This window comes from Ovis aries, chromosome 3, assembly GCF_016772045.2.
Source record: "Ovis aries strain OAR_USU_Benz2616 breed Rambouillet chromosome 3, ARS-UI_Ramb_v3.0, whole genome shotgun sequence".
In the NCBI taxonomy this organism is placed as follows: domain Eukaryota; kingdom Metazoa; phylum Chordata; class Mammalia; order Artiodactyla; family Bovidae; genus Ovis; species Ovis aries.
In genome coordinates this window covers 26,530,911-26,602,999 of record NC_056056.1, presented here as the reverse complement: position 1 = coordinate 26,602,999, position 72,089 = coordinate 26,530,911, and the positions used below count along the sequence as shown (strand labels likewise).

General features: G+C 40.4%; 2 protein-coding genes across 2 annotated transcripts; both read left to right on the top strand.

Moving 5' to 3' along the window:
* The first annotated feature begins 38,156 nt into the window (after positions 1 to 38,156).
* NT5C1B (5'-nucleotidase, cytosolic IB) lies at positions 38,157 to 52,951 on the top strand. Its single transcript, XM_012165052.4, has 9 exons — positions 38,157 to 38,189; positions 40,221 to 40,310; positions 41,446 to 41,583; positions 43,305 to 43,784; positions 44,075 to 44,242; positions 45,325 to 45,454; positions 46,886 to 47,008; positions 47,415 to 47,599; positions 52,628 to 52,951. The coding sequence occupies exons 1-9, from the start codon at positions 38,157 to 38,159 to the stop codon at positions 52,949 to 52,951; spliced, it is 1,671 nt and encodes a 556-aa protein (XP_012020442.2).
* A 2,893-nt stretch (positions 52,952 to 55,844) lies between these two features.
* On the top strand, positions 55,845 to 60,750 carry RDH14 (retinol dehydrogenase 14). The gene is made up of 2 exons (XM_004005702.6): positions 55,845 to 56,323; positions 59,700 to 60,750. The coding sequence occupies exons 1-2, from the start codon at positions 55,931 to 55,933 to the stop codon at positions 60,315 to 60,317; spliced, it is 1,011 nt and encodes a 336-aa protein (XP_004005751.3). The 5' UTR covers positions 55,845 to 55,930; the 3' UTR covers positions 60,318 to 60,750.
* The last annotated feature ends 11,339 nt before the right edge of the window (positions 60,751 to 72,089 follow it).

Below are 72,089 nucleotides of genomic sequence, written 5' to 3'. Positions count from 1 at the left end.
TGGGGAAATCCATTTAATGTCTTTGGGTTTCGGTGTTGAGAGATATAAAATAAAAGATTTGGATTAGATCATCTTTAGGGTCACTTACTATTTTGAGATTCTATAGATGTCCATTAGTTGATAAAGCCTTGCCTTTGTGAAAACACACACTTTATCTAAACCACAATGGCCATGCTTTTTCTAATTAACGGGATCTTAAGAAATGAGAGTCATCTTAAAACACTAATCATGGCTGAGAAAATTAACCATCTGAATAATCTAGTTATAAAGATGGAAAACACTAGACTTTGTGCTCAACGTTTCACTAAAGCTTATCAGTTCTGAGATATATCTCTTTATTCTTATTTTACAGAAAAGGAAATTGAAGCCCTGAGAGGTAATGTTTCTTATCTCAGGTTATGTAGTTAGAAAAGGGTGCAGCAGTGGCTCAGACCCAGATCCCTCTCCAAAATCACAGACTGTCAGGAATTAAGGGGGTTTTGGAGTTGGCATAGCTTAATGTTCTGTCTAAATTTAATATTGCATTGCTAATTCCAGTGAAGTAACTTAGGATCTTTTGTACTGGATAGAGCTGTAAAATGTACAGTCTCCCAAGGTTTGGATGAAGAGATAAGGACATAAAATACACTAGAAGATTTTTTTTTTTAAAAAAAAGGTAAGATCCAATACAGTGAAGGAAAACCCAAATTTAACACAATGATTAGGAGCTCAAGCCTTAAAAACTGACTTGTGTAGGTTCAATCTTGACTCTGACACTTAACAGATATGTGACAAAACAAGGTACTTGAAATTCAGTAAGCCTCAGTCTCTACATCCATGAATTAGGAGTACAATATCTATTTCATCACTGTACTATTAAGATTATGGTATAATTCATGTTAAACTGCTTAACAAAAGTACCTAACACATACATAAGTAGGCTATTGTTCTTATTTCTCAAAGAACAAAAGGGAAGAACATAAAGCTACAATCATTACTTACCTCTGATCTCCAAAACTCCCAACATTTCTTCCCCATCCCCTCCTGCCATTGTAAAGAAGTTACATTTCACTAAGGACAAATCATGCTCATGGTTCAGTAACTGACTTAAGTGTGTCAACCAGCCATTATTTGTCTGACTATTAGCTGCCTCAACAGAGATATCTTTAAGAAAAGAGCAGCAAATATACGAGTCCCAAGCCCTCATTGTAGAGCTTCCGCATTCAATATACATCTCAGCCTGACTAAAGACATCATCACAGACCAGGTAGTAACCCATGCAACCTCTAATCAAAAAAAAAAAAAAAAATTTGGCAAGAATTGGAAATGTCAGAAAATGAGGAGGGAAGGAAGAGTATGAGGTAAGAAAAGTGCTTCAGCTTCAAATATGATTAAGATGGATGGTTAGCGATAGGGTTGTGCCAGAAACTAGTAGCATGGATGATTTGTCTTGGAAGAGCTCATCTAAAACAATAATTCTTGTTTACGTGCAATTTTTATAGCACTTTCCTTGGAAAACATGAAGGTTCTCAGCACAGTACCTCAAGTTCTTCCAAGGAACAATTATAATGAATAGTTTTAGGGCTACAACAAGTTTGGCGAGAAGGGGCATAATCAGGGAACAATGAGGACAATGGGCAGCCAAAGGAGAATGGCATGGAACAATAAACTTGGATGTGTGGATGCAGAACCAGGAAGAGAAATCAGTCTAGTGGTGCTGATTCTCAAACCCTCATCTCTTCGAATAAAAAAGCTGTTTATTATAAATTCAAATTTGATTGAGCATACTATATTTTAAGGGCTTCCCAGGTGGTGCTAGTGGTAAAGAATCCACCTGCCAGAGCAAGAGACACAAGAGATGTGGGTTCGATCCCTGGGTCAGGAAGATCCCTTGGAGGAGACAATGGCAATCCAATCCAGCGTTCTTGCCTGGAGAATCCCTGGCAGGTTACAGTCCATTGGGTCGCAAAGAATCAGACACAACTGAAGCAACTTAGCATGCACGCAAGGGTTAGTATAGGGTAACCTCAAAAGGTTCTTCACAGTCCTAGAAGTGAAGAAAGCCTGGCAATAATTTAATATGGGACCAAATTTAAACAATACACATACTACATTTCTGAATATAAAAGCAAAGAATGTGTGCTATTTAAGTGAACCACTACAAGAAAAGATTTAAATTTTATAAGCTGGGCAAAGAGATGCCTAATGAAATAACTTTACCAAGGAGGAAAATGAAAATGAATTTGGATTTGATTAAATAAATGAAGAAGCAAAAGATTTTGGTGACTCTCCAAAACTAAATTTAAGCCAAGTTGTTCAATAAAAATTTAGCAATATTTATTCAAGATAAAAGCTACAAGATTTGAACAAGTTGTTCTAAATTTAATATCAAATGGAGGCTTAAAATGGAAATTGATGCACTTACTCCCACAAGATGAAGAAATCAAAAAAATTATTATAATTTCAAGCACAACAGTGGTAAGTTACAGAAGTATTTTAGTTATTTCTGACTAAGAAACAGCTAAGTATAACACATATATTAGAACTATTCCTTAATCAGGCAATCTGAAAAGATAACATATGCTTGATTCCACCCCCCCCAAAAAAAAATTTAAACATTTCTATAACACTGTTAGAAAAATACACATAAAATAGTGCTATTTGATTGTCTTGGAAATCTAATCAATCTTCATGCAACACTGAATTAATGGGAAAACATTTTAGTTTCTAAAAAGTAGAATTTAAAGCAAATTATCTGCTTATAGCCCATTTTTAAGTTCACTGCTATACCTATCAGAGAATAGGGGTATCTTATAAATCCACAGAAATGATTTACTCAGGGCCTTAAAAACTCCCCTACCCTGTGTAATTCTTTAGGTCACCAATCCCATACTTCCCTGCCCACCTACAGGCACAGCAGGCACAAGACAACCACAAGAGCCTGCACTTTGTTTTGTTCACTGTTTTAGTTCTATATCACTCTCTCAATCCATGTTTTGCAGCTGATTTCATACTGCCTTCCACTCTCTGTCTACTAAACTTGCTGCCCATTATCGTCATCCTTACCTTGCCTGCTACATCTGTCACTTACCACCACTTTCCTAGCTTCAACCTTGGTTTTTCTCAACAACACAGTTTTCTTTATTTGATTCCTCTGGCCACCTTGAGTGAACTTCCTTGAGAAGTCCACTTGACCCCAAGACTTTCTGCTCCAGTGTACTCCACAGACAGGGCCACCATTAACTCTACCCAATCCATCAAAGGAAAACAAGACCAATATTTTTATCCCCCCACAAGTGAGTTATCCAAGGAGTGAAAGTTGCTCAGTCGTGTCTGACTCTTTGTAACCCCATGGACCAGACAGTCCATGGAATTCTCCAGGCCAGGATACTGGAGTGGGTAGCATTTCCCTTCTCCAGGGGATCTTCTCAACCCAGGGATTGAACCCAGGTCTCCTACATTGCAGGCAGATTCTTTACCAGCTGAGCCACAAGGGAAGCCCAGGAACACTGGTGCAGTATCCCTTCTCCAGGGGACCTTCCCGACCCAGGAATCGAACTGGGGTCTCCTGTGTTGCAGGTGGATTCTTTACCAACTGAGCTATGAGGGAAGCCCTGATAAGAATTCTATAAAATTCTTAATAGGTGACTGAGCATATAGAAATAAGTGTCATCATTTGGCCAAATGAGAAATTGCTACTCACTTGATCAATAGATAAAATTAAGCACCTGTGACATATGAAACATCATGCCAGGTGCTGAAGTCCAGCATATTCATTGACCACAGATACTTTAAAATCTAATGGGTATAAACTTTTGACAAGTAATTATAAGAGAGATGAAAGTAATAAAATAGAGACACAAATACACCAAAGTGTATTAGAAAAAAATAGGAGGACTAACTTACTGAGATGTCAAAGAAATCTGGGTGGAAGTCAGAGAAAGGTCTTTATAACATATTCCATCCAAACACTCAATTTACAAATAAAGGCATTTTGGGCTGGAAAGACAAAGTGACCAGCTTGCCCCATGAATGAAAGAGTAAAAGTGTAGTGGCTAACTTTATACACTTTAGCTCTCTATCTTCTCACCTACTCTCTAAACAGCTTTCCAAAACAAGAAACAGGTTAAAAATATTGCACTACACAGAGAGATGAACAGTAGTCAAGCAATTAAAATTGTTATCATAAATGAATTTTGTGTGTGTATGTGTGTGTCTGCGCTTGGGCTTCCCTGGTGGCTCAGATGGTCAAGTATCTGCCTTTAATGTGAGAGACCTTGGTTCAGGCCCTGGGTCGGGAAGATCCCCTGGAGGAGGGCATGACAAGTTGCTCAGTCTTGTCCAACTCTGCAAACACATGGACTGCAGCCCTCCAGGCTCCTCTGTTCATAGGATTCTCCAGGCAAGAATACTGGGGTGGGCTGCCATGCCCTTCTCCAAGGGATCTTCCCAACCCAGGGATCAAACCTGCATCTCTTATGTCTCCTGCATTGGCAGGCAGGTTCTTTACCACTAACACCACTTGGAAAGCCCTTATAAATGGAAACTATCTTTCTTCTCTCTTCATGTGGTCTGAGGCTAGAGAGAGAAAGAGATTGCATCAACTCTGGTGTTTCTTCCTCTTTTTATAAGGAAACCAGTCCTATTCGATTTAGTTCAGTTCACTTCAGTTGCTCAGTCATATCTGACTCTTTGCAACCCCATGAACCACAGCATGCCAGACCTCCCAGTCCATCACCAACTCCCGGAGTCCACCCAAACCGATGTCTATATAGTTGGTGATGCCATCCAACCATCTCATCCTCTGTTGTCCCCTACTCCACTGCCCTCAATCTTTCCCAGCATCAGAGTCTTCTCAAATGAGTCAGCCCTTCACATCAGGTGGCCAAAGAACTGAAGTTTCGGCTTCAACATTAGTCCTTCCAATGAACACCCAGGACTGATCTCCTTTAGGATGGATTGGTTGGGTCTCCTTGCAGCCCAAGGGACTCTCAAGAGTCTTCTCCAACACCACAGTTCAAAAGCATCAATTCTTTGGCACTCAGCTTTCTTTATAGTCCAACTCTCACATCCATACATGACCACTGGAAAACCATAGCCTTGACTACACGGACCTTTGTTGGCAAAGTAATGTCTCTGCTTTTGAATATGCTGTCTAGGTTGGTCATAACTTTCCTTCCAAGGAGTATGCGTCTTTTAATTTCATTGCTGCAATCATCATCTGCAGTGATTTTGGAGCCCCAAAAAATAAAGTCAGCCACTGTTCCCACTGTTTCCCCATCTATTTGCCATGAAGTGATGGGACTGGATCCCATCCATGATCTTAGTTTTCTGAATGTTGAGCTTTAAGCCAACTTTTTCACTCTCCTCTTTCTCTTTCATCAAGAGGCTGTTTAGTTCTTCACTTCCTGCCATAAGGGTGGTGTCATCTGCATATCTGATATTTCTCCCGGCAATCTTGATTCCAGCTTGTGCTTCTTCCAGCCCAGCATTTCTCATGATGTACTCTTCATATAAGTTAAATAAGCAGGGTGACAATATACAGCCTTGACGTAGTCCTTTTCCTATTTGGAACCAGTCTGTTGTTCTATGTCCAGTTCTAACTGTTGCTTCCTGACCTGGCATACAGATTTCTCAAGAGGCAGGTCCGGTGCTCTGGTATTCCCATCTCTTTCAGAATTTTCCAGTTTATTGTGATCCACACAGTCAAAGACTTTGGTATAGTCAATAAAGCAGAAATAGATGTTTTTTCTGGAACCTCTTGCTTTTTTGATGATTCAGCAGATGTTCACAAATTGATCTCTGGTCAAAGCCTTTACTAAAAGCAGCTTGAACATCTGAAAGTTCACGGTTTACATATTGTTGAAGCCTGGCTTGGAGAATTTTAAGCATTACTTTACTAGCATGTGAGATGAGTGCAGGGTCACAAATTTATGACTCCATCCAATTTTAATTACCCCTTTAGAAGCTTTATCTCCAAATATAGTCATGTTGCGGGGGGTGGGGGGTGGTGGTGGTTAGGGCTTCAATATATTAATTTTGGAACAACACAATTCAGTGCATAACAAATAGATAATTACAGCAGATAGCAGAGGTATGAATGAGTGACAGTAGAAAAAGAGGAAAAGGGACAAAGCCCAGAAAAATCTATGAAGGAATAATCACTATGGCTTGTATACTGAGAAGGACAGAATAATCCAAACTGAAGCCAAGTTTTAAGGAATGTAATTGACAAAAAAAAAAAAAACCTGATGGTTGGATGGCATCATCAACTCAATGAACATGAGTTTGAGCAAGGTCTGGGAGATGGTGAGGGACAGGGATGCCTGGTTTGCTGCAGTCCATGGGGTCGCAAAGACTGGGATATGACTGAGTGACTGAACAACAAGCTGACAAAAAAGAAATCATCCTCCTTTAGAAGACCACTGTCTTTTTGTTTTGGAGAGAAGTATCAGAAAAAGAGGGATGGAAATAATGCAAGGAATTTGGTTGAAATTAAGGAATTAGCAAGTCATACAAATGGTTGTGTCTACTAGACAACAAGAAATACAGGCTAAAAAAGTAAATAAGAGGTTCACATTTTAGCCAAAAGAATCATTGAGATGTAAACAGTTATAGAATTGTTACAATTAAGATTGAAATTGGTAAAAAAATTATGGAATTTTCTGGTTTTTAAACATAAGTATATTTTTATTTCCTAATAATCAACCAAATAATCAATCAAATAATCAAAATCATTTTTATTTGATAAAACAGAATGTGGAAAATGATCAAATATAACTTTATTGAAACTTGAAATATTTCATGCAGCACTTCTAAAGCAAGTTTATGAGATACAAACCTCATGAAGCAATCTGTGATTACAGATTTTGTGGAAGTAAAAACGGATATAAACTCTAAGTCTCTACCAGAGATCTGTAATGTTCAATGAATGATTCCAATATCAATAACGATAATCTAGAACAGTGGCTCCCAGCTTTGCACAGCAGTATCATCAAGGGGTATTTATGAAAATGAAGGTTAACAGGGTTCACCCCAGGCTTCCTGAGTCAGATCTCAGAGCTGGGCCTGGATACTTCTAAATTTAAATCACCCTCAGACAAATCTGATGCATGACTAGAATCTTGGTCTACAATAGAATGGCAAGATACTTTTCTTGGTAACATGGTGCTTTATCTTTCTGTCATCATGAGCCATTAATATTTCCAATGTGCCCTTTCCATGAGACTAGACTTCCTTCCAGTGTCTGAGAAATCTGACATTTCATTCAAAAATCTCTGAATTCATTCAATGAATATTTTCTTAGTATCAGCATATTCAAATATTTTTATGCCCTATAAAAAGATTAGACTGCACAGCAACCTTAGCAAACTAATACTGTGAAATAGAGGCTGAAGGAGGGGCCACTGCTTTCTAGTAGGATGGCATACTAAATCACACAGCTTCCAAGACCACAAGCATGAGGGAAGGAACGGGTCATCCTGAGAGTCAAGCGCCTGCAGAATGCTGTGCCCTGAGGCATCCTCTCTGGAGAACTGGGTCAGTTCCCTGTGAGCAGCTCCCAGAGTCAGCTCCTTGTCCTCTGTCTTGCACTTTTTTGTCTTGCATTCCAATCTGTTGCAAATGCCTTGTAACCATCCCTCCTGCTGCCTTTTCAGATCTCATTCTTGGTTGGAGTAACCGCTGACTGCAGGCGGTGGCTGTTTTCTGACTGTGCCACCTACGGATCTCTTCTCTGTAAATTCATGCTTAATCACCTGCTACTCAGTGAAATGTTGAATTGTTCAAATAAACACTGCCGGGAGAGCTAAGATCAACAATTTAGGCCTGTATGTTAGCAGTCACCTCTAAAAGGGTGTGGGGAGGCCCAGGCTTCTGTCTTCAGCCCTATGATTACCATACCTGACAATCCACTGCTTTCCCACATCTGATACCCGCGTGGATTAGGTACTTCCTGTTTAGAAATTCATTTTCTCACAGTTCTGGAAGCTGATGGTCCAAGGTCAAGGTGTTGGCAGTTTGGGCTCCTTCTGAGGCTTGTAGGTGATCATCTTCTCGCTTTGCCTTCACACTGTCTTATGTCTGTGTCTATGTTCTGATTTCCGGTCCTTACAAGGACACCAGTCATACTGAGTTAGGGCCCAGGCATAGTACCTTGTTTTACACTAATTTGAGCCTCGTTGCTGGCTCAGATGGTAAAGAATCTGCTGCAGTGAGGGAGACCCAGGTTTGATCCCTGGATCGGGAAGATCTCCTGAAGAAGGAAATGGCAACCCACTCCAGTATTCTTGCCTGGGAAGTCCCATGGACAGAGGAGCCTGGCGGGCTACAGTCCATGGGGTCACAAAGAGCTGGACATGACTGAGAGATTAACATTTTACATTAATTATCTCTTTAAAGGCCCTATCTCCAGATATAGGCCCTATTTCACATTCTGAGGTGCTGGAGGTTAGGACTTTAACTTATGAATGGAGCAGAGGATATAATTTAGCTTAGCACCCCTTGATATGAGCACTTTTCTTCTGTTAGACTACATTTTTCTGTTCACGAGGAACCTCAAAATTCTAAGCGGGGAGGATAATCTCCTTGAGGCATGTTTTCATCCTTCTGGGAGAGGTAAATGTCTTCTCAAATAACTAATAGGGTGTAGAAGGACAGGCTCTGAAGAAAGCAGAGATAAACTGATGAAGCTTAATAAAGCTTACACATCGGGGCCTGCTCTTATGAGTTCTAGAAGCCACAGAGTGTTCTGGCAGGAAAGGAAAGTAAGGCTACAACCAGGAAGGATTTCTGGATATTTAGCATTTCTGACAAACTGGCAAAGAGATTTCAAAAAGAGAAATCTGGATCACCAAGCTACCAGTAATTTGTTGTGATTTTGTTTCATTGTCTTAATAAATTTTTATTTTCACACCTAATATTATATTAAAACTTCTGTATTTTTTTTTCTCTTAAGCTTCTGATTCTCCCAAAACCTAGAGCTGCCCCTTGGAAGATTTGAAACACAGGAAATTCTTTCTCACAGATCAGATACTAAAATGTCTAGAAATCTAGGACAAAGCTCCATAGTTGAGGTGCTAAATCATTGACTAAAGAAAAGCAGAAGAGTTTTGAGAAGTGAACAAGCAAAATGTACTCTGTCTCTGGAATTCCACAAGATTGAGACAGAGCTAACAGAACCTGCACGTGGCTACGGTCCACTCTTTATGAAGCTTAGCTATCTTTTAAGTATTCAGTCCTGGACTGCTACGCATGCTAAAAAAATGCCAAAGTACAGAGAAGGGAAAAAATATATTTCACTGGAAAATAGTTTAAAAGTCTATATTCTAATTGTAAAATCATTTTTAACAGGTACTAAGAGGTCCCTTTTCTCAGCAACCTAATTTCCAATCTCACCCAAAGCCATGTCTTTGTAATCAGATCAAGGTGACACACTGAGGACCATCCAGCTCATGTTTACCAGAGTTTTGATGCCCCATACGAATGAATAATCCCAGCCACAGAACTACAACGTGTACCATACTAACTGCCAAGCTTGAAGGCCCCCAACTGTAAGAAAAATGCAAAAAAAAAAAAGCTGTAACACCTCATGCCAGTGCTTAGTGGTATGCAAAACCTCATTCCTCTCTGTTATTTTCAACTCTGAATTCCAATCCCTCTAATTATGGCTCAATTATTTTTGGTCAAGGAGCTTATGTCTGGAGTTTTGTGATACTAACACTTTTCACCACAGTTTGAGTTCTGGACTAGTTGAGAATCAGACATGGCTGTCAGAGAGACCCAACATCAGATGTATTACTTAAAATAACTAGATAAGAGGATATGAATTAAATGAAAAGTCATAGTGAACTTTCTAAAATTCTTTCCAAACTTTACCCAAAAGTGGAGTGGACAACTGGAGGCATGTCCAGCTGGCCAGAGTTCCCTGGTAATACGTCCTTATGGCAAAGAGAAGACCCAGAGCAGCCACATCTGAAAAAAATTGAATTTAGGAGCTAAACCAAACCACTTGCTTCCAAACTCACCCACTAGATGTGTCATGCCTATTCCTGTGGAAAGGAGTATGGAGAGGCAGGAAGACACAAAAACTCCAGGAGACGTCTCTCCTGCCAAAGCACTGGAACAGAAGTGTGGGTCTCCATCTAACAGCACTAGCAACACAGAGCTCAAGTCTTACAAATGTTTTGAACTAAAGATCGGAGTAAAGGTATTTCCATAAATATATCCAAAGAAAGTAATCAGTGATACTAATGAGTGATGTATCGGTATCTTCACTTTAACATTAGAGCAGGAAAAGAAATCAAAACAATAAGGAAAAAGAATTTATGTCTCTCTTAAAATATCTTCTAGATGCTTTTAATGAAATAAAAAGACATTCATGATGTAATGGTGAATTTTTAAAAAGGTAACAAAATTGTATTACAACAAAATCTCAAAACGTTTTATTACAACAAATTCGTAAGACTATATATGAAACATTACAGGCATATTTTTATTATGTGTTTTATAAATGTTCTACAAGGAGCATATATTAATAAAATCAGAATAAGATTATCTGTTTAAATCTTCCCAGTGTATCCAATCCATGATTCACTATGTATACTAATTTTATATTTAGGCATCATCTTCATGAGTTAAACAAAAAGAAACTCAAACCTGTATAGCATATTATCATATTGGGGACAAATGAAAATTCATATTTGTGTGGGTATTCCCATTATTTCCACAACATAAAGCAGAAAACATGTATTTTATCCTGTTGCTGTAATTTGCCTAAAAAATGGGGACAAATATCTATATATCAATATAGCTATTGATTTTAGTGAAACTATCCTTGATCAAATAAATTAGTTTCTGTGAACAACACCAATATTATCTTTAATTATCCATGAATAGGGTTGCCAGATAAAAAACAGTGCTCAGTCACAGTCATGTCCATCAAACTGTAGCCAGCCAGACTCCTCTGTCTATGGGATTCTCCAGGCAAAAATACTGGAGTGGGTTGCCATGTCTTCCTCCAGGGGATCTTCCTGACCCAGGGATTGAACCCGTGTCTCTTGTGTCTCCTGCATTGGCTGGCGGATTCTTTACCACTAGTGCCACCTGGGAAGCCCCTAAAATAGAGAATGTTCAATCAAATTTGAATTTATAATAAATATCTTTTTTATTCTAAGTATGTTCTATGCAATATTTTAGAAGTTTCATGCAATATTTTCAGGCTTCCCTGGTGACCCAAACAGTAAAGAATCTGCCTGCAATGCAGGAGACCTGAGTTTGATCCCTAGGTTGGGAAGATCCCCTGGAGGAGGGCATGGCAACCCACTCCAGTATTCTCGCCTGGAGACTCCCCATGGACATAGGAGACTGGCAGACTAGAGTTCCTGGGATCACAAAGAGTCGGACACGAATGAGTGACTACGGACATGCAATACTTGGAACATACTTACAGTGAGAAATCATTTATTGTTTATCTGAAATACCAGTTGAATCGGCCAACCTGAATTCTTATTTGTTCAATCTGGCAATCACATTTATGATATCACTTCAGAAAGCCACAGTTTCTACTCTGCATACTCATTATTCTAGCTCCAGCAGGGGCTAAACAATTGAATTAACTAGAAAACAGTTTCTCAAGCTAAAACTAGAGCTGTCTAATTCAGAGGAGCACACTCCCAGGGATTGTGCAGAGATTCCAAGCTTTTACACCTCGCTGTGGATGCCCCACTATCATTGCCTTTGCAGACCCCTCTCTCCCCATCCCTGTAGAACAATCCCAGATAAAACAAGAGCAGCAGAGAATCCAAGTGTTCTAGTTCCCAAATTAATTCTAAATGAAATACGTGGGAGCCCAGCCATCCTTCCCTATCTCTAAAAGCCACCCAGCCACACCGCTGCACCCCATGACAGCTGCAGGAGGATGGGGTTGCATCAACTGTGGGTCATTCCCTGAAACACAGAAAGCAGGAAGCCAGGAGTCACTGCTGGAATATCTGTCACCGTTGGAAGAAACAAGGAAGAATATGTCTGACTTCTTTCTTCCTATCCCAAAGATGCCTATCTCACACTGTGATCACAGTAAGATAAAGGCTGGGCACGGACAAGAGGGTCACATGGACAACTGATGTTTTATTGGCCTGTAGCTGTTATTCCATTAATGTATGAACAATAAAAATATAGACCAAAAGAGGCAGGATTCAAATGCCCTGCCCCACATTTAGGTGAGACCTCATCCTCCAGAAGATTTTGGTAGCCAGGTGGCTCTCTGGATCCTTCATTAAGTACTGACCTGAAACTTCAAAAGATATCCCTCGTTGTTTGATACTGTTGTTTAAAAGAAAGATCAACAATATGAAGTCTGACAACCAGATCAGCAGGAAAAGGAAAGAATCCAGTAGAGGGCCTCAAAAGGGGAGATATTCACTGCCTGACCTTATAACCAGATGACCCACCACACCAAAAGGGATCCACAATGGCAGGTCCAGGTTCCTCCTTGAATAACCTCCCCTCCCCACAATTCACTAAAACATTCCATTTCAGCAAAGAAGATTTATAATCTAGTAGAGAAAGTGACAAGTAAGACAGCATCATGGTTAACTCCTGTTATTCAATCACATAAATGGCCCTAAGACCCCAGCTGATGATTTATACGTTCATCACTCTACAACTGTACAGTTCACCTGTCCTGGTCCCACTCACACACAGACTGACAACAAGCACCATCGTCCAACAGTTTGAAATCTATACTCTTAGCCCAAAGTGGATTGGATGCAAACCAAGAAACAGAAAGGACACCTTTTGCACTCTAAATTTTGCAACTTAAAAATCATTTGCTTTCAAAATTATTCCAGTATGTTGTTTTGCATTTTGCTAAAAAGCCAATTCTGGTCTCCAAAATCACTGCAGATGGTGATTGCAGCCATGAAATTAAAAGACGCTTACTCCTTGGAAGGAAAGCTATGATCAACCTAGACAGCATATTAAAAAACAGAGACATTACTTTGTCAACAAAGGTCTGTCTAGTCAAGGCCATGGTTTATCCAGTGGTCATGTATGGATGTGAGAGTTGGACTATAAAGAAAGCTGAGTGGCAAAGAATTGATGCTTTTGAACTGTGGTGTTGGAGAAGACTCTTGAGAGTCCCTTGGACTGCAAGGAGATCCAACCAGTCCATCCTAAAGGAGATCAATCCTGGGTGTTCGTTTGAAGGACTGATGTTGAAGCTGAAACTCCAGTCCTTTGGCCACCTCACGCGAAGAGTTGACTCATTTGAGAAAACCCTGATGCTGGGAAAGATTGAGGGCAGGAGAGTGGACAACAGAGAATGAGATGATTGGATGCCATCACTGACTCAATGGACATGGGTATGGGTGGACTCCGGGAGTTGGTGATGGACAGGGAGGCCTGGCGTGCTGTGGTTCATGGGGCCGCAAAGAATCGGACACAACTGAGTGACTAAACTAAAAAAAGCCAGTGCTTTCCTGGTGTGCAGTTAGCATATTTTCTTTTAGCCCTACCCTTTGGAGAAGGAAATGGCAACCCACTCCAGTATTCTTGCCTGGAGAATCCCATGGAGGGAAGAGCCTGGTAGGCTACAGTCCACAGGGTCACAAAGAGTCGGACACAACTGAGCTACTTCACTTTCTTTCTTTCACTTTCACTTGTAACACTATACATTTTAGTTATAGATTATTTGCCTTAACAGCCTATAGAACCCTGCTTCTAGTCCTCTTCAACCAGTCTAGCTCTTCAGTTGAGTTTTTCTTAACTATCTAGGCTGATTGTCTCCACATGTCTTATGACTGGAAGCTTCTACTCAGCCAGCCCTAAAGTATACACAAAGAGGTAGAAAACTGAAAGAAAAAACTCCTAGCCATTAGGAATAAAGCTCTATTCCCATTTTTCCAACTTTTATTTTAAATTGATTCTGGCAATGAAAGGCATCTGAAAATCTTCCAAAAATTAAAATACATTGTCTCTACCAACAAAATACTTCTGATAACTGTTTGCAAAGCAAGCCCGCTGTTAGAGAATCTAAAGGTTTGAGCTCTTTGACACAGGGGTCCATCCGTTTGCTCCTTTCTCACTGAATTCACAGGAGTGTGAGGTGGGAAAGAATTATTAACTCACCTTGGCTATCACTCAATCTTGTGAGAGGACAGCATCTAAACTAAGATGACTGTACCAGACTACTTTCCCCTCACAGAAACAAAAGCTGGGTTTATCTCCTGGGCAATTTCATCAGAATGGTAAACCTCTACTGCTGTTCATCAGAAAAGACCACCTCCCAACTCTGATGCAGTGTTCAGATGGGGAATGGTCAAAAAGCAGAAAGTCTGGTTGAGTCTCAAGGCTAGCAAGTCTACTTGCTAGGAGTGCTGTAATCAAAGTGCATAAGAGCTGGTGTGAGCCCCAACTTCCTCATTTGTAACATAGGAATGAAACCCTGCCTCCTAGGCCAAAATAGGAAATGAATGAGAAATTTTGAGCAAAAATATTCTATAACATGGATGGATATAGAGATTGTCATACTGAGTAAAGTAAGTCAGAGAGAAAGATAAATACCATATGGCATCACTTATAGTGAAAGTCGCTCAGTTGTATCCAACTCTTTGCAACTTCATGGACTGTATAGCCCATGGAATTCTCCAGGCCAGAATACTGGAGTGGCTAGCATATCCCTTCTCCAAGAGATCTTCCCAACCCAGGGATTGAACCCAGGTCTCCCACATTGCAGGCAGATTCTTTACTAGCTGAGCCACCAGGGAAGCCCAAGAATACTGGAGTAGGTAGCCTATCCTTTCTCCAGGGGATTTTTCTGACCCAGGAATTGAACCAGGTCTCCTGCATTGAAGGCAGATTCTTTATCAGCTGAACTGCCAGGGAAGCAATCCCAAGAACTGTAGCCCACCAGGCTCCTCTGGCCATGGGGGTTCTCCAGGCAAGAATACTGGAGTGGATAGACATTCTCTTCTCCAGAAGATCTTCTTGACCCAGAGATAGAACCCAGGTCTCCTATGTTGCAGGCAGATTCTTTACAGTCTGAATGACCCTGATAAAAGCAAGTTCATAGCATGTGAGTTGTAGCTACAGAGAAGAATGTCTCTAGAGGATTCTTCTCAAAGCACAGGCAGAGATCCTTATTTGAAAATAATGTTTTTATTTTAATATATTAATGTTAAGCAATGTTTATCTGCACCAAACAGATATGTAACTTTGGAAAAACATAGCAAGCTGGCATTTTCAGTTTGTTTATTTTAGACCACATATACAATAGCAGTTTCTCTCTCTATAAAAGCCTTTCCTGATCAATAATGTGTTTAACTTCAGCTTTAAGAAGGTATTTAAATTAGCACATGATTCTCAAGTTCGTTCTTCCTAAAGCAGTTCTACAGAGTAACTTTCTAAATATTGCTTTTGTCTGGGCCAAATCAACTGGCAATGCCAGAAATACATTACTGCAAAGTTGCATTATAAGACAGTGCCATCATAACAAAATGGTGAAAACCAGAGCAGTTTTTATTCATAACAGCAGAACCTAATTTCATGGGCTTTAATTTACCATTTTTATATTTTACTATGACATTATCCAGATATAAATTGTTATGATGAGAAGCTATTCACTAGGGATAAAAAAAAGTTAGAACTCTGCTTTTAAAATAAGACTTTGCCTATATCAGTGAAGGACACACTAATAAAGATTGGTCTGGAACATTTCTCTTTATGACGATTGACTTATCAGCAATAGTTACTGAAGCAGAGTTGGAAATTACATAATTGCCAGAAACTGTAGATATTTGACTTGGCAAGAACCCTAGGTTTATCTGATTTATTTTTGTAAGAACTGGGCCCCATGGATATTTAGAAATGTTTAATGAAAGAACAGTAGAATATAAATGAAACAAGCAAAAATCCTCTTTTCAAAGGCGGCATTTAACTCCGTCGTCACTGCTGTGATAACACAAATAAACCAAGGACAAACCTTTGGTGATGGTGCTGGGGAAAGCACTACTACTCCAAATTAAAACATCATGAGCTACTAACATCTGGACATTTTCCCCCTCTTCATAATCATGCTCATCCATTCTTGGCCTACTCTTTATCAGTGGGCACTGCATAATGTGACACTGAGCCTCAGAACACATGCACAGTAAAGAGAGGACAAAACGCGAAGGACATGTTCATGTTACAGGAACGTTCTGACCTCTGTCTGCACTCAGGGAGGAGGCCATCCATTGTCGAGAACAGAGAGACAGAGAGAAAAAGAGACGAGTGTTTTACTAACCCGATTTCATTCTCCTGCCTTCGGACTTCAAATGCCTAATATAATGCTTGTTACAAAGCTGATTCTCAATACGAGTTTTGTTATTGAATTGAAGCAAATGAGAAAGATGGACTATGAGAAAATAAAACGAAATAAAGCAGCTAGATATAGTAAGGAGAGATAGACTGCAAAGCCCTGGTTTCTCTTCTTGCTTCCATCATTGATCTGCTTTGTGACCTTAGGTTAAGTCCATTCCTCTTTCTAGACTTTGGTTTCTTCATTTGTAAAATAAGTCCATTTTTCTTGATGGTATCCGAAATATCATCTACTCCATTAAACCACAGTTTATAAAAACCTATTGTCCCACCAAAAGTGTCACACTTCCTCGCCAATACAACCAGCTACTTGTACTAGCCAGTGTATTTACTTGATAAGTTCACTTATTTTGGTGATGCTCCTCAACATAATTTCATACATTACTTAATTTTTTCATTGTGCTTCCTCTTGATGTTCCTACTTGGCATAGCTCTGATATCATCCAAACTTTGGTGGGTAGTCACATAGCAAAACAATTGTTTCAAAGTCAGATAAACAGAGTTTAGTTGGGGTTTCTTCATTTCCCCAGAAAGTTACTCAGTTCCCATGACACTTATCTGCAAAGTGAGATTCTTATTTCCTTCATAACTGAGTTGCTGTAAGACTGAAAACAAATAAACACATAGAGTAATCATCTGGTATCTAGCAGTTTCTCAGTATATGTGTTTGCTTAAAATCCATCTATGGCTGTGCAGATCCTATTGTGAAAATGTAGGTATGCTCTTCCTTTCCTATATCAGTTTCACGTTGTAAGATCAAGCTTGGAAATGAATGGGTTAAAGAGATCTTAGAGAAAGAGAAGTCCATTCATTTCAAAAGGTGACTTCATTCCTTCATTCCTTCAGAAATATTTACTGAGGCCTGTGATGAAGCAGGCCAATTTATGCACTCAAGTACAAAGTATAATCAAGGTGATGGCAGAAGGGATAGACATACAAATGACAACCACAGTGTCCTGTAATATGTTTGATAATAGAGGGTTATATAATGTTAGAGGAGCATCATGGAGCATGTAAACCTGATAAGATTTGCACTAACTTAGTAGTTTCAAAATTCTCTTGCTTGCATTAGCTTTTTTTTTCCTAATTGGAGGAAAATTGCTTTACGGTGTTGTGTTGGCTTTTGCCATACAACAATGTGAAGCAGTCATAATTACATATAAATATATCCCCTCCCTTGTGAATCTCCCTCCTCTCCCCCATTCCACCCTTCTAGGTCATCACAGAGGGCCAGGCTGGCTTCCCTATATTATATAGCAGCTTCCCACTATCCATTTCACACATGATAGAGGATATGTGTCAATGCCACTTTCTCAATTCGTCCAAATCTCACTTTTCTCTGCTGTGTCCCCAAGTCCATTTTCTATGTCTGTGTCTCCAATCCTTTCCTGCAAAAAGTCCATCAGTACCATTTTTCTAGATGCCATATATGTGCATTAATATATAATATTTGCTTTTCTCTTTCTGACTTAATTCACTCTGTATAACAGGCTCTAAGTTCATCACATCCAATTCCAAAGAAAGGCAATGCCAAAGAATGCTCAAACTACTGCACAATTGCACTCATCTCACACACTAGTAAAATAATGCTTAAAATTCTCCAAGCCAGGCTTCAGCAAAACGTGAACTGTGAACTTTCAGATGTTCAAGCTGGTTTTAGAAAAAGCAGAGGAACCAAAGATCAAATTGCCAACATCTGCTGGATCATCAAAAAAGCAAGAGAGTTCCAAAAAAAAAATCTATTTCTGCTTTATTGACTATGCCAAAGCCTTTGACTGTGTGGATCACAACAAACTGTGGAAAATTCTTCGAGAGATGGGCATACCAGACCACGTGACCTGCCTCTTGAGAAACCTGTATGCAGGTAAGGAAGCAACAGTTAGAACTGGACATGGAACAACAGACTAGTTCCAAATAGGAAAAGGACTACGTCAAGGCTGTATATTGTCACCCTGCTTATTTAACGTCTATACAGAGGAGAAACGCTAGCTGGAAGCACAAGCTGGAATCAAGATTGCTGGGAGAAATATCAAGAACCTCAGATATGCAGATGACATCACCCTTATGACAGAAAGTGAAGAAGAACTAAACAGCCTCTTGATGAAAGTGAAAGAGGAAAGTGAAAAAGTTGGCTTAAAGCTCAACATTCAGGAAACTAAGATCATGGTATCCGGTCCTGTCACTTCATGGCAAAAAGATGGGGAAACAGTAGAAACAGTGGCTGACTTTATTTTGGGGGGCTCCAAAATCACTGCAGATGGTGACTGCAGCCATGAAATTAAAAGACACTTACTCCTTGGAAAGAAAGTTAAGACCAACCTAGACAGCATATTGAAAAGCAGAGACATTACTTTGCCAACAAAGGTCGGTCTAGTCAAGGCTATGGTTTTTCCAGTGGTCATGTTTGGATGTGAGAGTTGGACTATAAAGAAAGCTGAGTGCCGAAAAATTGATGCTTTTGAACTGTGGTGTTGAAGAAGACTCTTGAGAGTCCCTTGGACTGCAAGCAGATCCAACCAGTCTGTCCTAAAGGAGATCAGTCCTGGGTGTTCATTGGTGGGACTGATATTGACTGAAACTCCAAAACTTTGGCCACCTGATGAGAAGAGCTGACTCATTTGAGAAGACTCTGATGCTTGGAAAGATTGAGAACAGGAGGAGAAGGTGATGACAGATGATGAGATGGTTGGATGGCGTCACCGACTCAATGGGCATGGGTTTGGGTGGACTCTGGGAGTTGGTGATGGACAGGGAGGCCTGGCGTGCTGCTCTTCATGGGGTCACAAAGAGTCGGACACAACTGAGTGACTGAACTGAACTGAACTGATAATAGGCTCTCAGTTCATCACATCACTACAATGGACTCATATCTGCTCTTTTTTATGGGTGAGTAATAGTTCACTGTATGCAAGTATCACATCCTTAGTTTTTAAGAGGAATATAGTGCTTGGGGAAATACCTAGCTCTCATGTTTGAGTCTACTTTATAGAGCAGGGTAAAGATTTAATAAATAATCGACATCTTCCACAGGAAAATAAGTAATGGAGTTTTAGTTCAATAATTATTTCAAAGATACCAATGAAGGGACTTTCCTGGTGGTCCAGTGGTTTTAAGACTTCGTCTTCCAATGCAGGGTGTGTGGGTTCATTTCTTGGTAATGTCACGCAGCCAGAAGAAAATAGAACATAAATAACAGAAGAAATAGTATAACAAATTCAATAAAGACTTCTAAAAAATATATAAGTTGCTTTTTTTCAAGTTGCTCAGTCATGCCCAATTCTTTGTGACTCCATGGACTGTAGCCTGCCAGTCTCCTCAGTCCATGGAGTTCTCCAGGGTGGAATACTGGAATGTGTTGCCATTCCCTTTTCCAGGGGATCTTCCCGACCCAGGGATCAAACCTGGGTCTTCTGCATCACAGGCAGACTCTTTACCAACACATATTATAAACGAGTCTATTTGTACTTTGAAACATATCATGCTTACATTTTCTTTCTCATCACTATGAAAAAGTCCATGCACACAAATAACTCAAATGATCACAAGGTCTTTATATAGTCAAAGTCAATATGAGTAGCTAAGGAGTTTCTCACATTAGAATATTATTCAGGTTGCCATTTCCTTCTCCAGGGGATCTTCCCAACCCAGGGATCGAACCTAGGTCTGCCACACTGCGGGCAGACACTTTACCATCTGAGCCACCCGGGAAGCCCTGCTGGATAGGATAAGTATCTTCAATGACCTAGATGCTACATAGCTTAACAAAATTAGGACTCTAATCTAATCCTTTTCATAAACATGGTGAAAGAAAAGTTGTTCAGTCGTGGCCAACTCTTTGTGACCCCATGGACAGTAGCCTACCAGGCTCCTCCGTCCATGGACTTTTCCAGGCAAGAATACTAGAGTGGGTTGCCATTTCCTTCTCCAGAGCATATTCCCAACCCAGGGATCGAACCGAGGTCTCCCACATTGCAGGCAGACGCATTATTATCTGAGCCACCAGGGAAGCCCATAAACATGGTACTTACTCTGATTTCAAATATTGTTCTCAAAATGACCTAGGTTCTTTTTGAATCTTTTGCATTTTATCTTTCATTATCTCTTGAGTATAAAGGAGTGTTTCTAGTGTTAAATGTTTAAAATTTGGTCTGATAGCTATGTGTATGTAAGAAACTGGGGCAAGAAACATTGGAGGCAGGACAACAAGGAAAAAGGTTCTTAATCTATTTTAAAAACTACTACAGTGTTATGGGTTAGCAATTCCAAAACTATCCAATCTTTACACTAGAACTAAGTGAAAAAATATGTTGATGGAAGCCCAAATAAGGGAATTACAAATACAGAAAAAGACATTAAAGTGAATCATATAGAGCTGATTGCATTTGAGGATACCAGAATAAATTCATGAGTTTTAATACTATAGACATGTAGGTAGATAAACAGATATGGAAATAAACATAGGTGTGTGTGAGACTCTATTACAAATCTCCACCCACTGGAAGAAACTAGAAGCTGTGATATACTAGAAGCGACAAACCACTTAATGCCTATATACTGGTTTCTAAATACTAAAACAAAACAGAGCTCTCAAGAAATATTAATAGCTAATTCCAGAAGTGGAAGAGAGAAAGTGTAAGATAAGTCCTTAGAGCTCTGTTATTTCAGAAAGTAGAAAAGAACTGAAAGAATTATGGGGGCAAATCAAAGACACATAAGAGGTTACTTGGAAGAGCTCTTACTGGCCAAATCTGGAAAAGATTTGTGCATCTAAATAAATGATGATATTAGTGAGTTTTTACCCATTGAATAAAACAGAAATCTATGAAATGTATAAAATAATAATCTTATAGAAATCCATAAAAGCATGAAGAAATATACTTTATAAACACATCTTCTTAGTTCAATACTTATTTTTGCCTTTGCTACCCTTGGAGAAGGAAATGGCAACCCACTCCAGTATTCTTGCCTGGAGAATCCCAGGGATGGAGGAACCTGATGGGCTGCCGTCTATGGGGCTGCACAGAGTCGGATACGACTGAAGCGACTTAGCAGCAGCAGCCCTTGCTTTTAGTTAGAGCCACAAAAGCATTGCTAAGACCAATGTCAATGAAATCACTCCCCATATTTTCTTCTAGAAATTTTACGGTTTCAGACTTTACGTTTAAGTCTTTAGTTGATTTCGAATTCATTTTTGTGTATGGTGTAAAATAGTGGTTTAGTTTCATTCTTTTGCTTGTATCTGTTCAGTTTTCTCAACAGCACTTATTGAAAATTTATTACTCTTTCTCCATTGTATGTTCTTCATTCCTTTGTCATAAATTTACTGTCCATATATGTGTGGCTTTATTCCTGAGCTATCAATGATGTTCCATTGATATGTGTCCAATTTTGCACCAGAAATATACTGCTTTGATTACTAGTTTTTGTGGTAGCTTGAAATCAAGGTGCATAAGTCCTCCAGCTTTGCTGTCTTTCAAGATTGTTTTGGCTATTCAGCATCATCTGTAGTTCCATAAAAATTTTGGAATTTTTTGCTCTAGTTCTGTGAAATGTCATTGTCATTTTGATAGGGATTGCACTGAATCTGTTGGTTGCCTTAGGTAATATGGCCATTTTAACATCATCTCTTCCAATCTTTGAACATGAAATATCTTTCAATTTATTTGTGTTTTCTTTGATTTCTTTCATTTGGGTCTTATAGTTTTCAGTGTGCAGGTCTTTCTCCTTGGTTAAATTTATTCCCAGGTATTTTATTCATTTTGATGCAATTGTAAATTATTTTCATTTCTCTTTCTGACAGCTTAGTGTATAGAAACAGCACAGATTTCTGTATATTTGTTCTGTATCCTATGATTTTACCAAATTCACTTATTAATTCTAACAGCCTTTTAGTGGAGTCTTTAGGGTTCGCCATATATTGCATCATGTTATCTGCAAATGGTAACGATTTTACTTTTTCCTTTCCAATTCAGATGCATTTTATTTCTTTTTCTTGCCTAATTTCTGTGGCTAGGACTTCCAATTCTATGCTGAAGTGGTAATAGGGGCATCCTTGTCTTGTTCCCAATCTTAAAGGAAAATCTTTCAGCTTTTCAATATTGTATACGATATTATTCATGAGTTTATTGTATATGGCCTTTATTATGTTGAGGGACATTCCCTCTACATCCACTTTGTTGAGAGTTTTATCATAAATGGATGGCGAATTTTGTCAAAAGTGCTTCATGCATCTATCGAGAAGATCATATGGTTTTCATTCTTCAGTTTGTTAATATAAATGTATCACAATGACTGATTTGCAGATGTTGAACCATCCTTATGTCCCTAGAATAAATCCCACTTGACTGTGATGTATGATCATTTTAATATATTTTTGGATTTGGTTTTCTAATATTTTATTGAGGATTTTTGCATCTATGCTCATCAAGGATATTGGCCTACAGTTTTCTTTCTTTCTTTCTCTCTCTCTTTTTTTTTTTTTTTTTTTGTGATGTCTTTGTCTGATTTTGGTATCAGGGCAATGCTGATATTCATATTCATCAAGTATGTTTGGAAGGTTTCCCTTCTTGATTTTTAGGGAGAATCTCAGGGCAGGTATTAAATCTTTGCAGGTTTTTAGAATTGGCAGTCAAGTTGTCTGGTCCTGGTGTGTTGTTTATTGGAAGAATTTGCATTAATATTTCAAATCCCTTACTAATCCATTTCAGATTTTATGTTTTCTTCTCATTGGTCCTGGAAAATTGTATGTTTTAGGAGCTTCCAGATCACACAATTTGTTGATATACAATTGTATAGGCTTCCCTGGTGGCTCAGTGTTAAAGAATCTGCCTGTAATGCAGGAAATGTATCTGTAATACAAGAGACGTGAGTTAAATTCCTAGGTCAGGAAGGTCCCCTGGAGAAGGAAATGGCAACCCACTCCAGTATTCTTGCCTGGGAGAATCCCATGGTCAGAGGAGCCTATGGCCCATGGAGTTGCAAAAGAGCCTGACACAACTTAGCAACTAAGCAACAACTGTCTGTAGTAGTCGCTTATGATCTCCTGTATTTCTAACTGAGCGACTTCACTGTCACTTTTCACTTTCATGCATTGGAGAAGGAAATGGCAACCCACTTCAGTGTTCTTGCCTGGAGAATCCCAGGGATGGTGGAGCCTGGTGGGCTGCCGTCTATGGGTTGCACAGAGTCGGACACAACTGAAGTGACTTAGCAGCAGCAATATCACTTATAACTTCTCCTCTTTAATTTATGACTTTAACTATTTGAGTCCTCTTTTTTCCTTGGGTAGTCTAAGGGTTGTTCTTTCTAGAGACATACAAGAAATAAACAGAGAAAAACTGCAAAACAAACAAAAGACCCAGAAAACAACTAACAAAATGGCAATAAGTACATATCTATTAACAGTTAATTTAAATGTAAATGGACTAAATTTGCCAATCAAAAGACAAAGAGTGAGTGAATTGATTTAAAAAAAGAGAGAGACCCATCTATATGCTGCTTACTATAGACTACTTTTAGAAGAAAGGAAACACACAGTAAAAGGATGTGTGATGGGAGGATGTGGCTGATCTTGAAGAATATTAATGATCTCAAGCCAAAAGATTCTAATGAGCAACAGGATGTGATAGGGAGGAAGACGCAGGGGTCTAGGATAAACCCAGGATTTTACCTGAATTACTGTGAGGATGGTAGTGCCATCCATGAAATAGGAACACAGGAGTAGAAGTAAGCTTTGTGATTTTAAAGGAGAGGAGAAAGTAGGCAGCCAAGTAGACTAGCCAGAAAGGAAAAAAGGTTATCAATCTTGAAGTCAAATTTCAAAAGACTGAAAAGTGTTATGATGTTATGCCCAAGTCACAAAATCTCCCAATGACCACCAGGGAGCCGATATCCGATGCAAAAGCAAGAGAGGTTTTGTTACCAAACTCAAGCTGGGGCTCCCACCAATACCAACGCAGCAGCTATAGGGAGGAGCCCTGAGCTCTGGGTTACATTGGTTATATAGGGTATTCTCACACGAAAAATTCGAAAAATAGGAGTCTCCAGGTCTGATTGGTCACCTTCTGGTGAAGGGTTAGGTGCTGAGTTCTGATTGGTTCTCATTTCCCGGGCTGGCCAAGGGTTCTGATTGGTTCGCAGGTGGTGGGGTGAGGTCAGGGGATTTCCAAAGGCTCTTGGATTTCCAAAGGCTCTTTTCCAGGAAACTTACAAAATGGAGTAGCTTTGATTCTTCATTCCCTCCTTCTCTAGGATCCAGGACAAACCCAATCATGGGTCTGAGGTCAGCTCTATATTGTCTCCTGCTAAGGGGACCATTGGTAGGGCCGCATATTGGGATCTGAGTACCATGAGCTGCACTGTGTTGATGAGGCTTTTAATGAAGGCCACTAGTTAGTTTAGTAAGCATGGCCTGAGGGTGAGTAGCAGTAACAAGATAATCAGGGGCCCCACCAAGGAGGATATGAGAGTTGCGAACCAGGGGGATGAATTGAACCAGGAGTCAAACCAGGTTTGAGACATTTCTCTTTCTCTTTTTCTCTGACTCAGCCCTTCTCTTATCTTGGCCAGGGACTCCCTGACTACCCCCGAGTGATTCACATAAAAACAACATTCTTCCCCTAACGCAGCACATACGCCCCCTTGAGAGACTTAATACTCAAGATACTTCTTGGGAATTGGGGCGGAGGTCTCTTTCTTCTGTAACTTCTTCCTGCTGTGCATGGGCGTAGACCTGCCTAATAAAGCAGAAGTCTCTCTCTACCTGATCTAAGTTGGGGTTTTCCACATCTGAAACCAGCTTCTACCTTTGTAGTAACAGCAATTTAGTTGGCTCCTCTCAGAGATGAAATAGACAAGGGTCAAACAGGAGACCTAACAAGATGGTCATATCTGGTCCCCGGAAACAGAAGGCAACATTTGGGGTGAGGGTTGCAGGCTTTGTGACCCCTTCTGATGGGTTGGTGGTGAGGCAACAGAGCTGTGCTCCAGGAATCTTGTGTTCAGTCTGAAGTTACCATCTTCCACCTGGGTGGGGGCTCAAAGACATTGTTATACATATTTCTTTGAGTAGGAACCAGGACTCTGTCTGGAGGCTATACCAACCTTTGATTGTTTGCTTTTGTATCCCCTCCCTTCCCTGATTAGCAATTGTTTGAATCCATGCTTTGGAATTCAGGGAAGGCCAAGGAGGCTGAACAAAGTCTATATCCTATAGATAAGAAAAGGAGAACACAGAACAGATCTGTACTCCAGAGCCCCACAGAGTCCCACTCAATTTTAATTTTAGGGAACTAGGCAACTATGACTGTGTTAACTTCCTGTCAAAATGGGGCATAAGACTGCCCCAGCTTGGAGTATAGACACTGAATCGGAAGTATTTCTGAGTTCCAAGTTCTAGATCTGAGTCTCGTATGATTAAAATCCTAATCCCTTGGTTTGCCATTTTAGTGTAACAGACCCAATTAGAAGTAGTTGGAGCAGTGATAACTGGAATTTAGTAGACAAAATAAATCTCATTTCTTTTTTAGAAGAATAGGCCTGAAACCCAGTCTGGACCTGGCACTTCAGGGAGACTTGTAGCCATGTAGCCAGTTGCCTAGTTTTATAAAAAGTAAGATTAGTAGCTTCCAGCAGACATTGTTTTGAAAATGGTGGCATCCAAACCTGACACGACTCAGAAAACTCAAGTGTTTAGCAATACAAAGCCTAATCTGAAAGTACACCCATAGCATCACCTAGTTATTTCCCAGGGTATCTGAACCATAGCTACTCTATTTCGACTTTTAATTGTAAACTTTTCCTTAATGTCCAAACCAGATTTCACTGTTAATGACGTCAAGTGTTTCTCTAGGTATGAGAAGATGCAAGAATTGGGACTCAAAATCTTTTCCTGAAAAGATCTAACTATCTGAAGCCCTGTTCTGCCAGTTTTTCTCAGAGCACAGAGTGCCTCATTCCTGATTTTCACCCTGAACTCCTTTCACCCTGAACTGAAAGGCAGCAGTTGCCGTGGCTATGATTTAATCTTCGTAGATGCAGATGGCGAGTGTCAGTCTTCAGTTGGCAGAGCCCCTTTTGCTCATAAACTTGACCATGATTATGAGGGGGAGCACTTCATGACTATTTTATCCCATGGTGCTGAGAGTGTCCATTCTCAGGTAAACAGGCCACTCAATGTGCTGTTACTGGACTAGGCCATAAAACAGTATCTAAAATTCTCTGGACCACCTGTCTTACTAGCTTTTTGGTCCAGGAAAATATTCCTTCTTGTTGCTTCTTGCCATATCTAGAGTTACACTGTTACCATCATCCATCTCATATGGGACTATATATTATTCTATTAGAGTCCTCACACACATATTGGATAGTGTAAGAAACAGCAATTTTGTAAAACAGGTGAAATTAAAAATAACATAGCCAGCAGTATTAGTAAAGCCACAAGTAAGACTTATGTTAAGAACTTCCATTAGATGTAGCCCAGTATATCTTCAGGTCATCTGACTTAGTCTGCCCTGTAGAATCTTTATCTTCCAGGGAAATTATATATTGGCACCATCTATAAGGCACATAACCCAGTTTTCTAGTGTCACTAGACTGATTATCTTTAGTATGATTTAATTTTTTAAGTAAATTTTCTCAGGGCCAACCAGTTAAAGTCTGGTAATAGAGAAATTTACCAAGGTAACCCAGAACTAGACGCAGGTAATTGGCCACAAACCCAACAATTGGATTGATTTTTAAAACTAGCATAGGATCAGGCCTATGATAGAAAAGCATTTGACTTATACGCAAAGGTCTAAGAAGTCAAGAAAACATAAATGATCATACGAATCAGGTCCAGCATCTCAGGGAAGCTGTCTACCTCTGATATCGTCATCTTCTCATCCTGGTGTAGTGTAGTTTCTCCTGATAAAAAAGTCCTTCCATGCATGTTGGAGACAGTCCCTTAAATTATGTCTTTTCCAGTCCTGGTTGCAGGTCATGAGGCATCTGATCTTCATCCAAAGGTAGATTACTGAGATAAGGTTCAGAAACAAACTTAGGGTGTTCTTTAAGAATTCAATTAAATTTTACATTAACATCACATAACAGCAAAGAACTATCTAAGATATGAGTCTTACTAGATGCAGACCTCCATTAACAAACTGGTATTTAACATTTCGAAATATCTTTTTCTCCTTAAAGTTACCCTTATTTTTATTAAATATAACCAAAATTAAGGATAGTTTGTTCGCAAAATAGGTCTGTTCTCACTAATTTTGGTCTGATGATTTTTATAACCATAATTGATTATAGGCTTTTTATTTTGCTGAAACATTTATAGTCTCAGACTGAATTTTTAAAATAAAACAGGGCTGGGAAACTCACACCAAATGCTTATCACAGATTTTGCCTAACAAATCTAGGTGAATTCTTCCCTTTTTAAGGTCTTAAAAATTTCTTGAGATTTTTGTATCCATGAGATAACCTTCCTAACTCATTTGATAAACCTACTGGAAACCTAAGAACTTCCAATTTTTGGAGGAGTCAGATAGAAAATATAATTGTTTTGTTTATAACGTTTAATTTTACCAAAGTATTGCCATAATTCGTTTGAGAGGAAGATTTTCCCTACTCCCTGAAAACATAAGATTCAACCCCATAATTTTTCAGATAGAAACCATAAAAGTTATAAGCATATTCGCTGGTTCATTCAGTCCTTTTGCTAATTTTTGTGAAGTCATCAGGTTTTCCATTAAAATACCAGGACATATCAGAATGTTAAAAATTTCATATAATTTTTAGGATATCTGTATTAGTAATTTTACCATACATTATAACATGAGCAGATTTATTACTCATCTGATAATCTTTTCCATGTAATTTAACCAACCAAATAAACACAGTTTAATATCTCTCCTTGGGATGCTTCAGGGGCCCTCTGAAGCACCCCAAAGTTAGCTAGAGATATAAAGCTCATATCTCATTTACAGTTTTTAGAAGTTTCTTCACTTGAGGTAATTTCCTTGTTGACAAACTTGTAACAGATATAATATTTAAGTTATATTAAACCTAGCTACAATAAAAATATTCTACTTAATGTTAATTACTCTAAAACATGTTTATATTAGATAGGTCAACAAACAAACATTAATATCAGATATTTAACATTGAATATTTCCCAGTTCGTATGAACCTGGAATTTATTGTTTAATTTAGAATTACTTGATTTGTAAGTGCTTACTTTTTTTTAAGCCAAATAAATAGAGCTCATATACAAATTAACCTCAAAATTATTACCCAGAGACAAAGACATACCAAGACATATGTAGACAGACACAGTGCAAGATCTAGCTTCAAGTCTTTTTTTTTTTTTTTTTCCTTTTTCCTCAGTGTCAGGAGTTAGAGATGGTCTAGATAAGTGTTCCTGAGAGCCCTGGTCTCAAGGCATAGGGAAAGAAAATCAAGTTCTAACAAAATGGCAGCAGGTCTAAACCACATGGTGGCCAGACAAAGCAAAATTTCCTTCTCCAGGGGATCTTCTCGACCCAGGGATCAAACCCAGGTCTCCAATATTGCAGGCAGATGCTTTAACCTCGGCTCCACCAGGGAAGCCCTTAAATACAAAAATACAGTCTCTCAGAAAACCTCCTATAGAGACACAGAACTTCAAATCTAAGTACTAACATCAAAGATTTCAAGGGAGGAAAGGAAGCCAGGTTGAAAGAAGAAGGGGGAGGAGGCAGGAGAGGGGGGCAAAAGGGGTGGCCTTATAGACGTCTCCTGCCACTTGCAGATACCCAGGCATTACGGGACTTTTCCCTGGGCCTCCAGAGAAGGGAGGACTGGAACTCAGCCCTACCGAAAATCAGAACCAGAATTCGAGTTCTCTGCCAAGAGGTGGTGATCAGTCTCCAATCCTCAGCTCAGGCTGAGGGCCCTTCGATCAGATTCCTGCGTCCAGGACCAGGGGACTAGAAAAACAGGGAAGGATAGGAAGGGTTAAGGAGAGGAGACAGAGAGGGAAGGGGAGAGAGATCAATAAAGTCTCTTGTCCCTTACCAGTCGGGGCACTCTGGCCAGTTGTCCATGTCAGGAGGAGACCAGGGACAAAAGGGTCCCAGTTGCAGCTGCTGGGTCTGGTCCATTGGCAGGCAAGCTGGCCCCTGAGTACCCCGAGTGGTTAGGATGTCAGTCTTGGCGAAGAAGAGTCCCCACCAGAGTCACCATTTGTTGCAGGAAGAGGGACTCCTTCCAGAGCCCGAAACTGGGCTCTTGTCTAACACTCGGAAATGAATTGTCCGAGGAGACACAAGTGCTGACAAACGGGAACTTGGTCAGGGTGTCTGATCTGCGGTCAGAAGATGATATCTCGGACTCGGTGTACAGTTCCCAAGTCAAAGGTGCCTTCTGAGGGCCAGCCTACATGGAAGGTCTGCCATTCTGTGCTGCAAAAAGTGATTAATTTATTCCTTTTAATTTCTACACTGAGGTCATGAGCACGCATCTTGACCTCCTTAAAATTATCAGTAACCAAGGATAGAGGTGTGGGGCTAGAATGGCATTGCCCCATCGTCCCTGGATCAGTCAGATGTTGGTAAATTAACACAGACAATAAGAACAGCCACACAGACAGACAGAGAGACAGGAGAAATACACCACCGAGAGTCCGGAGGTAAAACCGAATGACGGCGGCCTCCGGCCGGTCAGGAGTGACCCGCTATTGTTTACAGAGAACAGGGGCACTCCGTCCCCACCCCACTGGGGTCAGGGACATCTCCCAATGACCCCCATCGGTGACTCTCTGGCACATCCGCCTGAGTCGTATACCGGTCTCAGATACCAGGCCCTGCCAGAAAGGAAAAGAAAGACAGAAAAAAGCTTACCGACTGCAGATAACTCTCCGGATCGGGCTTCCCGTGGAGCCGGTGGGAGATCCCGGACGAGCCCCCCAAATGTTATGCCCAAGTCGTGAAATCTCCCAATGACCACCAGGGAGCCGATATCCGATGCAAAAGCAAGAGAGTTTTTATTACCAAACTCGAGCTGGGGCTCCCACCGATACCGACACAGCAGCTATAGGGAGGAGCCCTGAGCGCTGGGTTACATTGCTTATATAGGGTATTCTCGAGCGAAAAATTCGAAAAACAGGAGTCTCCGGGTCTGATTGGTCACCTTCTGGTGAAGGGTTAGGTGCTGAGTTCTGATTGGTTCTCGTTTCCCGGGCTGACCACAGGTGCTGATTGGTTCCCATTTCCCGGGCTTGATTCGAATTTCCCAGGCTGGCCAAGGTTCTGATTGGTTCGCAGGTGGTGGGGTGAGGTCAGGGGATTTCCAAAGGCTCTTGGATTTCCAAAGGCTCTTTTCCCAGAACCTTACAAAATGGAGTAGCTTAGATTATTCAATGAAAGTCAATTTGGCCCATATGCATCCCTAGGAATACAGAATCCAAGGTAGACTAGACTTGAGATTCTACTTTGAGCTGTGCTGGGCTAAGAGACACTCATTGCTGACCTACATTTTACAACCATGTTGTGGGGGAGGAACCTCTAGAAACAAGCTGCTTGCTCCTCAAATAGCAAACATGCATATTTTCTCACCACCAACAGGGCTGTTGCCAGGAAATCACACAGACCCCAAATAAAAAACAGGCCAAAGTAAAACAAAGAGAAAAGACTCCTAGTCTCCTGTTCATGGGGCACTAAAGTTCAGGGCAAGGCCCTCCCTAGGTGGTCACAGGGTCCAGATAAAATCCTCCCCAGAGTCCCTGAAATTTGTTTTTGCAGGTGAATCAGGAGGCAGGGGACCTGGGACAATGATGGTTACTGAGTGCCTGTTCTGTGCCAGGCACTGTGCTTCGTCCTTCACATTTCTTGTTTCTTTTCTCTCTATGAGGTCAGTATTATTATCATTCCTATCTTACAAATGAGGAAACAGGCTTTGAGCTTAAGGAACTTGCAGAGACCCATAGGAAGTGGCAGCATTAATGCTCAAAGCCAAGTCTGCAGACCACAAACTCTTTACTTATCTCCACAACATACCACCTGGCCAAGGAGGCAGACATGCTGCCTGGGAGTTCCTGGAGCCCAGAAGTGAAGTTCCTACCACTGTCACCTCCACACAGGAAATAACTTGGTGACAATGCAGGGGCAGTGTGATGAACATGCATATGTGTTGACATCTCAACCTTCTCTTTTTTCCTTTTTTTAAAGCTCTGAGTCCTCAGAGCCCCTCTCAGATAATAGGTTCTCTGAGCAAGCTGATAGCGGCCTCCAGGTCCCAGGCTAGACAGTATTCCCCTGCTTTGTTCTGCTCAAGACTTGACTCTGGAAAGTGGAAGCACCACAGAATCATACAGAACCAGACGGCCTCTGTGAAATCCAGGACACGTCCTCCTTAACACACTGTAGTCCCAGGTGCAGCTGCGTATGTGCCGTGAACATGAGGGTACATACTGAAGTTCTGCTTAGCACTTGCTCATCTGGCCGGCATGCAACAGGAAACTGAATACTTTTTATTTTTTTCCCCCTTTGGATGAGGCATAGCAAACTGATTAATGATGTGAGGGAGAGTGGGCTAAGGAGGGGAGTTCTATAAATGTTTCTTTTAGGAGAGTCATAGCAGGCATGGGAAAAGAAAGGTGTGCATTGTAAGGGGTGGAAGGCCGTGTTTGGCTAATTAGGGTTTGGTTAATGTTGGTGAGTGTTGAACATTCCTGCTAATGGCTGTTACTAATGGGAGAAATGGGATCATTTGTTAACTTTACTTATGAAAGTAAGTGTTGAAGGCAGGATGGAGGAAAAAAGGTGAACATGGACCATTTTGGCTTAGCCAAATGAGAAGTGGAAAAAATTCCTCATGATTTTTTTAAAAAGATCAAGACCCTGATTTCACACTGGCACCAAGTTCTCTCACCTTTATGAGAAAGTGGTCACCAATTTCTACTTAGCCTGCCCAATTTTTAAGCCCTTTGGCCATCTTCCAATTGACCTTTTCTCCCTGTTCAAACATGCAGATATATACATATATATATATTAATGGAAGTTATCTTGGAGGTATGTGTTATTAAGAACTCACTGTGAACTGTGCTACATGCTTGCATGATTTCATTCAAGTTTCATGACAAAATTGTGAGACGCATATAAACACTTAATTCCTATTTTACAGATGGGAAGATTAAAGTTCAGAATGCTAATCTACATAGCAATTAAGTAACAGTTCTTTTTTTTAAAGGACTTATACTTTAAAAGAGCATCTTTAACTTTATGATTCCCCTCCAGATAACTTTAAAAATATATATTTTCTAGGAACTTCCATAGTTGTCCAATGGTTAGGACTCTGCCTTCCAATGCAGGGGTCACAGGTTCAATCCCTGGTCAGTGAAATAAGATTCCACATACCTTGAGGCCAATAAACCAAAACATAAAACAGAAACAATACTGTAACAAATTCAATAAAGACTTTAAAAATGGTCCACATCAAAAAAAAATCTAAAATAAATAATAATAAATTACAAGTGTTTTACATTTTTTCATTTTTTCCCAATCCATCAATCACATCACATTAGCCTGTGCCACAGAGTTATCTGGCTACCTAAATCCACAGTTTCTCCTGATTCATATGGATAATCAAGATGGACACACTCAAGAAATATGAACTTCAAAAACAACTTATTCTTCACTGGTGAATGCTGAGCAGCATACTCTCTTCTCTGGATAACCGTCCCAGAACTTGTACTTTGCAGACTTGACCCATGTAAACAGAACACTCACATAACTGCCATGTGGGCAGGGCCTGGTATATGCATGCTGCCCTTCAATCAATATTCTGGATGAGGAATTTCCACTTATCAGCTCATAGCAAGAATACTATTCACACACACCATCAGCAGGATTGATATGAGAAGTTTCTCCTTATTCATGCTCTGTGACTTGTAGAGACATGGTCTCATTGGATAAGGCTCATATTTAGAAACTTGCAAGGCTTGCCTGATCTAATTATTTAGACTATTCAATTAACTGCATAGGGTTTCCAACTGACCTGTTGTTAAGCTGGGGATACAAGAATGGGCCACTGGAGAAGCTCCCAGATGAGGAAGTGTGATTAAACAAACAAACAAAAAAAGCAATCATTGTTAAGTTTCAGATGCAGATATGACTGAGTTAGAAACTTGATTCTATCTGCTGCCAATTTTGTGACTTTGGACAACTTGCCTCATCAAAATCATGAGCTCTCATGGTCCATAGTTTTTCATTCATAGAGATTTCAGACCATCCTTATGCGTTTCAGAAGGGAAAATGAGCTACTGCAAGCTTTTGAGGTTCTAGAACTCACACAATGCTACTTCCCAGCAACACCGTAGATAACACAAGTCACAGGTAGGCCTGATTCAAGAGGTGGGAAATCCCTACTTCCTGATGAGAGGGACTGCAAAATAATGTGTGTGACCTAGTTAACCACAAAACCAGGAATTCTGGGCCAAACAAATTAAAAGCATTACACATAATTTTCTCCCTAGGATAGCCTCAAACTATATATCATAATACTCATCTTATAGAGATAAAAAAAAAGGTTCAGAGATGTTGGGGGATTTACTGAGATGTTGAGAGGTTTACCAAACAATTAGCAGCAGGACTAGCTTTTAAATGCAGGTTTATTTGACTTGAAAACCCACATTGATACCTCAGGTATATATTTTGAAGGTCAATCATGAGTGATGACTTCATTTCTATAGAAAGGAGTAAAAAGGATAAATCACTTTATCTTCACATTTATTTTTCAGTTCAGTTCAGTTGCTCAGTCATATCCGACTCTTTGTGACCCCAAGAACCACAGCACGCAAGGCCTCCCTGTCCATCACCAACTCCCGGAGTTTACCCAAACTCATGTCCATTGAGTCGGTGATGTCATCCAACCATCTCATCCTCTGTCGTCCCCTTCTCCTCCGGCCCTCAATCCTTCCCAGCATCAGGGTCTTCTCAAATGAGTCAGCTCTTCGCATCAGGTGGCCAAAGGAATGGAGTTTCACCTTCAACTTCAGTCCTTCCAATGAACAACCACTGCTGATCTCCTTTAGGATGGATTGGTTGGATCTGCTTGCAGTCCAAGGGACTCTCAAGAGTTTTCTCCAACACCACAGTTCAAAAGCATCAATTCTTTGGCGCTCAGCTTTCTTTATAGTCCAGCTCTCACATCCATACATGACCACTGGAAAAAGCATAGCCTTGACTAGACAGACCTTTGCTGACAAAGTAATGTCTCTGCTTTTTAATATGCTGTCTAGGTTGGTCATAACTTTCCTTCCAAGGAGTAAGCATCTTTTAATTTCATGGCTGCAATCACCATCTGCAGTGATTTTGGAGCCCCCCCAAAATAAAGTCAGTCACTCTTTCCACTGTTTCCCCATCTATTTGCCATGAAGTGACAGGACTGGATGCCATATTCTCACTTTCCTGAATGTTGACCTTTAAGCCCACTTTTTCACTTTCCTCTTTCACTTTCATCAAGAGGCTCTTCAGTTCTTCACTTTCTGCCATCAGGGTGTTATTATCTGCATATCTAAAGTTGTTGACATTTCTCCCAGCAATCTTGATTCCAGCTTGTGTTCCTTCCAGCCCAGTGTTTCTCATGATGTACTCTGCATAAAAGTTAAATAAGCAGGGTGACAATATACAGCCTTGATGTACTGCTTTTCCTATTTGGAACTAGTCTGTTGTTTCATGTCCAGTTCTAACTGTTGCTTCCTGACCTGCATATAGGTTTCTCAAGAGGCAGGTCAGGTGGTCTGGTATGCCCATTTCTTTCATAACTTTCCACAGTTTGTAGTGATCCACACAGTCAAAGGCTTTGGTATAGTCAATAAAGCAGAAATAGATGTTTTCTGGAACTCTCTTGCTTTTTCAATGATCCAGCGGATGTTGGCAATTTGATCTTTGGTTCCTCTGCCTTTTCTAAAACCAGCTTGAACATCTGGAAGTTCATGGTTCACGTACTGCTAAAGCCTGGCTTGGAGAATTTTGAGTATTACTTTACTAGCATGTGTGAGATGAGTGCAATTGTGTGGTAGTTTGAGCATTCTTTGGCATTGCCTTTCTTTGGGACTGGAATGAAATCTAACCTTTTCCAGTCCTGTGGCCACTGCTGAGTTTATTTTTAGGAAAAAAAAAAAAAATCACTGGACTTCCCAACGGCAACCCACTTCAGTACTCTTCCCTGGAGAATCCCATGGATGGAGGAGCCTGGTGGACTGCAGTCCATGTGGTCGTGAAGAGTCAATACGACTGAGCAACTTCACTTTCACTTTTCACTTTTATGCATTGGAGAAGGAAATGGCAACCCACTCCAGTGTTCTTGCTTGGAGAATCCCAGGGATGGGGGAACCTGGTGGGCTGCCATCTGTGGGGTCACACAGAGTCGGACACGACTGAAGCGACTTAGCAGCAGCAGCAGCAGTGGTTCAGTGGTAAAGAAGCCATCTCCCAGTGCAGGAGATGCAGGTTCAGTCCTTGGGTTGAGAAGATTCCCTGGTGGAGGAAATCACAACCCACAGTATTCTTTCTTACTTGGGAAACCCCATGGATGGAGGGGGCTGGTGGGCTACAGTCTATGGGGTCGCAAAGAGTAGCACATGACTGAGCAGCTAAACAACAACAAACACTCAATAGGTGTCAAGTGCTCCCAAGTCTGTTCCACGACTGCTTCAACAGTCACAGACTATCAGAGGGCTATTTTCCTCCAAAAATATTCAAACACTTGAATCCAAAAGACTCAAGAATAAGCTCAGACACCTCTCCATCTATTAACTTTCCCAGCCCACACTTTCAAAAAATAGAAAAGGTATTTAAATCAAGTGCCTAAAGAAGTCCTAGTTAGCCTATATTCTTTGAGGTAGAAGATGGTGGTCAATAATTTTCAAGCCTGGGTTTTACTCTTTTAGCTCCTGATTTGACAGGTCACTAAGGTAAAGTAAGTTAAGTGAGTGTGGCGGACACAGTTTAAGATGATGGCCCCACAAAAGACCCTTATCCTTAAATGATTCCTTCCCCCTGTATGCAGTGGGACATCACCTCCATAATATGTTCTACAAAGAGATTTTGTAGCTATCATTTAGCTTACTCATCAGCTGACTTGGTTACATTAAAAAGAGATTTTTTCCAAGTAGGCATAACCTAATCATTTGATTTCTTTAAGAACAAAGCATTGTCTCTGTCTCTTAACAGAAGAGAAAGGCAGAGAGTTTCAAGATAAGAGAGGAATTCAACATGAGGGAGGTTCCCCATTAATGAGAAGGAGAGTTTGGGGCAAGGACCTGAGAATGGCCTCTGGGAGCTGAGTAAACCCTGGCCAACATCCAGCAACTTGGACTTCAGTCCTACAGTTGCAGGAAACTGGATTCCTTGAACATGAACAGACTTGGAAGCAGATTCTTCCTCAGAGCTTCCAACCCATCCTGGCATACACCTTGGTTTCAGCCTTAGGTGATCCTGAGCAGTGAACTCAGTTAAGCCCACTTAGACTTCTAGTTTGAGGAACTATGAGATAATAAACAGACTTGTTTAAGCTGATAACTAAAAGGTGATTTGTTACACACCAGGAGAAAATGGACACAGCAAACCAATTCAAGTGGCAGATGGAGACAACAGGATAATCAAAGTTTTCTTTCCTTCCATAATCCATTCTGTTGTCTCAGGAAAAGTGCAGCTATGTTGACTAATATGAGGCCCAAGTGCCCCAAGCTATCCGTTTTGTGACATGGACAGTGTCCACTGCTAACTCATAAATGCCACTGTCTTCAAAACTTTATAATATTTCAACTATCACAACTGCCATTTGGTGCTGATACCATCATTATCTTCATTTTCTAAATGAGGATATTGAGATTTGGGACAATTAAACAACTTGTCAGAGATCACAGTGAGATATGGAGGATGGAAGGGGACGGAATTTAAGGATGCAAAACCAGGCAGTCTAACCTGGAGTGTACATAACCAACTATCTAGAAGACCTCTGGAGAACTTTGATTAAAGCTGTCAAAACTTCTCCTGTCTCAGTCCATGATGGCTTGTCAATATCAGATTGGCATGGCGCATGTCTCTGACCTAAAATCAGAACCATAAGTGAAGAACATTATTGGACCTTATACACCAGAGTCAGGACTGGATTTTACATATTTTTCTCTGTGTGTACACAAGAGGGACAGATGTATGTTTAGATGTTTCGGGATGGGGCAAACACCAGGCAAAACAGTGCAAATGTCATTCTGCCACACTATGTCTATCCACATTAAGTACTTTAATTTAATGAATGGACATGGCCTTGCCATTGTGAAAGATACACCAAACACTGAAGCTACACTCAAGCGCAGAACAGGTCTCGGCTATTAAAAATAGCCTCCAGATTTTCAGAAAGTTCTCCAAAGTCTGTCAGGATAAATAATAAGAAATGATCAGGCCCACAAATGAGTCTGCCATTCATTTTGGAAGTACCAGAAAATGTACAGCCACAAATGGGATTGATAAGATGAGTAACTTAGAAATATTAGGCTTAAAAAGAAGGAAACAGTAACGCTGATGATGCTACATATTAAACATTTGAACATTGGTTAGACGTTGATTCATAAAAACCCAGACAATGGTTATGAATGGATGCACTCAAATAAATACTATTTCTTTTTTTAAAACGTCACATATTCACAGAGTCAGCTGGTTACTATGGAATCACATGTGATGTCATAAATTTGACATTCTAAATGCAAACCTAAACTGAGCAACAGAAACAACAGGAAATGGAGCTGGGGAGAAGAAAACCTACATAACAACAAAAGAATATCAGTAGTTAGAGAAATGAGTCAAACATCTCTGAAACAGAAAAAGAAGGTCAGTGAATTGAATATCCTAGAATCTTGCCAAAGAACTGAGGAAACATAGATGTCAGCCCATCATTTGCTCTGGGGCACTGCTTTGCAGCAATCAAATTTCAGAGGATGACCACACATAGAGACAAAAGGAGAAGTAAAGAACATGGAGAGTGGAGGAAAAGGAGATGAAAGCATGTGGTATAAGTCCATCCAATAATCAGCATTCATTGAGCAGATGCTCATATGCTAGTGGTAAGAGGTGAAACACAGTTGCTATCTTTGAAGAATGCACAGCCTAGTAGGAAAGAGCATACATAAACAAAGTACAATTTGGTGCTCAGTAAAGTATGTACAAAAGACACAGGCAACAGGGAGGAATGTTTAACACTGGGAACTTCTCCCAGGTCATGCTGAGCTTAGCTTTGAAGAACACTGAGGGGAAAAGGCAGTTTTAAGAAAATAAGGGTGGTATACAGACAAACACAAGTCATTTGGCATAAATAAAATAGAGATAAAATGTAGAGTGGAGGGTATACAAGTTAGAGGTAGACAGGATACAGCATGAGTCTCTTGTCTCTCTAAGCGAATGAAGAGTGCACTTGAAAATAAAGCATCAGTAGATTTATATTTTATAAATATCATGAATAAATCGAGTAGATAGACCTAGAAGTTGAGAGGATTTGAGGCCATGAAATCTGGTTAAGAGCTGTATTTTAAGATTACATGTCCATAATGATCTAAAGGCCTAGAACAAGGCAATGGTAAAAGAAACGGAGAAGAGGGACTGGATTAAAATATCTTTTGGAGTTAGAAGTGGCAGGATTTTATGGTGGTGGTGGTGGTGGTGGTGTGTGTGTATTTGGGGGCACAGTGACAAAAAGATTTTAGGATTAGTTCTAGGACTGCACAGCTATGCCATTCTCTTCAGACACAGACTCAATCACTCAACCTGAAATTTTCATGAGTGCAAGATGCAGAGCATAAAGAGACTAACAGACTGCCCTTGAACACCTCAATTTATGCTGGAAGTTGAGCTCCTTAAACAGATAAATATTAATCTTGACTGCATTATAGTTACTGAATTGGCAGGAAGCAATAGAAATACTGGTCTAGTAAAATAGTATTTTCTTCCATTGAAAATGAAAAAAAAAAAAATTGAATAGATGTCCATGAAATGAGTTATCTTCTTGTGTTTCCCTGCATGGCCTTCCCTATTAGTTTATTGATAAGAAACCTCTTTTCACTCTTGATGCTATGAATAGTTAGATGATATGGATAGAATACATGCCTGTTGATTGATCTCTACAGGATTAAGGTCTTTGATTTTAAAAATATATTATTGATGAGGCACAGATCTACAGAAAATTGGTTTATGGGGAAAAAAAAAGAGAAGTTTCAATTCTACATGGCAAATGAAAAAGTTCCATAAGCAGCAAACTTCTGAGTAATGGGGAAAAAACTGTTCTGTGTGAGCAACTCCACATTTAATTCCAAGCGGTACTGACCTCTGGGAAATTCACCCAAAGCATTTCCCCCACTATCATTTCTCAAATGATAAACGCTTCATGTCTCAAAATCTATTGGGCTTTCTTGGGGGCTCAGTCGGTAAAGAATCCATCTGAAATGCAGGAGAACGCCTGTAAAGCAGGAGCCCCAGGTTTAGTCTCTGGGTCAGGAAGATGCCCTGGAGAAGGAAATGGCAACTCACTCCAGTATTTCTTGCCTGGGAAATCCCATGGACAGAGAAGCCTGGTGGGCTACAGTCCATGGGGTCACAAGAGTCAGACACAACTTAGCACCTAAACTACCACCACCTCAAATCTATACATCAACAAATTTCTATATTAAAAATTTGTTCGTATGGTTCTCTGATATGTATTCTTTTTACTCATGCTTGTTAGAACAGGGGAAAAATATCTAAAATTTATATTTTTTGATAATGGCAAAGAGACAAATTCTAATTCTTATTTATCCTTTCATTCCCCATACCCAAGGTTTCTAATGTCCCTGAGGTAAAAAATTAATAAACATTCTTTGTTTCCGTATTAAGAATGAGACTGGATCGAGGTACTCAAAAGACAGCCTAGAAGGAGACAAATCTAGAAAGGAATCTGAGAAATCAGTTCGTCTGACCACTCAGGTGAGCTGACCTCTTTAGAGATGGTGAGAGAATTAAAGAGTAGACAGCATAACAAAAAATATTAGGGGGCAGTGGAGTTTGGGGAGAAAAGACCGAGCTATCAAGATGTGCATTAAGGGATACTTAATGCCTGTGTGGAGAGGTCAAGAAAAACCTAAGAGAAACTAGCTGGTCCCTGCCTCCCAATCCAGCCCACATCCCAGTGTTCATGCAGAACAAGCGGTATAGAAACCTCTGCTCAGCCTAAGGGAAGAGACTGGTCTACGTTCAAATCAGGGAGGGCAGGGGAGTCTGGCCATCACATTGACCATTTTCTGCACCATCTTTCAGATGAGGCGTGCAGTCATACCGAATCACTCGCTGAGATGTTGCTCCATGAGGGGTCACCCATCGTGTAGACGCTGCCTTTGTGCAGCTGAGGGAAAAGTACTTCTTAGCCCCTGCCGCACAATACGTATTTATATTCACATGTGCCTGTTGTGGGAGCAGGGCCGGCAGATCACGATGATCAGGGTGAGCAGAGATCAAACTATTGATTTTGGAGGGGAGCCGCAGGCAACCTGGGTGAGGGGAAGGATACGGGAATAGAAATGTCCACTTGACTCTCCATGGTCTCCTCCATCCTGTTCCTCCCAAAGGGAGTGTTAGAGGGCGCTATTCCTTCCCCTGCAGCTGCCTGGAGCCCTGCTTGCAGCCTTGACCAGGTATCAGCTGCTTTCATCTTTGCAGTCTGGTCAAAAATGCTGGAGATGTCTTTTCAGCATCTGCTAAGAGGCTTATCCTTAAGGAAAGAAGTGGGGAAAAGGAAGGAAGAATGCTCAACTCTACTAAGCTTCGCATAAGACTCTTAGAGTCACAGGTGAAAAAAACATGAGATATCAGATTTGCTTCTTGGTTTTGGATGCCCTTCCAGGTAGATTCCCACTTCATGGATCCTCACAGAAGTTAGGATTCAATCAGAGCTAGAAAAATACACAAGGGATAAGGCTGAATTACAGGTTATAGAGGGCAGGGACCTTCTCACTAAGCACTGCCATATTTAGCTTGACATGGCTATTTCATCAGCACATGTGTGGAAAGACAGGGGGTGGGGAGGTGGGGTATTACACTTCTGGGTCTCTTCTCTCCTCAAAAGGGATCACAAGAATTAACTTTGCCGAAGTCAGACTCTCGAGGGTACGTAGTGCGAAATCAGTGGTCTCGAACTTCACGGAGCCCATCCACCAGACCTCCATCAGCAGAGGAGTCCAGAAGCAAGAACACCAGTCTTAAGGTAGAGATGGGCACGAAAGGGAAGAGCACATTGCAGAATAATAGTAATAATAACAATAATGTGCATTGATACTTCCTATGTGCCAGGCCCTGTTCTGTGTATCTTATATCTTTCAGCTAATTGGTGTCACAAACTCCCACCCCCACTAATCCCCAGCATAAGGAAACTGAAGATTTCTCACTAGTAATGCCCACAGAACTAGATCAAAACCTAGAGTCTCTAAGTCTCTAAATGGCTCCCTGAATGATTAAACTCCATGGTTTCTCCTTCCTTACTTCACACATTTAAAAACTATTCATTGAGTACTCAAGACGCAGAAGAGGGGGTGAAAAGGTCAACAAAGGAGATAAATTGTTGAAGAATACTAGGTTGTGTGACGCTGTGAGCCCTTAACTAGGCCTAGTCACACAAAAGAAAAAGTCTGCCGTGAGATTAAGTTTTTGAATGCAGAGGGTGACCCGGTCCCAGGCACTGGGAGAAACAATCTGTCTGTCTCTGTGAGGACTGGCTCAATAATTTAACCTAGAAAATCCCATTGACGGAGGAGCCTGGTAGGCTACTGTCTATGGGATCACAAAGAGTCGGACACGACTGGGTGACTTCACTCACTCATGCCTTTGGAAACTTGTGAAACAGTCACAAAAGCTGGAATGATATATGGATGCTTAATAATCTCTCGTACACCTTAGTGAAAGAGTCCTTTCTCTAGAAAGATTGCTTCCAGTTTAGGGAGATAATTCTCTCCAGTTGAACTTCCCTGGCACAAGAAACTCTGAAGGGGAGTCACTTGATTCTCTAGCCTGCCGACCTTCCCAGCATTCACTGCTTTAACCACAGGGGGCAAAGGTGGAGACACATGCCCTGAGATGCTTTATAGTGCCTTCAGTGGTGGGGACTTCTGGTCCAGCCACTCACTGAGTTAACTGGAAGTGGCAGGTGGAGACAGGGCCACGCAAGGTCCCTTACTCAAGCCCTCTGTCCTACCTGGAGGTCTCTGACTAAGCAGTTGTATGTGAACAAAGTGACAGAACATTGCGAAGTGTGTGCCAGCGATGTAGGAGCAAGGAAAAGGACCTCCACCCTGTCTATCACAAAAGGAAATGAACAAAGAAAGTGAGAGGTGCTGACCGGGCAGCTGGGGAAAATGAGAGCTGTCTTTGTGTTCACATAACAGAAATGTCTAATATTTGGAGCCCCTTAAGCCCTGTTTAAGGGCTTCCCTCATAGCTCAGTTGGTAAAGAATCTGCCTGCAATGCAGGAGACCCAGGTTTGATTCCTGGGTCAGGAAGATCCCCTGGAGAAGGAAATGGCAGCCCACTCCAGTATTCTTACCTGGAGAATCCCTAGAGGAGCCTGGCAGGCTACAGTCCATAGGGTGGTAAGAATCGGACATGACTTAGCAACTAAATTACTACTGCTGCTGCTGCTGCTGCTGCTGCTGCTGCTAAGTTGCTTCAGTCGTGTCCGACTCTGTGCGACCCCATAGACGACAACCCACCAATCTCCCCCGTCCCTGGGATTCTCCAGGCAAGAACACTGGAGTGGGTTGCCATTTCTTTCTCCTAAGCCCTATTTAAAAGGCGCCGAGATGAACCAGGATCCACGTAAGAGCTAGGAATGGAACAGAAAGAAGGGACAGCTCCTTGACGCCAGCTGGGCAGAGAGGAGTACAGGGACCCTAAGCAAACATGGAACCCAGAGGCCCACTTTCTTGTTCCAGCTCCCCAGTAGCTCCACGACCTCCCGGACTTCATCCACCTCTCCTAGCCATCGAGAGGAGTCGCCGAAGCAGCTGTCGGCACAGCCCTCGCCACCCACGCAAAACATGCCGCTCGACTCAAGGTCTTCCATGTCCCCAGAGGCCCAGCTGCAGACCACGTCCCGGCGCACCACCAAGACTGAGAATCCTGACACCTGGTCTCACAGCACTGGGCGGGAGATGCGCGAGAGCCGGGATAAGAGAGAGTCCCGGGACTCGCGCGACTCCAGGGACACGCACCAGCGGGAATACTCGCGCACGCCTCCCTCCGAATGGAAATCCTATACTCAGCGCAGGATGCTCTACCCCTCTCAGATGGACCACGACTGTGTGTCCGACCTGGCCAGAAAACGAGAGGAAGAGGAGGACGAGGACGAGGCCTACTGGGCGTCTGTGAGAACACTGTACGAGAAGACACCCAACTGCTCGCGCCCCAGGCCGGTGAGCAGGGCCCGCCTCCCCTGGGCACCCGGGTTTACCCCCACGCAGCCCAGCCCTGAGGCCTGGCTCCTCTCCGTGGTGCAGGGAAGCTCGCGAAGGCCACTGCTTCTCCTCCCTAAACCTCCCCCTCTGCACTGGAGACTCCAGGATCCCATTCTTGGCTGTCTCCAGCATCCCAGTCCTCCAAGCCAGGACCACCTATTTGCTTCCCACCCTACCCTGGCATGAGCTCTATTCCTGACCCCTTTGTATCTGTGTGACTGTCCTCCTGTTGGTGCCCCTCTCTGCAGCCCAAACCGAAGCATGCCATCACCGTTGCTGTGTCATCCGGGGCACTCTTCAACATGATGGATAGCAGGAAAATCTATGATGAAGAGGGTCTGGAGAAATACATGGAGTATCAGCTTATGAACGAGAATGTTGTCTTGACCCCAGGGCCGGCCTTCCGCTTTGTCAAGGTACTCGGCAAAGCTGTCTCTGGCCCTCCAGGACTCTAGAGGGCAGGCAAGGACCCATGCCAACCCTCAGGATCTCATCCAGTTTTCCCTATCATTCCTAGTCCACCCTTGTCATTCTTGCCATTTGCAAGTTGACCCTAGGGCACTTTTTATTTTCAGAGAAACTTCAACACTGTTGAGGGAGGGACTGCAGCCCGGGATTTGGAACTCTGAGTCCAAATCCTGAGATTTGTAACAGAAACGATCATTCCCTCCACAGAAGGAGCAATAACCAGAAGCAATAATGAGTTTACAATTCCAAGTAGTAGAAATGAAATACCCCATTCAAATAAGCTGAAATTCACATTAGCTTCTCCTGCCCAAACCCAGCACATTAAAAAAGTCAAGATGCTCTTGGTACATAGGGGCATGATTTTAATAGAGAAAGTAATCTTGGAATTTACACTGAAATGTGTAGCACTTCTAGCTCTGATCCCCTATACAGCTTATACAAATATGATACAATAACATCATAACCAGGCAGAAACAAATGACACCTCCACTAGTTGTAAGTAGAAAGTAGTTATGGAGCATAGTGGAATCACTGCAGGAAACCACAATCCTATTCTAAAGACTCACATTTAAAAAATAGACAAAATGCTCACTTTGGCGGCACTTGTGCTAACATTGGAATGACCATTAACATGGCCCCTGTGCAAGGATAGCATGAGAACTCTTGAAGCAGCCTGTATGTTTCACAAAAAAAATAATCATCAGATGACCAAAAAAGGCAGGTTTTATGAATCAAAAACAGAAATAGACAAACCCTAAAAGGGTTAGCCTGATCCTATGTCTACCTCACAGAAATAATTCTAGCAAACCAAAACATCACCCATCTTTCAATAAACATTCGCTGAGGTCCTTTGTAGGAGAGGCTGAAAATACTGAAATGAATGGCATAACCCTGCCTTAAAGGAAGCACAGTCTCTCAGAGAAGAGCCTTTGGAGCTTGAATTGGACACCTAAGGCATCTGTTCCCTCCAGACCCCCGATGCCCACCTTGCCTGGCCCTCCTCACACACATTCGTGTTTGTAACCTTCAGGCACTGCAGCATGTCAACTGTAGACTCCGTGAGCTGTATCCTGACGAACAGGACTTATTTGATATTGTACTGATGACTAATAACCATGCCCAAGTGGGAGTGCGGCTTATAAACAGCGTCAATCACTACGGTAAGTAAAATAAATACCGTGTGGAGAAACAGCTTGCTGCTCTGGAAGAGAGAAGCCATGTTATTTTGCTCACCGTGGCCTAACTAATGCAGCCTCTTTGATACTGACACCCCCTTCTGCGTGAGAATGTTTATTTGCCTATGTCAGAACAAGAGAGGCCATGTTCATTTTTAACTTCAGCCCAGTCGGGCCCAAAGCTCTGGACTTAACTTGTCAAGTGTGAATTTCAAAGTCTTAATCCCAGGTCCTGCAATATATTTCTCTGTTTTATGTTTTCCACTTCTGAACTTGACTTCAAGGAGCCGTCAACCTAGGACTTTCTCTGTGTGATCAGACTTCTTGCTCACCACAGATGCATGTTAAAGGTCTTAAGGTTTTTACCTTTCCTTTCCACTCTTAACATCTGACTCTCCCCAGCTGCTTGCCCCATACATCAAATTCATACCTATGCCAGCAAAACTGTCTTTATTCCTTTACAGGGAAAATTTGTTTGACACTATTCTCTTCGTGACATCTCCATCAGTGTGTTAGAGAGTTTCAAGGGAGGTCCCCATTTTTCCTCTTATGAATTTGCCTGACTTATGTGGAGACCTTTAGCCTATTTGCTAAGTGACATATCCAGTCTTACGGATATGTCCAAGCAAAAATAAGATTTAAATTTGGCAAAGTGGTTATCCTTCAATGAAAAATAAATAAGTTTAATTTAAAAATACTTTTATCACTAAATATAAAATTACTTTCTAGACAGTCTGTACTAATTCATACTTTCATCCATAGTGTATGTAAGTGCCTATTTTACAGACTTCTCACCAGCATCTAGTGTTTTTTTAAAAACTGTTGTTGATTCAGAAGGCATTTAAAGGTCTATTAATTTTTAGTCTGATAATGACCTCATTTAAAATTTCAAGTCAAGGGAGACAATTTCAGACCTTTTGTTCTTCAGTTTTAGGGAAATAGTTTAAATCCTATCACTACTGGCTATTGCATTGTATTGTTACTAAGAAAATACAGAAATGGTATTTAAAAATAGAGCCACATCTCAACTGGCCCTCTCATCAAGTGAGGATGCTATCGCTGAAGTAAAGGTGCACTGTTCTAGCCTAGACAAGAGTCAATGTTTTCTAGTGGGCTTAAACAAGTATTTATGTCTCAGTCTCCTTTTCTATAATGAGGATAATAATGCCTGCCATAACAGCTGTTTTGACAGTAAACTGGCATGGCCTATCTGGATATACTTCATAAATAATCATGCACCAGACATACCTACTATTATATAAAATAGCTGAGACATTTTTCAATGTTGGTACTCTGAACGTAATTCTAAAATTTCTTTAGCACTCAGTTATTCTGAAGGCAGCTTTCATTTGCATTTCCAGTAAGCATGCTGTCTTTAGTCTCTGCCATAACAAAGTCTTTCTTGCCTGATAATAGGATTACTAATTGACCGCTTCTGTCTAACTGGAGGAAAAAGCCCCATTGGCTATTTGAAGGCATATCTTACCAACTTGTATGTTTCTGCGGATTCTGAAAAAGTACTAGAAGCAATACAAGAAGGTATTCCTTGTTTTTTTCTTTCTCATTAATAAGGAAGTCTGACTAGTGTTTCACTGGGCTTCAATGATTGTGTTGTTTACATCATTGTCATTGGATTTTCTGCTAAGATGTTTCCACAAGTGGCAGCCCTTAAGGTTGTCTTTTAGAGCTTTGACCTTCCTTGAGGCGGACATCTTCAGTGATTGTCCTATACCGACTTTACACTCTCCCATCCCTTATAGCAGCAGAGGCAGCTCAAAGACAGCTCGTTTGAGATGTGTGGTTGTGAAGAGGGGTTGAGTTGTCAGGTAATAGCCAGAGAGGAAACTCAAGGTCTGGGAGGACTGTTCTTTGTTTTGTTTTAAATAGTAGATACTAAAACTCATGGTCCTAAGAAGACTATTTATTAATTTCAATGGTCTGCCAGGGATTGCCTCTGCAACAATGTATGACAGCGCCAAGGACGTGGCTTACTGTGACACACAGCTCCGTGTGGTCTTTGATGGGGACGCCGTCCTCTTTTGTGAGGAGCCTGAACATGGTACCAAGGATCATGGGCCAGACAAATGCTTCCAACACGAAGCCGTAGCAGACAATAAGCCTCTTGGTCAGGTAGGTTCAGTGAAAGCTACTTAATGTTGATCTATTTTCCAACATATAGATATAATTATTTCTTCACTGTGATGATTTATGAATTTTTTAAGGCACTTTTCACTTCTTATCCTTTGTAGCTTTCTCTCTTTCTTTCATGAACTCCTCATTTTAAAGTATCTGCTGCCAACTTTTTTTTAATTTTAGTGTTCTTTTATCCTTTTGGAAATATTTCTATCCTCTTCTCATGATAAAGAGTTCATCTCCTCCAAATTATAAGTAAAGAGAGGTAATACAGCTTACCAATTAGCCAATTCTACATAATAAGTTCTCAAAATAGTAAGATCATTTCCAGCCAGTCGGTAAACTTGTTGAACCTCTCATCCATGACCTCAAACTCCATGAAGGCATAACATGATTGGGAAAAGTCTGCAAAACTGATAGTTTGAATCCAGTCAAATAATGAGCCTCAAACAAGTGCAAACTATGAACAATGAATCAAACTGAAATTAAAATGTTAGATTTGCGGAAATCAATCCATGAATTGAAGTGTTAAAGTTGTGGTCCAAAATAAACAAAACCTACAACTTTGGAACCAAAGGAGATCTGAATATCAAAATTTTCTCCAAACTGAATAGGAAACAATAGATCATTCAGGTTTAAGCTGTGAATCTTACCAAGACCTTTTTTTTATTGGCATTTTTTTCTCAGTTCTTCTTGAACTTAAGATGTACTTAAATATTGTTAGTTTTCTTACATTTATAAAACTATGAAGAGACTAGTTGAAAGCTGAATGTTTTACTAATTTACCACACATTACAGCTCAAGTGATATTTAATTTCTATGTGTTCATGTGTGTGTTTAACTTCATAGTCTCTTCCTAAATAGTTTGTTTAGAAGTCTTGAGCTCATGTCAAGAAGTTGTTCAGTGTTAACAAAATTTACTAATAAGAGGAATACCCTTTGTTATAATTGATATGCCTGCTTTGCTGAAATTTAGAGCCAATTGTATATTAGCCTTTAAATATTATTAAAATGTACAAGATCTCTAAAAGATAGCATTTAAAAATTCTGAAAATAATTATTTCAAGATAATCTTAAAACACCATTTTCCTCATCTCAGAGAAATAATAAAACTTTCTTTTAGATTCTGTACTTATCAGTTCCTTTTTTCCATATTTTAAATCATTTTTCCCAGTAAACAATTGTGAAGCTCAACACTAGTTATTGGAAAAATACCCAATTAATTTTATTAAGCATACTTGTTTCCATAATATGGTCCTTCTGACGGTGGAAAAATATGCTACTTTTCACATAGAAAGGGTAGCTCTTCTATGAAGACCAGACTTTGCCAGATGTTTCCACTGATGGGAAAGAAGTTATGAGGTATGGTTCCTAGCCATGACTTTCAGTGATGTTGGCCATGGGGCTTGTGGTTTGGTCATAACAATGTTCAATTGTCTCAAATGGAGGAGATCTGAGAGTCACCAGCAAATGGGACAGCTGGACAGGATTAATTTATCCACTCTCATTGTCTCCCGATTTGATATCTGTCTCATTTTGCCATTCTAGAATAGTGATCTCTGTGAATGTGTGTGTGTGTGTGTGCATGCGCACATGGGTGTGTATGTGTCTATGTGTGTTTTAATCAGAGTTGTTGAGGTGTACTTCATATATAGTATAATTCATCATTTTTAGTGCGTGGTTCTGAGAGTTTTGGCAAACATACGCGTACAGACACGAAACCATGATCAAACTCAAAATACTAACAAAATTCACTTGTGTTTCTTTGTAAGTCATTGTACTCCCTCTCTTTACGATCTGTCAACCACTAATCTGATTTCTGTCCCTAATGTTTTGCCTCTTCAGGTATCATATAAATGGAGCCCCAAAGGATGCAGTCTTTTGAATTTGATTTATTTTACTTCAAATGGTGCATTTAAGATTCATTTATGTCATTCGTGTATCAGTAGCGCATTCCTTTTTGGGCTGAGTACTAGCCTGTTCTACGGAGAAGGCAATGGCACTCCAGTGCCCACTCCAGTACTCTTGCCTGGAAAATCCCAGGGACGGAGAAGCCTGGTAGACTGTAGTTCATGGTGTCACTAAGAATCGGACATGACTGTGCGACTTTGCTTTCACATTTCACTTTCCTGCATTGGGGAAGGAAATGGCAACCCACTCCAGTTTTCTTGCCTGGAGAATCCCAGGGACAGGGGAGCCCAGTGGGCTGCTGTTTATGGGGTCTCACAGAGTCAGACACGACTAAAGTGACTTAGCAGCAGCAGAGGCAGCCTGTTCTATGGATGGACCATATGTTTTTAGCAGTTTACCTACTGGAGAATATTTAGGTCATTTCCAGTTTGGGACATTTATAAATAAAGCTACTTTAAGCATTTTCACACAGGATTCTGTGTAACATAAAATCTCATTTCTCATAGGTAAATGCCTTGGAGTAAGATTTCTAGGTCACAGGATAAATCTATGTTTAACTTTAAGGAAACTATTTTCCAAAATGGTCATACCACTTTGCATTTCCATGAGAGATCTTTTTCTCTGCATCCTTGCCAGTATTTGGTGATGTCAGTTGTTTTTCATCTATTTGTTTTAAGCTGTTCGGTGGTTACATAATAGTGATTATTAATTTGTGATTTTAATTTGCATTATTCTAATGACAAACGATACTACACTTGATCGGAAAGTGGAGAGTGAAAAAGTTGGCTTAAAGCTGAACATTCAAAAAACAAAGACCATGGCATCTGGTCCCATCACTTCATGGGAAATAGATGGGGAAACAGTGGAAACAGTGTCAGACTTTATATTTGGGGGGCTCCAAAATCACTGCTGATGGTGACTGCAGCCATGAAGTTAAAAGACACTAACTCCTTGGAAGAAAAGTTATGACCAACCTAGACAGCATGTTGAAAAGCAGAGACATTACTTTGCCAACAAAGGATCGTCTAGTCAAGGCTATAGTTTTTCCAGTGGTCATGTATGCATGTGAGAGTTGGACTGTGAAGAAAGCTGAGTACTGAAGAGTTGATGCTTTTGAACTGTGGTGTTCGAGAAGACTCTTGAGAATCCCTTGGACTGCAAGGAGATCCAACCAGTCCATTCTGAAGGAGATCAGTCCTGGGTGTTCTTTGGAAGGAATGATGCTAAAGCTGAAACTCCAGTACTTTGGCCACCTCATGTGAAGAGTTGACTCATTGGAAAAGACTCTGATGCTGGGAGGGATTGGGGGCAGGAGGAGAAGGGGGCAACAGAGGATGAGATGGCTGGATGGCATCACCGACTCGATGGACGTGAGTCTGAGTGAACTCTGGGAGTTGGTGATGGACAGCAAGGCCTGGCATGCTGTGATTCATGGGGTCGCAAAGACTCGGACATGACTGAGTGACTGAACTGAACTGAACTGAATGATAAATGATATTGAACATTTTATTAAGTGCTTATTTGCCATTATATGTATTCTTTGGCAAAAATTTCTGTTCAGATCTCTTGCTCATGTGAATTGGGTTGTTTTTTATTTTATTATTGAGATCTGAGAGTTCTTTATATATTCTGGGTACAAGTCCTTTATCATATATTTCTTTGCACATATTTTCTCTCAGTCTGTGCTTGTTTTTAATTCTTTAAATATTATTCAGTGTCCTTCAATTAGCAGAAACTTATTTGTTGCTGTTGTTAAGTCACTCAGTGGTGTCCAACTCTTTGAGACCCCATGGACTGTAGCCTGCCCGTCTCTCTGTTCATGAGATTTCCCAAGCAAGAATACTGGAGTGGGTTGCCATTTCCTTCTTCAGAGGATCTTCCTGATTCAGGGATCAAACCTGGGTCTCCTGCACTGTAGGCACATTCTTTACCATCTGAGCCACCAGGGAAGCCTCGGATTAAAATCTACCATCTTCCTATTTTTTTAATTTGTTTCATCTTTAGTAACTTTAATTTGTTTTTTCTTTTATTATTTTTGCTTTGGTGACACCAGTGGTAAAGAATCTGCCTGCCAATGCAGGATATATAAGAGACACAGGTTCAATCCCTGGGTTGGGACAATCCCCTGGAGGAGGAAATGGCAACCCATGCCATTATTCTTGCCTGGAGAATCCCACAGACAGGGTAGCCTGGAGGGCTATGGTCCATGGGGTCACAAAGAGTCAGACACGACTGAAGTGACTTAGCACTTGTTGTATATATTGTATGTTTTGGGATTCCTAAAATTGTATAACCATTAGTGATTTATTACCCATGTTAGATTTTATAGTAGTTAGCATCAGATATATAATATACAACCTTAATTAATAACAGTCTACTTTCAAATAATATTATGCCACATCATGTATAATGGAAGAAACTTACAATAGTATACGCTTAATTCCTCCCTCCCATGTTTTGTGATACTGTCATACATTTTAATTTCACCTACACTATAAACTCAAGTTTTGTTTTTTAAAATTAAGACTTTATGATTATATCACATAGCAAAATCCAATTCTCTGTCCTGTGCCAGAGGTACGGCTAAAAGTAAGTGTTCAGAAAGGTTGAAGATAAAAGTAAGTGTGAAGCAGGGTATATATAAAGTACAGTAAATATAGACAAGATTGGATTCAAACCCTGAAGAAATTGAACAAGATAGAAAAGTACACTTTATATAAATATTAAAATGTACAATTCTACAAAAATAAACAAATTTTAAAAGTAGTGCTTTTGGTTCAGTTCTAAGCTATACTTTAGAGTAAGCCCATTTTCCCATGGATGGTTTATGTCTGTTGCCCTGGTTCAACTTTTTACAGAAGCTTCTTTCACTCTTAAAATATGTGTGTTCAAATGATAAATTATATGGCCATCCTATTTTGTATTCTAAGAATGCAAGGATGGTTCCATACAAGGAAATATAATCACAATAAACGAAGGAGTTTCAGCATTGTATTACTGGCCTATACTTCATGCTTCATGCAGTATTACAAGTTTCTTATAAATATCTGCTTTTTTAGCATTCACTTCCTTTTGCTCCCTGGATGACAGCTGTGACATATGTTCCTTTTGCAGGGTCCCTTGAAAGGCTTTATGGAAGATTTAGGCAGACTGCAAAAGAAGTTTTATGCCAAAGACGAACGGTTATGTTGCCCTATCCGGACCTACCTGGTTACAGCCAGGAGTGCAGCCAGTTCAGGCGCCCGCGTGCTGAAAACCCTTCGCCGCTGGGGTCTAGAGATAGACGAAGCTCTTTTCCTTGCTGGAGCCCCCAAAGGTCCCATTTTGGCAAAGATAAGGCCCCATCTCTTCTTTGATGATCATATGTTCCACATTGAAGGGGCGCAGAAATACGGCACCACCACAACTCATGTACCTTATGGAATTAGTCAAAAGTGAACAATCAGGGCTGGGGAGGAGAAATAAAGCATCGAATCTGGTATTATGGAAACACCCGTGGATCCCTAGGGTAATTAGGTATTTCAGTAGACTAGACCTCACAACTTTGTTCATTTGGAAAGGTTTTCTCTTGAGTTTTTAAAAACATTTTGAACTCTCAAGTTACCTTTAAGCTACTTCCGTTCAAGCTGTTAATGCTATTGATAACATTGCAACTACCTCTGTGTATAAGTCATACTGGTGACTCTAGAGTAAGTTTAGAACTTGCAAAAGGGCTATGTCAGAAGCCTACTTAGTTTTACATAGCATTTCTCATTTTTGGATGTTGGTAGCTAGAATCATTACCCATCATTGTTATAGAAGAGTGGGTCTTCACAAATGGAAAGAGAGGGGTTAAGTACACCCTTGAAAACTGGAGCTTTTTAGTCTGTGGTCCCTGCCTTTCTGTCAATGCAAAAATGAAAATACCACTCTACCTGCCTGAGTATACCAATTTTGATATTGCTCATTCAGAAATAAAGAAGCTAGTCATTCATACAAGTTACTTTCATCCAAGATAAGTTCCAGACAGAGCATCCTAGAATCTTTGAAGCTTATTCGGTGGGTTCATTGCCTCTGGACTACACGGCTTCATATCTGAAGTCTCTGGCTTTGGTTCTGGCAGGTAGGTCCAATGTTTGTATGAGGAAAGAAGTCTTGGCTACCACTTCAAAATGTGACAGTAAGTGTAGTTTCCTAGGTTCATTGTCATTCTATTGTGATTTTCGTTTACAAAAAAAAAAAAAAAAAAAAAAGAAGCAGCATTGATTGGTTAGTAATCGTAATCTACTACAATGTTAGAAACAATGAGCTAGTTATTTTCAATGGTTACTTTATTTTTCATCAAAGCAAACTTCATGACATTATTACCTTCCCTTTTTCTTTTTGAATCAATGAAGAACCTAACACTCAAAAGGATTAAATAGTTTGACCAGCGATGTGCAGGTAATAAATGGTAGGACTAAGATTCAAATTCAGATCTCACTTCAAAAGCTATATGCTATTTCTCTTCCTCATAGCCTCTCTTGCTCCTTCTACTCCATTTCTTCTCTACCCCACCCACATATTCCATCCCTAGTTCTAGTAAACCAGACCACTGCTGACACAGACTTTTTGATCTGCTTCCTAACTGGATGTAAGCCAGTCTAAAATAATATCAGTCATTATGCTTTCTGAGTACCTACTCTTTTCTATGCATTCCCCAATAATAAGGCCCCAAGACAGACTCAGATATTATTCCATCCCATCCTATTTAACAATCCCTTAGAAGAAATCAAATGTATACGTTCAAATACCCAACACCAGAGGGTTAAGTCTTCAGTGCCAACTGAGGATCACACATGAGGTTGAAGCAGAGATCTATATGGGCTGGAAGTTGTCAGGAAATGAATGTGGGCTTTGAAGGATGGGAAGATGTGGAAGGAGAGAAAGGAAGAGAGAGAGGAAACATGTGCTCCTGGCTCAGTGAGTTGGAGAGGCAGCTTCAAGTTACAGGTAGGGTGGAATAAAGGCTTCCCTTTCAAGACTGTTGTTCCCGGTGCTCGTCCCATCTCTGAGCTCCATTCTCAGCACTTATAAGAAACTACCTTCTGGCATCCTACCCGTTTGCTCTTTGTATTAATATAATGCCTTTGGTTGCATTTTATATCCTTCCCAAATATAAGGAAGTGGAGGAGGGATTATCAAAATCATCTGTGGAGTGTAGTTCAAATTATAAAAGCTGTGTGTCTCTTCTTTTGTCCTGAAGATTTTAGAATGGAAGCAAGCAGGGAGGTCTCTGTACCAGACAGTAGGCATCCTGAGGGCAGAAATAGTACCCTATTTCCTTGTGACTCTCACAGGGCACTGGGCCTGGCACACACTAGATGGGTGAGTAGATAAATGTATTCCAGTTTAAGAGTAATTTGGCCTAAAGTTTGAAGTTTGCAGCTTAAAGATGTATCTCTGTGGCAATAGCCACCCCCACCTCCCTCATTTCTGAAGCATTTTACAATGTAAAAAACACTTTCACTTCCTTGTTACATTTAATATCCTCTGCAAACAGGAAAGAAGACACTTGTGGATGAGCCTGTTTGTAAGTCTATATGTACAGTAAGTCCAAGCTTTCCACAGTGTATCTCTCACAGTGTCCCATTAGACCATCTGAGGATGACTTTTTATACAGTGACCAATGCTACAATAGTCTTCCGTTCCCAGATCGTGGTCCCCAGATCAGCCGCATCAGAATCACCTGGGAACCTGTTAGAAATGCAAAGTCTCAGGTTCCATCTTGGCTTCTAATGAATTCGAAACGCTAGTGCCTGGACCCTGAAATTCCTGTTTTTACGTGTCCTGCGGGTGATTCCGATGCAACGCCGAAGTCTGAAAACCGCAGATCTATTCTGATTCATGCTGCTTAAGTTCTTAGCATCAGCTATAGGGGTGGGGGGTGTGTGGAGGGGAGCGTTTCCTCAGACTTCAGTTCCACAGGGACCATCCTTCAGAGAATGAAGGTAAACTGAACTGAGGGTTAACAAGTCCCAGATGATCTAAACGGAAAACACAGTAAACTAGCTCTGAATTGTGGGATTTGTAAAGCAACCTATAAAGAGATTCGTAAGTTCAAAGTAGTCATTAGGCATTCCCACAGGCAAGGCCACCACCACTCTGGGATCTCCGTGGGCAGTGACCTCAGGAGCCTGAAAATCTAAAGAACTGCGGTCACCCTCCTCTAGCGATGGGAGCCCATTCCACCGAGGCACCACAAACGCCGGACACTCTTAGCCAATCAGGTGTCCTCGGAAAGGAGACTACAAGTCCCAGCATGCCCCACGCCGCCTTCAGGAGACGACGAGCCGCGTGCCCAGTGTCCTTTGCGTACAGGTGGCCGGCTTTGGACCCGGCAAGCCGCGACCCCGGAAGTCCCGCGCAAGGGCCGGTGGGCCCTCGGCCCCGGCGGCTATGGCAGCGGGTACCGCGGCAGCGTTACTGGCTGCACTAGGTGGGATCCTGTGGCTAGCCGCCCGGCGGTTTGTGGGGTCCAGCGTCCAGCGGCTGCACCAAGGCGGGGACTCCGGCCTCATGCGCGGGAAGACCGTGCTGATCACGGGGGCGAACAGCGGCCTGGGCCGCGCCACAGCGGCCGAGCTGTTGCGCCTGGGGGCTCGAGTGATCATGGGCTGCCGGGACCGCGAGCGCGCCGAGGAGGCGGCGGGTCAGCTCCGCCGCGAGGTCTGGCCGACGGGAGGCCCCGACTCGGGGCCCACCTCCGGCGGTGCCGGCGAGCTCGTCGTCAAGGAGTTGGACCTTTCCTCGCTGAGCTCCGTGCGCTCCTTCTGTCAGGAGATGCTCCAGGTGTGGGGCTCGGGGCACCTGCTGGAGATCCGCGACCGGCCATTGTGGGGGGTCTCGGCGGACAGGGCGGGCCCTGGAGGGCCATGGGTTGAACGAGGAAAGGACCGCCCACAGTCGAGGGGGTGTGACCTTGGGAATGACCGAGGCCAGGAGTAGAAATGATTGAGTGATGGAGGCGGCTGGGGAATTGAAAGCTGGAAAAATTGGTAGGGCAGTCTTTTGTCTTCCAAAAATGTTGGGGGGAAAAAGTGGACCCAAGAGGAAAATAAGCGAATTTCTGAACGTTTCCTCTTGTCATGTGAGGACAGCCCAGGAGGAGACACGCCAGTTCTCTGATTGTTTTTTTTCCTATGTCCCAAGTGACTCTTCTGCACTAAGCCATCTCTCAAAGAGCCTGAGAGCAGATAGGGGAGGTTGCTCGCCAGGGACCTTGAAGCAAGTCTTTTTTTTTTTTTTTTTTTTTTTTAATTTTTCCCTGCTGCAGTAGGAAGGTGCTCTCTGCCACCAGTGAATTCTTGAGTAGTATCTTTAGCGGGGACTCTGGCCTAATTTTCAAATAGACTGGAGCTTGGAATGCCAGTGGTCATGTGCTCTAAATAGGGACCGAAATAAAAATATCATACCTAGTATTTATTGAAAATGCCTGTGTGCCGGGAGCTGTTCCAAGCATTTCAGATATATATATATATGCTTCTAATTTTTAATGAAATTAAAGTGACTTTGGCTGCTATTGTCATCTGGTCCTCACTGTAACCCTGTGAAGTCGGCATTACTATCCCCATTTTGCATCCTAAGGCTATTAAGGCATAGGTAGGCTAAGTAATTGGCCCAGGATCTCTCTAAAGTCCTTGCTTTTAACCCCTGTACTTCTGCTGTGTGCCAGTGAGGTAGAGGATTTCTTTATTTAGATAGTAAATAATACACTGAAATGGATGTCCTCTGCTGAATTTGTGATCGAAGGGTTTCCTGCAGAGGTAACTTGCCAGAGGTCTTCAGAAGAGTGATGTCTAGAATTAGCTGGCATAAAAAAAAAGAGCCCATATGAAAAGAAGTCTCCTTGGTCTAAAACAGAAGCTCCATACAGTTCTAATTTTTTCATGATGCCCTTGGGTCAAAACAAATACCTAGTTTATTCATTAAGTAACTAGGTCCAAACAACCTATTGATTATTTCCATAACAATAGCTGTTTGGAAAAAAAATACACATAGCTGAAATAAAAGATATTTCATTTTTTAATAACCATAATTATCATAACCATCAGTATACTATTGGGAAATGTGCATCTGTTCACTGTACCAGCTTGTTGGAATCAGATTGGACTTTGCCACCCTCATTTCTGTTCTCTGCTGATTTTTAACATCATACTTGGATTTCTTACAACAACTGCTAAACACTCCCCTTTGCAAAGATAGGACATCATCAGAAGGAATATAGAATATATTATGTTGAATATATTCAATATAAAATGTTGAAGCTGTGCGCCACTTGGAGACTGTAGTTTTTGAGATGTTGAGCAATATATTGTTTTGTTTGCCGTGAAATTTAAAACACTCCAGATCATCCTGAGAGTTCCTTGTGACTCTTAGGGTTCCTTAATGCACAGTTGGGAAGCTGTTACAGATCTAAAGAGGTTTGTTTCATTTTGTTTTTAGGACTAGTATTTCATTATCAAGTAAAACAGGTTTAGAAAATAAGAAGTAATAGTTTATGAGATGTTGGAAGGATCAAAAGTGGACCTTCCTATTCATTAAAGGTGTAGATGGGGCAGCAGTGTATACTTATTCCTTGATACTATGGTTTTTTATTACTTTGAAAAGTAAAGGCACTTGACAGAACCAATTAAAAGTTGAGATAAACAGATAACAAAGTTGTTGTCCTTCCTGCTAAGTATGTATTAAGTTCCTTTCTGGCTCTGAAGTTCAGTAGTTCAGTGACTGTAATCAGAATTCAAAAAAGGAAGTGTAAATTTCCCACAAGTTGGTATTCTTGGTATTTATCTCATTTATCTTCTAGAACTTAAAAAACAGTAAATGATAAAGTCTTAAAATACACAAGCCCAGCAAAGAATGATGGCTCAGAAATGATTAATACAGGAAACTCTTCCAAAGGATTACTGAAAAGAACACTCCTTTCTTTCCCCCACGGGTGAACTTTTGCCTTCTTTTTGAAGTTGACTATTGGAAAAGCAAAAGGTGCTGAGACAGACAGAATGAGAAATAGTAATCCTCAGACAGGTAGGCTCTGATAACAGTTGTGAAATTTAACACATTTTTCTTTTCACTTATGTTTGGCAAAAGGACCAGTAATATTTGAAATTTGACCTCAGATTTATATAATTGTGGGTCATCACTGTGTCTTTACACCTGGAACACGTTTTATGTTTCTTTTTTTTTTTCCCTCTGCCTATCAAAAGAGACAGAGGAACCAGGAAAGGATGAGGGAAAGCCACCTTACATTAAGTAAGGAATTAAAAGACTTCCCTTTTAGGACAGTCTAAATTTTAGGACTTTAATCTGGAGGGATGCAGAAGGATATGATCAAACTGCAGAACTCTAACTGTATAGATCTCCGAAGCTGGGGGCCCTTTGAAGCTTGAAAGCCTTTCATATAGGAAAAAAGAACTGTGAATTCTAAAATCTTAATAGAGGTCAAAGGTGCTTTTGGGGCCTACCTCCTATTAGTCTCCTTTGCTGTTTTTGTGAGACTTGGTATATCTGATTCATGGTGGTGGTTCTGATATTTGTATACTTGTATAAATATAATTTTTGGCTTAATGTTTCTTTGATTTATTCATGACGTTCTCTCCAGTCTTAGTTTGTATCCCTGATGCTCTCTATTGCTTGGCCCAGTTGTAAGGAAACAACTTGAAGGTGCTCTATCTGCAGGGTGCCTTGTACTTTTAGAAAACCAGAGTAAAGCAATCCTGACTTATCCCTGGGAGTGAACAGTGCTGACCTGTCTTCTGCTGTAGGTCCACTTTCGAGCTCACATTGGTTGTCTTGCTTTGGTTTAAAAATCTCAATTAGAAAATCAGTCTAGCTTACCAATTAAGAATAGGGCCATTGGTGTCAATCTCACCTTCAGATTTTTGCTTGCCACTGAGGAGCCCTGTGATACTGGATAGATCACCTAACTTTAGTGCTTCAGTTTGCTTATAGAGTTGTTAAGAGTAGATGATGATAATGTGAAAAGCACAGGTCAGGCGCCTCGTACACATTCAAGTTGTCATCGTCCTTTTTTCTCTCGGTTGTTAAAAATTTATAGAGGCATTTTTTAGAATTTTAGTAGTTTGTGGGATTTTTTTTTAAAATTTCGTTTTAGGCATGTTTAAGGCCTGTCTTCCTAATTCTGCCATTCTCTTTTTGCCATTTGAAGGAAGAGCCTAGACTGGATGTTTTGATCAATAACGCTGGAGTCTTCCAGTGCCCTTATATGAAGACTGAAGATGGATTTGAGATGCAGTTTGGCGTGAACCATTTGGGACACTTCCTACTCACCAACCTTCTCCTGGGACTCCTCAAAAGTTCAGCTCCCAGCAGAATTGTGGTCGTTTCCTCTAAACTTTACAAATACGGAGACATCAACTTTGAAGACTTGAACAGTGAACAGAGCTATAATAAAAGCTTCTGTTACAGTCGGAGCAAACTGGCGAACATTCTTTTTACCAGAGAACTCGCCCGCCGCTTGGAAGGCACCAGCGTCACTGTGAATGTGTTACACCCTGGCGTAGTGCGGACTAACCTCGGGAGGCACATACACATCCCACTGTTAGTCAGACCACTTTTCAATTTAGTGTCATGGGCTTTCTTCAAAACTCCAGAAGAGGGGGCCCAGACTGCAGTGTATTTGGCCTCTTCACCTGAGGTGGAAGGTGTTTCAGGCAAGTACTTTGGGGACTGTAAAGAGGAAGAACTGTTGCCCAAAGCTATGGATGAGTCTGTGGCGAGAAAACTTTGGGATATCAGTGAAGTAATGGTTGGCATATTAAAATAGGGACAAGGAATGGATGAGAGCTATTTGGAAAACCGGATGTCAGCCCTCTCTTTAATCAGGAATGGTGTGTCTTGGATCCTTGCTGCTTGAAAATACAATTTTGGTTTTACAATAGTACTACTAAGAGGTTCATAGAGGTATTTTTAAATTACTAAGAGGTTATTATTTGGAGAGCATAAAATTTCCCAAAAGATGTTTTAAATATATATAATAAGCATATCAATAATTATCAGTGATATGTTTATGCATGGATTACAAATATTAAAGAATTTAATGACTTGAAATAGATACCTTGAGAAGTTTTTCACATACCTGTGAGTTTTATGGTATATTTAGTGCTAAATATCTTAATGATGACACTGGCTTTTGTGGTGAAATAATATGCCTGGTGTGAATGCACAATTCTTACTTGGAATAAATTTATTGATACAGATTCTTAATTGTGTGTTTCTTTAGAAGCTTCACTGAATTTAGTCCTTTATCATATCATTAGCCTCTACCAATGGTATGCCCAGTGTATTTCTTCCCACACATTTTCACACTGCTTTAAGAAGTAATATTTCTAAAATATTAAAATTTGAAGTATTATTTCTAAAATTTGAAGTATTATTCAAATATAGAAGCTGCATGGGTAAGCCAGATTATAGCAATGCTTTGAGAATGGAGTTCTCAAAGGCTTTTCCTGAAAGAAATTTGTGGAATTTAGTAGTTTAGAAGCGATTTCCAGTTAAACTTTTTAATATACTTTTGAGACTCTCCCTGAACTGGCCACAGGCTTACCTTGTACTCTTCACTCAGTGCTGTCCAGTAGGATTTTCTGAGTGACAGAAATAATTCTGTCTGCACTGTCCAATATGACAGACTCGAGACACATGAGCTTATTGAGTACTTGAAGTTTAACAAGCAATTTAGCACACTAATTATTTGCTCATAACTCCAGTTAGGCAGTTGGGATAGGAATTATCCAAGGAAATATGTTCTTACTAGATTTATTTCCTCAAGAACCAAGTATTGTACCTGATACACAGTACATATTGAATAATGAATTATGTATGAATAAATAAGTATTAAAATTAAGTAGGAATATTATAGGCATCAAAAATAATTTTAACTATCTGTTTTAACCATCTCATAATATTGGAAAAGTGAATTATGACAGTAAAGAATAGACTGAGCTACACAGAATTTAATGACCATTTTGACCAGAAGCAGTCCTGACTGTAATATCTGATTACCAGTATCAGTTCTTTTTAAGAAAGGCAGCATCTTGGCAGATGGTATAAAAGGTCTGTTTCCTCTTAGGGCACTGGGTTGTAAATATGAGAAGCACTGAGTGTTTGTATCATCACAGGTGTGTCTGTGCAGGTGTAGTCATTATAGCTGCATCATGTTCTTTGAAATGTATTTTAAAAAAATAATCCTAAAGAAGACCTGCTGAATTTAGAAATACAGGCAGGAAATACATCAGAATGCAACCTGGAAAAATGGAAGCTAATAAATCTGTCCTACACCTTGACTTCATTAAAAAGTAAACTTTTTTTTTTTTTTTCATTTAATACCATCTTTTCTGGCTGTATTTTGATACCTGATGCTTTTCAGGGGATTTGGGACTTTTTTGTAAGAGTTGAGCCTTTCAGAGTTCTTATTTGTGGCACTATAATAAAACTGGATATATTAACTTATCATGGAAAACTAGAAACTTGTCTGGAAACACCAACTCTTAGGTCAAATAAGCTGCCATTTGGAAGATGTCCTTCCCACATGGTGTTCAGTGGACTCGAACCCTAATCACTATAGTAGAAGTAGTTAGATTTTGAAGAGTATTTAAACCTTTTGCTTTCCTTTTCCCCTTTCTGTTGACTTACTTCTATTTCACTGGACAAGAAAATAAGAAAAAGGCAGTTTTGTTACTATGATACTCTTACCCTTAGCAAACTATTGTTGAGATAAGCATGTAACATGCCATACAATGGAATAATTGATTTGGAAACCCATTGGTTATTGACTTAATCTTTTGAAATGCTGATGTCTATTTCAAACAGGTTATTCTGAAAAGGTGAGACTTCTGGGTCTTCTGCCTCAACTTTGCTCAGAGTAACTATTTTATATAGTGGGATTCTAAGTAGTATTTAATTAGGACAGTGACCCCACTACTTAAATATACCACCACACTGGGTTTAATGAACAACTCTGTGACCTTGCCAAGTTGCTTAACCTCTCTGAGCTTTTGTTTTCTTGGCTCTGTCATTGAGACATGAATGCCTATTTTGGAGGATTGTTCAGTGAAGAAACCAACAGACTAAAGAGTTTAACAAAATGCCTGCCACGTGTTCATTTACTCATCCCAACGTACCTTATCACTGTACTGTTAATCAGTTCAGTTCAGTTGTTCAGTTGGGTCTGACTCTTTGCGACCCCATGGACTGCAGTTCTCCAGGCTTCCCTGTTCACCAACTCCTGAAGCTTGTTCAAACTCATGTCCATCAAGTCGGTGATACCATCCAACCATTTCATCCTCTGTCGTCCCCATACTATTAATAGTAATTAGTTGAGTACACATAATGGGAAAAAAAGGTCTAAATCAAGATTCAGCAAACTTTTTTTTTTTAAATGCTAGATTGGGTACATCCCTGGTGGTCCAATGGATAAGATTCCGCACTCCTAATGCAGGGGTCCTGGGTTTGATCCTCGTTTGGGGAATTAAGGGCCCACATACCGCAACTCAGCCCACACACAGCAACTAGAGAAGACCAAGCTGCAACAAAGACTAAGCACAATCAACATAAATAATTTTAAAACATAATTTAAAACAATTTTTATAAAAGGCTAGATTGTAAATACTTAAGGTTATTAAGCCACAGGTATATATTATTTTTCTGCTACATATTCTTTTTTTGACAATCCTTAAAAAATATAAAAACATTCTTGGATCACTCAGGCCATACTGTTGTACTTATGCAGCATCCAAATATATTCTGTTTGTTTTTAAGACACGGTGTAAGGCAGCAGCTCTCAAGTACACTGTTACTCCCGTTTTCTTAATAAGGCTCATGTTGTTTCTCTTAGTCATTCTCATCTCATTTGGCTGTTTGCTTGCAGACCCAGGAAGTGGAGAGAGTGTATTTTTCAAATCTCTCTGCAGCTCCAGATTCTGGAGTGAAGAATAGCAGTTATCTGCTTTCAGCTCCCTCTCTCACAAACCTGCTGGGCCTGGCCTGAGATCTGAGAGAACCTGTATTTAAATATTTAATTGATTCCAAATGTGCTAAGGAACACTGCAGTGAAGACATGTTCCTAGTCACTCTTCAGGAGCTTGGCCCCACAGAAGGAGCTTCACATGTTTCCCAAACCTTCTCTGGACAGCAGGGAGTTAAAGTTAGTTACAGGTTAACATGGAGGAATAGAGAATATTCCTAAAGGAAAGTTAGAGGGAGCGCTCAGTGTTATACAAAGAGAGAGTTTTTGCTACAGTAGATGTTTAATCAAAGTACAGTAGAAGCACTGTTAGCCAGCGATCATCTCTAACAGAATGGCTATAATAACCAGTTCTCTGTTCTTTTTGTAGAACATGGTGACTGATGCCCACAGCTGGGGAGGCACTAGGTTGGCAGCCTCCCTCTAGAATATCACTGGAACTTCTGCCCCCACCTGTTCTGTGATACATTTAGGAAGAGTAAGTTCTGTACCATTCATTTACTTGTTTAATAAATATTTATTGAATACCTAGAATGTGTCAGGCATTATTCTAAGGTTCGGGGTACCTAGGAGGCAGCAAAGGAAACCAAACCAAACCTACACGTGTATGTTAACTATTCCTCTTATTAATCACACAAGAAGTTATTAATCATAAAGCAAACTGATGAAATATAAATACAAAGAGATAATGAAATTTTATGAAAACAAAGCTGAGTGCTCTGTAAAAGCTAAATGAAGGTGAATCAATAGAAACTTATTGTCAGATAAAGTCTCAAAACAAATGTCAAATACTTAAAAATAAATATTATAAAAATCTAAAAGTTGTCCATATTCAGTCTTTGCAAGTGGCTTTAAACTTTCACTCCATTCTAGAGACACAAAAGCTGGAAATCATAGACTACCCTATTTATGTGAATATTAGAAGATAGAATTTTAAGTGAGCTCATACTCAGAAAAATAGTGAAGACAAACCCTTAGCTTTATATCAGAAGTTGGGAAATTAATGAATATGTTAAATGTTTTTACTTCAAATAATAATGTTGCAGTGTATATTATTCATTTTTACAATTTCCTTCTTTAATTGACTTTTCATGTGACCCACCAAGTTCAAATAAGAAGGCTTCTGTTGTATAAAATAGAGCTATCACTGACATATAAGAAAAATTTCAGTTTGGAGGAACTGGTTATGAATGTATCTGTATCATATTTTCCCAAAGCCTTCTGATCTAAATTTGGGAATATTTTTTTATTTTTTAATGTCCCAATATATTTATTTGATATATTTGGTCCTAAATATTTTTTGTAGCCTCAGTCCTGTGTGTTTATTGGTAGGACTGATTTTGAAGCTGAAACTACAATACTTTGGCCACCTGATGCGAAGAGTTGACTCATTTGAAAAGACCCTGATGCTGGGAAAGATTGAGGGCAGGAGATGACAGAGGATGAGATGATTGGATGGCATCACCGACTCAATAGACATGGGTTTGGGTGGACTCCAGGAGTTGGTGATGGACAGGGAGGCCTGGCGTGCTGCGGTTCATGGGATCGCAAAGAGTCAGACATGACTGAGCAATTGAACTGAACACGTATTTTCATCATCAACTGTTTGCTGCTCTCTCTCATTTAAAGCTCCTACAGATTGCATTAAACCAATAAATTCTTGAACACTTTTAATAGAATTATTTTTCACTATGTCATTGTATCTTCAGAAGTTGCCATGTCGCACATGATGCATCACAGCTTGATCTGTCTTAAGTTGCAGGTCTTAAAATCTGTTTTCAAGCTTCCTTTGTAAATTCTAACTTAAGAAAATACTTGTACTTTTGTTTTTCTTCCTGTTTTTGTTTTTTGTATAGCCCATAGATTGAATAGTTATCCAGTCATTAGCAGAAAGACTAAATCCTAAATCCTAAATCCTTTTGCTACTAAGGGAGCAGTAATGAGTGAGTAAATAGAAGTTTCAGTTGTAAATATGTTCAAAACACTTTTATCTGTGCAGACCTACACACAGTGTTGCCATTTTAGGTATATCTAGGACAAGGCAATGGCACCCCACTCCATTACTTTTGCCTGGAAAATCCCGTGGACGGAGGAGCCTGGTGGGCTGCAGTCCATGGGGTTTCGAAGAGTCGGACACGACTAAGCGACTTCACTTTCACTTTTCACTTTCATGCATTGGAAAGGAAATGGCAACCCACCCCAGTGTTCTTGCCTGGAGAATCCCAGGGACGGCGGAGCTGGTGGGCTGCCGTCTATGGGGTTGCATGGAGTCGGACACGACTGAAGCGACTTAGCAGCAGCAGCAGCAGCAGGAGTTGTATACATGCTTTGAGGAAATGTTCAACAGGGATATATGTGTATACACACACACACACACACACATATATATATACACACACACAATCATTATTAGTTCAGTGAAAAAAGCCAAGTGAGTTTCTGCCACCAACCCATGAAAGCACAGGAAATGGCTTTGTGTAGTAGGTGTTCGAGTCTAAGCATTCTGTTGACAGAAACAGGTTCTACCCAGGGATTTTGTGTTAATGTAATCAAACACTTCAGAGCTGCAGCCTAGCAAGCTCAAGTCCACCCACCTCAGAGTTTATCTTTAGCTCATCTGGAAGAGTTTATTTTAAACATGGAACATTGTTTGCTGCTGTTGAAATGAAAGTGAGAGAGTTACAAGCTTTCTTCCACTGCCATCTGGCAGATTTACTGATGGATCGGGTTCTTTAATCCATGTAGCCCCGTGTGTGGGAGCTATTGTCTCCGTGCTGATCACTGCAGCTGGCTTGGCTGAACTTTCAAAAGCTCACACAAAGCTATCACGAGCCATCCTATAGATAAATGAAGCTGAGGGTGTTGCAAAAGTCGCTGTGTATTTTCCATTTTTCTCTGAGCACACGTTTTTTGCTCTATAATTTCCTGTGAACTGGAAAAGAAGATAACTATATTTTGAAAAAATAATGGAAGCTATAAAAAAGCAAATATACTTAAATTAGAAAATTATGGCAAAGTAGAAAGGAAAGGAACAGCAGAGCTGGGATCTGTATCTCATTATATTGAAGGGGAAGATTGAAGGCAGAAGGAGAAGAGGGCGACAGAGGATGAGATGGTTGGATGGCATCACTAATTCAACGGACATGAACTTGGGCAAACTCCGGGAGATAGTGAGGGACACGGAAGCCTGGCATGCCACAGTCCATGGGGTCACAAAGACTTGGACATGACTTGGCAACTGAATAACAACAACATCTCATTAAAGTAAATGCTGCAAAAAATCAAATGAGAGTATTCTTTCCAATGAGAATTTATCTACTTTTCCTCTTTATGTGTGCTATGGGGACATTTAATGATACACACGTTACATAGTTAATCATTAGTTATAGCCTCCATTGGAATGAAACTATATAGGATCTCACATAGGACATCATACTAAGTATAACTTGCAACTAACTCCTAACATCTATTTCTGCTTTATTGACTATGCCAAAGCCTTTGACTGTGTGGATCAAAACAAACAGTGGAAAATTCTGAAAGAGATGGGCATACCAGACCACCCGACCTGCCTCTTGAGAAACCTGAATGCAGGTCAGGAGGCAACAGTTAGAACTGGACATGGAACAACAGACTAGTTCCAAATAGGAAAAGGACTACGTCAAGGCTGTATATTGTCACCCTGCTTATTTAACTTATATACAGAGTACATCATGAGAAACACTGGCCTGGAGGAAGCACAAGCTGGAATCAAGATTGCCAGGAGAAATATCGATAACCTCAGATATGCAGATGACACCACCCTTATAGCAGAAAGTGAAGAAGAACTAAGCAACCTCTTGATGAAAGTGAAAGAGAAGAAAGAAAAAGTTGGCTTAAAGCTCAACATTCAGGAAATGAAGATCATGGCCTCTGGTCCCATCACTTCATGGGAAATAGATGGGGAAACAGTGGAAACAGTGTCAGACTTTATTTTTGGGGGCTCCAAAGTCACTGCAGATGGCGATTGCAGCATGAAATTAAAAGACACTTACTCCTTGGAAGGAAAGTTATGACTAACCTAGACAGCATATTAAAAAGCAGAGACATTATTTTTCCAACAAAGGTCCGTGTAGTCAAGGCTATGGTTTTTCATTGGTCATGTATGGATGTGAGATTTGGACTATAAAGAAAGCTGAGTGCCGAAGAATTGATGCTTTTGAACTGAAGAAGACTCTTGAGAGTCCCTTGGACTGCAAGGAAATCCAACCAGTCCATCCTAAAGGAGATCAGCAGTGGGTGTTCATTGAAAGGACTGATGTTGAGGCTGAAACTCCAATACTTGGCCACCTGATGCAAAGAGCTGACTCATTGGAAAAGACCCTGGTGCTTGGAAAGATTGAGGGCAGGAGGAGAAGGGGACAACAGAGGATGAGGTGGTTGGATGGCATCAACTTGATGGACATGGGTTTGGGTGGACTCCAGGAGTTGGTGATGGACAGGGAGGCCTGGCGTGCTGCAGTTCATGGGGTTGCAAAGAGTCAGACACGACTGAGTGACTGAACTGAACTGAACTCCAGTGGATGACTTCAATCTTACCCACAAATGCATATACATGCATCAAGTGATCACCTGTGAGCAGTAGCTTATGTGAAAGATAGGTTAACTCCCATATAACATATTAAATTCATAGAAACATAAGATGAATAGAACCAAAAATATTCTAGATGTGGCCAATTGCAATTCAGTTTACTTTGCCACCCACATCTGGAGCATGCTTCTTAGCTTGCATAGATTGGAGAGTTGTAACACTGGAAGCAAAAAAACATACATTATCTATGTTCTGGATGAAAATCTGTTTCCAGCAAGAAGATACCCCTACAGTGACATTTTGAAGAGATAATTTAAAAGAAATATTTCTTCCTGGTGTTTTTGGCTATTTTCTGCTGGCAAAAAAGGCTGTGGGTACAGAGTAATTTCTTTTTGTCTAGTTTGGTAGGGGGTTTTGGTTGTTTTTCTAAATTTTATTTTATTTTTTGATAGCAAGAGGCAATTGGGAGAGACTTCATAATTCTGTCCATTCACTTCTTAATGGTTATTGAGAGGGGACTGCAGTTGTGACGGGCTCCTGATCCCAGATTCTTGATCCCAACTATTAGCTGTGGTGCTGCCAGTTGTGACTCAGGATTTCCATGGGCACCCTCCAGATTCCCCCTTGCAGGTCAGTTCTGTTGTGTTTCTGGAGTCATTCCTGGGACTATAACCTATCCCACTTTTCCAGCCCTTCCCATTAGTCTCTAGGCACCTAGTGTACTATAATCTATCTCTTCCTCCTTAAAATATCTGGGATAGATTTTGTTTTCTATAGAGAAAACAGACCACTGGAGTTACTGACTAGAGGGAAGAAACATAAATTTGTAAATAAAAATCACATTGCAAATGAGCAAGTGAAAACACGAAGAAATTTAATATTACAGCTTGAAAGAGAGGGGGCTGATGATGAGAGGCAGACAACATGGCAAGTCTTTGGGAATATCAGTATACAGTGTTTGGGTCTTAGCTTAGCAGCTTCAGATATTTGAATTTGTCCAAATATCCATTGATAACAAAAAACCCACAAAAGGAGAGGGAAGTCTCTTTCCTTTGGGTAGCATTTTATACTCAAATAAAGAAATTCACTTGGGGAATGAAATCAGAATCTTGATTTGTTATTATAGAACCAGAAGAGAGGAAGTTAATTCTGAGGTGGCATATTTGATGACATTAGCAGTGATACCTGTGTAAGTAGGGGAGGGGAGCTGATGCTCTGGATGGATCTGGATCTTAAGGTGGACCTTGTAATCCTGCATTCTGTTGTGGCTGACTATGCTGCCTTCTGAGTGATTCTTTTTTTCTTCTTCTTTTAAATATCTGTTTATCATCTAAATATTGTTAGTCTGGCTCAGGAGACATTTTGCCTCTAGTATACCTCACAGAGAGGTAGAAAAGGGGCCAAGTGAATTAGCCATGCTCAAAGACACAGGGGTGGAGGAATATATTATTCATAGTTGGAAAGACTGGCAGTTAAGAAAATATCTGAGAATCATTTCTAATATGAGATTTCTGGTGAGTGAATTAATTTATCACAGCTGTTTTCCATTTAAGAAAAAATGTAATAAATATCAGGCTTCCTTTAGCAGGCAATTTGATTAAGATTGTAGAAAGACTTGTAATGGATAATCCTACATAAGTGTTTGGGGTAGTGTGAACAGATTGAAAAGACATTCATAACTGAAACTTGGGCTACCCTACGACTAAATATTTCTATTTATCTGTTGCAAATCAAATCAGAGAAGTAAAGGTGAGAGAAGATTTGTAGTCTAGATGTCAGTTTTTAAGAAGCAGAAAGTAGGGACATGTTTGAACATTCTTATTTCCTGTTAACATCTGGTACAGAGCTGTAATATATGTATTACTCACAAGATATTAGGATGATTATTTAATTCATTAATTAATGACCTAAAACTAAGCGGTCTACTACCCTGCTGATAGCCAGGGTAGATGGAGCTGACTTAACTGGTTTGGAAGATGGTGTCTTTGTTTTCCTTAGAGAGTGACTTCAACCTTCACAAGGAAAAGAAGGCCTTTCTGAGTTGTGAAAGTAATGCTGGATTTTCCTATATAATCTTATGAAAAACTCATGACAAGCATGAAAACTCTAGTAAGTGTGTCACCTTTATGACCACTGTAGTCAGTAGTAATTTGAAATTAATAGGAGGGGAGCTAGAATGTCAACAAAGAAGGCTCATAGGCTAAAAAGAATTGCCACAAATTCCCCTGGAAGCTTCTATAGTTTACCGCTTCTATATAGTACTGCTGTCCAGTTTTTTTTCTGCAGAGTCCTGTGTATTCTAGGAAGCAGCCTGCCTTCAGTTGATTAGATATGATTTTCCAAAGCCAACACAATTAATTTTGCCATAACCAGTAGGTATTTACTCTGCCCTGTAATTAATTTTCAAATAAGTACATCTGTATATATATATATATATATATAAAAAGTGCTTCCCTGATGGCTCAGCAGTAAAGAGTCTGCCTGCCAAGCAGGAGACATGGGTTTGATTCCTGGGTTGGGAAGATCCCCTGGAGAAGGAAATGACAAGCTACTCCGGTATTCTTGCCTGGGAAATCCCATGGACAGAGAAGCCTGGTGGGCTACAGTCCATGGGACTGAAAAGAGTCAGATATGACTAAACAAAAGCAAACAAAAAAAAAATTAAAGAGTCTATTTTCTTTTTAAAATAATGTCACATTTTTGCAAATCCCTAAGATTTGCATCATCAATTCATAGGAAAATTAAGAGACAGTTCTTTTCTAGAATAATAAAAACTGCTATTTATATGAGATATTTTACATATATTATCCTTGATCCTTGTAACGACACTGGAAGGTATTTCTATTCCTAAGCCTAGTGACTTGCCTGAAGCCTGATGGGTTCAGAATTTGAACCAAAATTTTTCAGATTTTAGAGCCTCCTTCCACTATTCCAGTGGACACTTCTTTTAGTGAACTAAAATAAAGTACACATTTAAACTTAAAATTGTTCCCTAAAATAAAAATGTGGATATTTAATACTCATATTTATAACCATTATTATTCACAATTTTTCCATTTAGTGCCTTGGTTTTCTAGAGTAGATAATTTTTTAAATAAGATTTTTTCTGCCTGTTAGGTCAAGAATGTGTTGAAAAAATTTTCATTGACTACTATATTTAGTTTCCCTGTCAACACCAGTTAATTGAAAAGGTTTCTGCATAATATCCTCAAGTGTAAATTATTTATTGAGATGGTTAAATAACCCAGTGTCCAATCCAGAGTGCTGGTTTTCTGCCAGAGGGAAATATATCATCTTTCATGGGTTTGGAGAAATTGCACAAACAATGACGATGTCTGACTTAAATCATAATACAATGATCAAAAGAACCATATTACTGTACTTTATGTAAATGCATCCATTTCTTTTGAAATACAACAGTTTTCACTCTCCAACATCTGTTGAGAATTCAGAGAGATTCTTCATATCCTATTCGTAAAAAGCCACTAATTAAAGATTCCCAAGACTTAGGATAGTTTTTCCAGTATGTAACCATTAATACAACAATATTATTTTCTGTAAAATTTTCTAAATAAAATAACAGGCGATGGAGAAAATATCTTTTATATGCTTCTTTTTCCAAATAAAAGCAAATATTGGCTCCCAGAAACAGCAGGCTAGGCTATTTGGACCAATTCTTATTTAATGACATCTAACAATCCTGATGAAAATAGGAAAAAAAAAAATAAATTTTCTTAAAAGCATCAAAATGCTGACAAATTAGTGGAAATTCTTGATCAAAATTGTGCAGACTTAGGACTTCTTTGATGGTCCAGTGGTTGAGACTTCGCCTTCCAATGCAGGAGGCATAGGTTCAATCCCTGGTCAGGGAGCGAAGATCCCACCTGCCTCATGGCCAAAAGAACGAAACACAAATTAGAAGCAATATGTAAAAAAATTCAGTAAAGACTATCAGTGATCCACATCATCAAACCTGAAGGTAAGAATCTTATAAGTTAAGCAAGAAGGCA

Coding starts and splice junctions, on each gene's coding strand:
- NT5C1B (XM_012165052.4), top strand. CDS start 38,157: ATGAGTCAAACATCTCTGAAACAGAAAAAGAAG. Junction 44,243..45,324: donor CGGCCTTCCGCTTTGTCAAG/GTACTCGGCAAA, acceptor TGTAACCTTCAG/GCACTGCAGCATGTCAACTG. Junction 47,009..47,414: donor ACTAGAAGCAATACAAGAAG/GTATTCCTTGTT, acceptor ATGGTCTGCCAG/GGATTGCCTCTGCAACAATG.
- RDH14 (XM_004005702.6), top strand. CDS start 55,931: ATGGCAGCGGGTACCGCGGCAGCGTTACTGGCTGCACTAGGTGGGATC. Junction 56,324..59,699: donor TCTGTCAGGAGATGCTCCAG/GTGTGGGGCTCG, acceptor TGCCATTTGAAG/GAAGAGCCTAGACTGGATGT.